Source organism: Myxocyprinus asiaticus, chromosome 20 (genome assembly GCF_019703515.2).
Source record: "Myxocyprinus asiaticus isolate MX2 ecotype Aquarium Trade chromosome 20, UBuf_Myxa_2, whole genome shotgun sequence".
NCBI lineage: Eukaryota > Metazoa > Chordata > Actinopteri > Cypriniformes > Catostomidae > Myxocyprinus > Myxocyprinus asiaticus.
Window position 1 is genome coordinate 17,881,724 of NC_059363.1, and position 72,089 is coordinate 17,953,812.

Consider the following 72,089-nt stretch of genomic DNA (forward strand, 5'->3'; position numbering starts at 1 on the left):
GACTATACATAACAGACTGCGCATGTGTGAGAAGGTGACACAAGAGGAATCCCTTCTAGACACGACCCTCTCGGCCACTTACTGAACAAAGTAGACGCAGAGAGAGGTGTGTCTGCGGTGGGAAAGCAAGACCTCGCACTCGCGGGGCAGTACCGGGCTGGCGACTTTCTTCTATGGAAAGTAGCTAAGGTTTGTCCAAAAAGTCGCTAAATTTGTCCCTAGGTGCTTTTTTAAAGAAGAAGAGAAAAAAAGTCACTAAAGGGGTCAGAAAAGTCTCTAAATCTAACAAAGACGCTAAGTTGGCAACACTGCTTCCTGTAAGCATTCATGACAGAAGTTGCACCATCATTTTCACTTTTGTTTGTTTGTTTGAGAGGCACAAACCATTTGAAATGGCGTCTGAAGACTGTGAGTATACTCAAATATAGCTTATACATTTTACATGGGTATTTAAAGCTATCATGTGAACTTTTGCCTATTTGATTGAATTTTTCCATACTATAACTTAATTTGTAATTCTAGTGAAGCTTGGTACATGCAAGTAGCTTGCTCTCCAGACTAAACAAAAATAGCATGCCTCTTCATTAATATTGTGCTTTATTTACCAACTTATAGTTTAAAATCCTGTTGAAAACGTATTGATAAAGGACATAATTGTAACAGATTTTAAAATGTTATTAACATGTAAAATAATTTTACTACAAAATATATGAAATGTGACTGTCTTAAAATAAACAGTTTTTGTAAATAACCAACAGCCCCATCTGGCATAGAAGGGGGAATTTCAAAACGAAGACGCAGCATGAGTCCTCCTCCAAACAGTGAGTGTATTATGGACATCAAATGTCTGGTCCCACATTATATTAGGTGTCTTTAACTACTATGGACTTACATTTTAAAAAAAAAAAGCATTTGATACAGTGATTGTGTACATAGGTGTTTTTCTGCAAAATCATTGTGAATTTACCGAAGTTGAGGTACAGGTAGGGTTAGGGTAATGTTTAGGGTTAGTGTTACCATGTTATTACATACTGTGTGTAATTACATGCAGCCACTTTAAATGTAAGTACAATTTAACCTGTTGATGCTCATTGACCCCACCCATGGGTTTGACTTTACTTTGCTTAAATGAGTTCACATATACTATATAGTGTGCTGTTCAAAATTGTTCATAATGTTGACACATTATACATCTTCATAATTTGTCAACATTATTAACTCTTTTTTGACTAGACTATACAGTAAATGTGAACTAATTTAAGCAAAGTGACATCAGTTCTTGGGGGGGGGGGGGCATGCACATCAACAGGTTAAACACATAAGAACATTGTTAAAAATGCGTAATTTTTATTTTAACCTCTTAAACTCTGGTGCATTTTTGGGCTGCCGCCAGGGCCAGAGTGGCAATCGGGAAGATCGGGAGAATTCCCGCTGGGCCGGTCAAAAATTGTGCCGGTTAGGTCCGCATGTTGATTGACAAACTTTCATCATATGTCGCATAATAATTGCCAACAGTCCGTAACATCCGGTATTTAAAGGATCAGAATTGCGTTCCGTATAATAGCGGACGCAGTCTGTATTTTATCATCTCACACCCAAACAAATGAGAGAGTAGCCTGTGACAGACGAAACTGATGTTGTGCCACTTCACTTAACAGTGCGGGAAGGATCACAGAAGATCCATCGAGAACAGATAGGCTACTAATAGCTGAATGGATGAACGTGCTTAGGTAGCCTACAAGATCATCACAAGTTTAATACTGACTGCAGTCTCACAATCTCAATTAATCTCTGAAATCCTCTTACCAAGCAGTGCAGAATGATAATAGCAAAATTATTTTTTTGTCACAAAATAACAGAATACTTAAAGTAAATGAATACAGATGCAACTGCATGACACGGTACGAAAATAATGGGACTTTACAGCTCTCAAAAGATTAAACTCAATGAAACAAACTGCACAGAGTGCATTCAATGTTGTATTATGCGATAAAACCCTCTTAAAGAGACCATTTTGCCTTTGTCCTGAACATTTACATTCCAAGTAAAAGAAAAGTACAAATGTGTTATTTTTAGTCTTTTATTTCACTCTTATCTTTGTAAAATGGCACGTTTTTGAATGGCATGTAAAAATGTAAAAACAATCACTCAAACTTAATTATTTCACTGGATCTGTTGCTATTTTAATTATCTAAAATACAAAGCACTGACCATTTAAAGTGTGAGCCTGTACATCTTGAAAGAGTTATAAACAGTTACAGTTCTATAGTGTTATTATGTGCCTAGATAGTCTTTAAAATAAACTTAGTTCACCCAAAAATGAAATTTCTCTCATCATTTACTCACCCTCATGCCATCCCAGATGTGTATGACTTTCTGTTTTCTACTGAACACAAATTAAGCTTTTTAGAAGAATTTCTCAGTTCTGTTGGTCCTTTCAATGCAAGTGAATGGTGATCAGAACTCAGAAGGTACAAAAATCACATAAATGCAGCATAAAAGTAATCCATACAACTCCAGTGGTTTAATCCATGTATTCAGAAGCGATATGATAGGTGTGGGTGAGAAACAGATCAATATTTCATTTTTTTTTTTACTATAAATTCTCCTCCCTGCCTAGTAGGGGGCGATATTCTTATGTAAATCACCAAAAACAGAAGAAGAACTCTTAAGAGAGAAGAGTGCTTATGAAAGTGAAAGTGGAGATTTATAGTAAAAAAATGACTTAATTATTGATCTGTTTCTCACCGCTTCTCATTTACTTGCATTGAATGGACCAACAGTTCTTCTAAACATCTTCATTCATGTTCTGCAAAAGAAAGTCATACACATCTGGGATGGCATGAGGGTGAAGAAATGATCAAATATCCCTTTAACATTCACTTATTTTTACAACACATACAATGATGTCTTATGACAAAGTGAAAATCTTAGTGAATGCCGTATGTGGTATAATGACATGGAGAGCTTAAATAATTTTCAAGTAATTACATATATTGCATATTTTTGCTGTGATCTTGTTTTATTGTTATCATCTTCACCTCCAACCCCTCTTTTGGGTGTGGGCTGACTTGGACATGACATCCCGGGCTGAATATGAATCCCACTCCGGCCCTGGCTGCTGCCAGCCATTTTTTACACGCACAAAATAAATAAATAAATTCCAGAAAATCCCCAAATTTAAAAAAGACTCACATTTTCTACAATTCTAGAGACTGTTGTGCGTGAAAATCCCAGGATATCAGCAGTTACAGAAATACTCAAACCAGCCGTCTGGCACCAACAATCATGCCACGGTCCAACTTACTGAGATCACATTTTTCCCCATTCTAATGGTTAATGGTTCCCCATTAACTGAAGCTCCTGACCCGTATCTGCATGATTTTATGTACTGCACTGCTGCCACATGATTGGCTGATTAGATAATCGTATGGATGACTGTTGGTGCCAGACTGGTTGGTTTGAGTATAACAAAGACTTTCATGTTCATATAAATATTTCCACATCATTACCTCTGGCACTTATTTGCGAAGTGGATGTTTTCAGGCCTTACAGTATTTTATTTGATGTAACATAAATGCAAAAATGATGGTATTCTATACAAAGTTCAGATTCTAAGCTATCAAATAATACCACATATGCCTGACTTTTGTATCCGGGGACTTTTTTTTTTTCTTCCTTTTTCTCCCCAATTTGGAATGCCCAATTCCCAATGCGCTCTAGGACTTCGTGGTGGCGTAGTGACTCGCCTCAATCCGGGTGGCGGAGGACGAATCTCAGTTGCCTCCGCGTCTTAGAACGTCAACCCATGCATCTTATCACATGGCTTGTTGAGCGCATTACCATGGAGACATAGCGCGTGTGGAGGCTTCATGCTATTCTCCACGGCATCCACGCACAACTCACCACGCACCCCACCGAGATCGAACCACATTATAGTGACCACAAGGAGGTTACCCCATGTGACTCTACCCTCCCTAGCAACTGGGCCAATTTGGTTGCTTAGGAGACCTGGCTGGAGTCACTCAGCACTCCCTGGATGTATTTGGGGACTTCAACATTTTAAGCATAAACATATTTTGTGATATTGCGCCCCCATGGACCTGCTGGTGGATCCATAAAGTAAAGACACCTAATTTAAAGTGGATTAAAATGTCTTTTTCCAGAATTGAATGTCTGATGCTATGTTACTCAAATAGAAGTATTGTTGTACAGAAGTTAAAATATTTCTTATACAGAATGTTAAATATCAACAACAGAATTATGTAGGCTGTAGTTTACAAATTAAAGGAATGACCACGCAGAGTTTGCCTTAGATGCTGTCAATTTACACAAATAATAACTACTTGTTTAAACAAAAGATTTAATTTATACAAGGTGTGTCTTGACTAATTTATGTTTTCATCTTTTATTGTAGTATCTGAATTAAGGATTTGGTTGTTGGGAGAAGACTGGGCTGACAAAAGCTCAGTAGGAAACTTGCTCTTGGGAAGAAATGCATTTGACACAGAAGCACCTCGGTTATTTCAAGATTGTGTTAAGATAGCTAGAGGACAGATTGAGGAACAAAGGATATCTGTGGTCAACACACCATGTCTATTTGACAGACAGGTTCCTGAAATTCAAATTACTCAGGCACTGAAACTTTGTGTGGCCTTGTCCACTCCAGGCCCACATGTGCTTCTACTAATTCTGCAACCAGATACATTGGCTGAGAAGAACAGAAATTTGATGACTAAAACCCTGAACTCTTGGTCAGATCACGCACAGAAACATACCATAGTACTATTGATGAAGAGACCAAAAAAATCCAGTGCCACTTCCAGTAATGTTAAGGATAATAAAATTTTTCAAAGCTTTCTCAAAGATAATTGGAGGTGCCACAATTTAGAGAGAATGTACATAGGTGACCACAGCTTAGTAAATCAACTATTTGGACAAATAATTAACTTGAATAAGGACAATAAGGGAAATCATCTCAGCCTGGAAATTTATGAATCACCACCAGAGATGCCAAAGAAAAAAGTGAAGGAAAAATTTACAGGATTTTGTAAGTTACTTAAATAAGACAAAGTTTGAATGAACTGGTTACACATTGTTGTAAATGAAATTGATTGAAATCTAAGAAAGAAATGTGTAATTTTGAAGTCATTTTGTTTATTCTCCCCAAGCATCTGATGTTAAACACAAATTCGAATCATTTGTGCAACCATCATCTCAAAAAACAAGAAACGAAGAAAGTAAGTGATCATTACAGCCATGGTACCTAATCTTCACTCGTACAACACACGTACAAATGTGACAAACTTAGTATCATATTTACATTTATCATATTCAGTTTTTGTGCATCATATTCAGTTCAGTGCATGGAGGAACAGATCAAACATAATTCAACTAAATTTAAATATAAACTATTTTGAGCATGTAATGCAAGTTTGCAATGAGTGTCTTAATGATATTACCTAATGCAGGATTCCATAATGAAAATGAAGTGTTGGCCCATGTTGTCAACAGTGCTGTACCTAGTTGAAATGCATATACATTTTCTACAATTGGATAATAAAAAAAAAAGGTTTGAAGATCTGATTCAAAAATTCTGCACTGAAGATTGTAAATTTCTTCAATGTTTCAAATACTTCCTCTCTATAAAACTATTTGTGATAAACTTGTACTTTTACAGTTTGAAAAAATGCTTAAACTAGAGTAACAAATTATTCTTGTTTGTTAATTTCAGTGCCTGTTCCAACTCTCAATCTGGTGCTGTTTGGAAATAGCACTGTTGGGAAGACTTTAGCAGCAAATATAATACTGGGCCAGACAGAGTCAGCAGACGTGTCTGGTCATGAAACCATCCATAAATGTGTGACGAGAGAGGGTGTGGTATGTGGATATCGAGTCACCCTAGTTCAAATGCCAGAACATTCCAATTTGTGTCTCCCTCAAAAGGATCTGATGCATGAGACATGTCGTGCTCTGTCCCTTTGTTCATTTAGCATTCATGCATTTATTCTGGTCCTTCCTGTTGATCCTCTCACTGATGATGATCAAGGAGAACTTGCAATAATGAGTGACATGTTTGACACGACTGAACACAAATTTTGGGATTGCTTGATGATCATGTTCACATGGGATGGGAACAGGGAGGACAAAGTTGTCACTGATTTCATATGTGGAAACAAAGACATTCAGAAATTATTTAAGAAATGTGATAACAAATACCACATACTTAGTATTAACCGAAAAGCTGATAGTAAGCAGGTCTCAGAACTGCTGCAGAAGATTGCTGAGATCAACAGTCACACTTGTTACTCATATGCCACATATGCAGAAGCACAGGTGGAGAAAATAATTAATCTGGAGGCTAGAATTAAAGACATGGAGAAAGAAATGAGAGAACTAAAAGTGATCAAACAAACAGGTGAGACATGTCAGTCAGCTGGAACCTTAAAATCTAAATCCAAGATTTTATGTGAATGTGATTTTTTTTTAATTTTATTTAGCGTAACATTACTACTTGCATATGATATCACAACATGTGGTTTCATGGAGCTCTGGTTTTACAGATGCATGGCACTGCAGAACTGTTGTCACAGACTGCTCTTGTTAAAAAGCTGGACTGAAAGAATTGGACTTGTGTGCAACTAACTTGTTTAAAGAAAACCATTACAACATTGGTTTTGATTTTGACAACTACCACACTACAGCTGATAAATATAGTTAAATTATCAGCATCGCTCTTTGTAGTAGCAATACTGCTGGTAACTGCTGAGGGTTGCTGCAGATGCATGTCACTAACACTTTATCTCCCTCTCTTTCTCTCTCTGTATCTCTCACACACACCTTGTTACATCAGCAACTTATTAGAAACAGCCCAAGTCATCATTACTAGTTCTAAAGTGATGCTTTCAAATTAGTAACGGAGGCTTGGGCTGTTCCTAAGCAAGATCCTGATCCATGACGTAAGAAAGTAGTTCCACACACAAGCATTTTAGGTTTGCTCCTTGGTTTATCCTGACTTAGTTATTTTCTTGTTTGTTGAACTGTTGTATAAAAGCAATATCACTCTCGTAATCATGCTGTTGGTTCCCAGCTTTAGCTAGGCTGTGATTATGTGGGACCGAATCACAGTCGTGCTGATATACAACCATAACGGCACATCCGCTCATGCGATGTATGTATAATGTAAATAATAATACATATTTCTCCTCTCCCCACACCAGCTGAGAATGAGAAGGAGAGAACAAGCACAAGCTGTTTGAGAATTGTACTTGTTGGAAAAACTGGAAATGGGAAGAGTGCCACAGGAAACACCATACTCAACAAAAAGGCATTTAAATCTCAGTCCAGTTTTAAATCAGTAACATCTTCATGCCAAAAAGAAGAGGGAAATGTTAATGGGATTCCAGTTGCTGTCGTTGATACTCCAGGCCTGTTTGACACACATACCCCTATAGATGAAGTGAAGAAAGAGATACTGAAGTGCATCAGTCTCCTCTCTCCAGGACCTCACGTGTTTCTGCTGGTACTTAAATTTGGTAGATTCACAGATGAAGAAAAGGAAACTCTGAACCTAATCAAAGAGACGTTTGGAAAAAATGCTGGGCTGTTTAGCATCATAATATTCACTCATGGTGATGCACTGCAAGGTGAACCAATAGAGAGTTTCTTGGAAGAAGCTGATTCACAAATGAACAAGCTAATTCGAGATTGTGGGGAAAGATATCATGTTTTTGATAATACAAAACAAGATGATTCTAACCAGGTGAGTGATTTAGTATACTCAATCAACAAAATGATTAAGAAAAATGGAGGAGGGTGTTACACCAATGAGATGTTCAAAGAAGCAGAAGCTGCCATACAACAGGAAATGGAAAGAATTTTACAAACCAAGAAAGAGGAAATGGAAAGAGAAAACAAACGTCTATGTGAAAAACATAAGAAGGAGTTGGCAGAGATGAAGAGGAGAATGGAGGAACAGAGAGAGCTAATGGAGAGAGAGAGGAAAGTAAGAGAGGGTGAACTCATGATAAAGGAAGAGTTCTTGCAAAATGAACTTAGGAGAAGAGATGAACAAGATAAAAAAGAGAAGAAAGACAGACAAGAAGCGGAAGAGCAGCGAAGAATTGAAGAAGAGAAGAAACGGGAACAATGGAAAAGGGACTGGCAAGAAATAGAGAAGAAACGAAAAAGATTAGAGAAAGAGCAACAAAAGAGAGACCAGGAATTCAGAGAAAAGTATGAGAGAGAGAGGAGAGAAATGGAGGAAATTCATAAAAAGAGACTGAAGAGAGAACAAGAGGAAGAGTATCAGAAAAGGCTTAAAGAGGAGCGGAGTGAATGGGAACTGAAACAGAAGAAAATGATTGAGGAATTTGAGCAGGAGAAAAGACAAAGAGAAGAAGAAGAGAATCAGAGAATTGAGCATGAACGAAAAGAAAGGGAGAAAATTGAAAGAGAGTATGAGAACAGTAAAGTAGAGATGAGAAAACAAAGAGAAGAGTGGGAAAAGTCATGGAAGGAGGAGTGGCATAAAAGAGTAAGAGAGGAGAAGAAGAGGAGGGAAGAGGATAGAGAGAAACTGAAAAAGCTTGAAGAGGCATTTGAAAGGGAGCGGAAAGAGGAGGAGGCCAAAAGGAAGAAAGAAGACCGTGCCAGACGAGAACAGGAGGAGAGAGAACGTAAAGAGATGGAGGATGAGTATGAAAGGAAATTAAAAGAAATGAAGAAGAAGTATGAAGATGAGGCTCGAAAACATGCAGAGGAATTTAATGAATTCAGAGAGAAATACACCAAAGACTATCATGCTCTCATGTTAAAGCACGATTTAGAGATGGAGAAGATGAAGCTTGAGCATGATAAAGAGTACCATGTATTGAGTGAACTTTCCAAGCAAAAAGAGAAAAATTTGAATGAAAAAATAAGAGAAATGGAAGACAAACATAAAATAGAGTTTGAAGTTCTGAAAAAGAAGTATGAGGATAAATGTGATTTACTGTAGGATATTGAACGTGTCTTTCCTTGATAATATACAATGCATTGCAATTCTTTCTATTATTATTATAGTGAAGACATTAAGGGAGCAATAATAATGATTTCTATAAGAAAACATTTAAGGGATTTAAAAGTTCAGACACCCCAGCTGTGGGAGACATTTTTGCTGTTATAAGGGATATTTTAATTCCCTCATTTTAATAAATACAGTTGACAATTAGTTAACCACACCCCAGATCAGTTCCACCCAGAGCATGAATAATTTCTCATATATTAAAAAATATAGCATTCTTTTGTTCTCAAAATGCTCATTTAATCTCGCAGCCATACTATACTACTAGATCCTGAAACAGTCTTATGTTTATAACATCGTTATAATTCTAGAAAGGATGTGTCAAAGGCTTTACTGACACATTTATTATGAAAAATAAATCCTGTCTATTATCACTTTTACTACTTTTATTTCAATTTCTTAATTTTTTATTTAACATTTTATGATCTCTGTTGTCTGCACTTCAGAAAGTTGCCAGTGTTTTATTTTAATCCACTAAAGACCATGGCCACTCATAGGATCTAAAATCAACTGCTATCCAAGTACATAAGGGATCCAAGTACATTTTTTTCACTATATATTTTCAAAGAATAAAGTCTGGTAAAAGCATCTTCTTGTTCAGTGATTTTCTGAACTCACACAGGTCATAAACACACAAAAGTATGAGAGGATACGGTACTTTCCTCCTTTATAAAAGTAACTCTCTCACGATTTTCTGATTATTTGCACTAAATTGGGTGCATCTAATTCTAACCTTCTGATCTAAAATATTTTAACATCTAACATTAAAGTTTGTAAAAAAATATGTGTTATTTGTGTGTTATTTTCTAGTGAAATTGTTGATCTGGTAATTAGTGTTTATATGAACATAAATATTCAGAACATTAGAAAATATTCTTAACAGAAATAAAATAACTGAATGGAAAGAACAGTACGTTCTCATGCAGCAAGAATGAAAGAGGTCTTTCTATTATACAATATTTTGCGCTGTAATTATTTAAAATTATTTTTAATGGAATTAAGGCCATTTTTTTTTTTTTTTGCTTTTCAAATTATTTCTTGAATGGCCTTGCGGACCGGGTAAAACAGCCTTATATGGCTCTGAGGCCTGATGTTCCCCACTCCTGCCTTAAAGGGTTAGTTCACCCCAAAATGAAAATATCTCATTATTTACTCACCCTCATGCCATCCCAGATGTATGTGACTTTCTTTCTTCTGCTTAACACAAACAAAGGTTTTTAGAAGAATATCTCAGCTCTGTAGGTCCATACAATGCATGTGAATGGTGGCCAAAACTTTTAAGGTCCAAAATAGCTGGTCAAAGGTAGAGATTCATAGTAAAAAAAAAAAAAAATGGCTTAAATATTGATCTGTCTCTCACCCACAACTACCATATTGCTTGGATTTGGACCATGGATTTAACCACTGGAGTCGTATGGATTACTTTAATGCTGCCTTTATGTGCTTTTTGATGCTTCAAGTTTCTGGTCACCATTCACTTGCATTTTATGGACCTACAGAGCTGAGATATTCTACTAAAAATCTTAATTTGTGTTCTGCAGAAGAAAGTAATACACATCTGGGATCTCATGAGAGTGAGTAAATGAGATAATTTACATTTTTTGGTGGATAATCCCTTTAAACAGCCATTTCTACATCATCTTAACCTTAACATTTGTTTTGTTGATGTAACCTAACATATTCAGGTGATTGAGTGATTTTCAACAATAGTTTTGATAAATCAATTTAAGTGTTTTTTCAATAAATTTCGAGTAGTTATAATTGATCTGTTTCACATTCACACCTGTCATATCGCTTCTGAAGATATGGATTTAACCACTGGAATCGTATGGATTACTTTTATGCTGCCTTTCAAAGCAAATGGACAATTTTCACCTAGTGTACAATAAAAATGTGACAAAAAAACGGAGGGCAGAGGGATGGAGTGCTATATCGTCTATGCCAGGATCCGTCACTACTTAAATCAAATATTTTCACAACAAATTTTTTTAATGTATTCATTTTAAAATTGAGTCGCATATTGTGGCTGTTTAATGGGTTTTCAAAGTTAGAAGAATATTGTGGACACTCTTTTCCAAAAGTGAATGGGGCCTGGTGCTGTCAAGATCCAAAATGACATAAAAGCACTATAAAAGTTTTGATCTAATATGGCACCTTTAGATGTGCCGAGTCAGGTTTGACATCAATGACATTTGGTGACGTTTGGACACTGAAGTACCAGTGATGTTTGATGTCATTGGTGTGACGTCATGTTTGATTTGAAAGCTATATCAGAAGGGAAGATTTTCAGTGAATAACAACTTACATTTCTGTTGGTCACACAAAGTAATGCAACACTTTTACGATACTTTTGTGGCTTGTTTTTATTTTGGAACTTGACAGCACCCGTCCCCATTCAAGTTCATTGTAGGGAAAAGAGTGGCCGAGATTTTGTGTTTTTAGTGGGTTTGGAACAACATGAGGTTGAGTAAATGATGACAAAATGTTTATTTTTGGGTGAACCCTTCCTTAAATCTCTCTTTATTTTGTGTGGGTGTGTCTGTACACTCTGACCCTACCCTCTCTGTGTCCTGGACGCACCTGGGTAAAAGGTGAGGTCACAGCTGCTGGCAACTGGTGGAAAATAGTGGTCACCTGAGGAACCTTTGACAGAGTGATTAATTTATTATTAATTTGGAGACTTCATTACAGAAATACAGACACAGAGCCCAATTAAAATAGGCTTATCAGTGAAAGTAAAAATACTTCCAACAGTCAATTTTCCACCAATAACAAACTATTATTAATTCAGACAGCTGCAGAGAGATTTTACATTCAGTTTAGTATGGATCTAAACCATGTTGAACTGCAGATTGTAATACGGAAAGATTACTCACATGTTGTTGGATGATATGAATGTTTGACAGATCCTCTGGCCACTGCTTAATTTGATTTTCATTCGAGTCTGTCCTCGACTTCATCATCATCATCAGCTCTGAGAAATATGAAGATGCTGTTGCGAATGACACTCTTGCGCGCTCTTGTGCAGAAGTGTTGCCATGGCACCGATACACAAACTGTCCCATGAACTAAATTCATTATAAAATATTTAATGTTTGATTAATACTAAAATATGTTGTGCATAAATTAAAAATTTAATATTTTATTTTAGTAATATTACACTACTCTTAAAGCTTTAATAATTTGTTGGGGACAAATCCAGTCATGGGTGTAAGTGCCTGCAGCTCCACTTCCACAACGCCAGGCGGCGCACTCACCTAAATTCTGAACTGTAAATCTGATGCAATATGGGATTGTTTTATATATATATATATATATATATATATATATATATATATATATATATATATATATATATATATATATATATACATTTTATTTTTTTTAATTAGGCTAATTTTAAAACAGTTTCTAGAACGTGGATGTGGCTACTCTCAAAAATTGTTAAAGAAATGGTTTACCAGCCCAAAAATTAGAATTATGTAATTTCTTATAGTCTCATTTTATTTCAAGCCCATTTGTACGTACTTCCTTTATTCCCTGGAACACAAAAGGAAGTTTTATGCAAATGTTTGGGGTCTGACGGCATTTGTCCGTGACGCTCCTGAAAGCTTATCACGAGAATGTAGAATTAGGAGGGGGGTAAAAAACACAGATATAATACAAAAAGAAATGCCTACATATATCACTAAATACTAATTAATTATGAAGCCGCTTGCAGATTATCGCACTTTTACACGCAAAAACTGAACCAGAGACCGTTTCAGGTCAACTTTTTATTTATTTATTTATTTTTTTTTTTGGTGGTGGTGGTTGTTGTGTGGGTTAGACTCGCAATATACAATTTATACAAAATATACAATATATTTATTTGATCATAATATGCATAACTATATACTATTTATTAAAAACAGGCTTACATAAAAGAACAGGCTTTTGTAAAATATATATAAAAATATATACATTTTCAGTCCAATGTTATATAACAAAGAGAGAGAAGCTACTATTCTTCATTTAAATGGCTTACTCCAAGTAATACTGGATTTAGAGGGTGACAAAGCAGCAGACCCAAAAGGGCAACTATGGCAAATATACCAGGGGACTACATATAAGGCACTTGAAGACCCGTAAAAGCATGTGACTTCAAAATACATTGAAATGTCTCAAAAACAGTAGAAAATAATCAGATGGCTTCCAGAGTCACTGGATGGTATCACTGTCAGAATCACCAGGGGCACAGGAATAATTATTGCATAATGTCTCAGAAAGTAGTGATAAAGGAGCAGTCAGTAACTTCAAAAAGGACCTGTTTAAGGAACTTTTTTTTTTTTTATAACTTAAACAGTAGCAAAAGGATGGCTAAATACAATCAGGCTGTAATGATACTATAGAGAGGAGATTAGGTATGAACCCAGGTGCGGGAGCTTTATTCAAAGAGTGCAGGACAACTGGGCAAACATTATAAATGGCTTTACTGTCACTTTTGATCAATTTAATGCATCCTTGCTGAATAGAAGTATTAATTTCTTTAATTCCTTTCCCAAAAAAATAAATAAATAAATTCTTACTAACCCCAAACTTTTGAACGCCGACTTGGTGAGCAGAAGAGACTTTTGGACAGTAGTGTACATTCAACAGAATAATTGTTGCATTATTTAACAATGTAGTATTTACTACCCTAAAAACAACTGGATTGATGTGACACTTTGTGATAATAATGTTTGTTCAAAAAGACTTGTTTAAATGCATGAAACTAGTTTATTAGATATTAAAAACATAAATTGTGACAAGACAGGCTGTCAGTCTGTGTGTTAATGTTGGTGGGGATTTTTTCAACATTTTCAGTGCAGTTACATTGTTTCGTCAGTAGGTGGCGGCAAGGGACTGTTATGAGTCAGTCAGTCAGCAGACTATTCAAACATTTCAGTCAAAAAGGCTGCTTTATTCAGGAACAAACAATGCTATGGTTATCAGTATGTCAGTCATTGCTATTTCAAGAGTGAATCCTGCATTTATGCGGATGTAATTCCTGAAACTTTGCAGCGTGTACGTGGCATGAAAAACAAGTTTTAAACAAATTCTGAATGGATTATATATAGCATAGAAAGTGCACAATGAGCGCTCCCTTTATAATCACTAAAAAGCTGTCACTCATCTTCATCGCGATCTCTAGCACCCCCATAGAACCAGGCCTATTAATAATGAAAAATGAGTAATGTTTCCAATTTATGCAAGGAATACAAAAGCCCCGACATGGAGTGGATAGATATAGTAGAAAGATATATATATAGAGAGAAAATTACCCCTCCAAAAAGTCAGTAAGAAGCATTCTCTTCCCGACTGCGAGTGGAGGTTTATTATTCTCCATATTTTAGCTAAAGTTAGCTTCACCGGAGCGGCGCCAAGCAAGCAGTCACGTCAATGATGTCATGCGCTTAGCGGTCTTTAGATGTGGGGCGGGGCGTTTACATTTTAAAGAGACATGACAACTAGCCTATAAACAAACTTAATATCAATTATTGTAAATAATAATTATTATTTATTTATTTTTTCCCCTTTTCTCCCAATTTGGAATGCCCAATTGCCACTGCGCTCTAAGTCCTCGTGGAGTAAGTGATTCGCCTCAGTCCAGGTGGCGGAGGACGAATCTCAGTTGCCTCTCATCTGAGACCATCAACCCACACATCTTATCACGTGGCTTGTTGAGCGCGTTGCCACGGAGACATAGCGTGTGTGGAGGCTTCACGCCATCCACCGCGGCAACCATGCTCAACTCACCACGTGCCCCACCGAGAACGAACCACATTATAGTAACCACCAGGAGGTTACCCCATGTGACTCTACCCTCCCTAGCAACCGGGCCAATTTGGTTGCTTAGGAAAGCTGGCTGGAATCACTCAGCACGCCCTGGGATTCGAACTAGCGAACTGGGTAGCCAGCGTATTTTACCACTGAGCTACCCAGGCCCCTGTAAATAATTAATTAACGAAATTTACCGTATCCACTGCTTGAATTTAATCAGATTTGTCATTATTATTTTTACAAAAATATAAGAATCTTGGGGACCCCCCTAAGTCTACTTTTTACTTCTTATGGTGGGTCCCGGATTCAACCAGCTCACCCCCCACTGGTTTAAATAATCCAAATCATCCTTTTCATTCAGAATTCCAAACCTGCATTTTGTTTTATTTTAAATCAACACGAAAATGGTTGATTTGTGAATTTAGCATGTTGAAAAAGAGGACAGTGACTCATAGATGGCACGCTCTGGGACCATCCACTGAAACACAAACGCACACACACATGTTGGTGCAGCTATCATTATGAGGACTCTCCATAGACATAATTATTTTTATACGGTACGAGCTATAGATTCTATCCCCTAAACCTACCCCTCACAAAAAAAAAAAAAAAAACTTTCTGTATTTTTACATTAATAATAATAAAATAAATAAATAAATAAATAAATAAATAAAAAACATCGTTTAGTATGTTTTTATTTTAAGTGATTTGAATTATGGGGACACTAGAAATGTCCTCATAAACCACATTTATCGCATAATACCCTTGTAATTGACACATCCACATGCAAAAATTACATGCACATGCTTGAATAAATGAAAAGAAAAACATTGGAACAAAACAGTATAAACAAAAATATTTATTCATCAATACTAGTTTGTCTTTGGAATCACACTGGTGGTACTTTAACAAGTATTGTCAGTAAGTGATAAACATGCTTATGAAACTCTTTGGTTTCTGAGTATAACTGATGGTTTGAGGGCTCAAGAAAACAAAACAAGATGATATTCCAGCTGCTGGATGAATCAGTCCTGACTGTGTTCCTTGCTCAGAAGTAATTGTTTGTATTTACAGAGCGCTTTGATCATACAGAAAAAAAAAAAAAAAAACATTGCACACAAACAGAAGTAGTGATTTCTTTTGGAAATGTACACTGCAGACCAAGTCTGATCATCATCGAGCACAATAATCTCAATGAAAAAGAAGCAGGAGAGACTGACAATAGAACCTGCCATTCCACATAAGAACCAACAGAGGGCAGAGTGCAGCAACAACAAAATGAAACAGCCACAAATCTGACGATAATGGGCACTCCTCATCAAACTCCAAATCTTCCTTCACATAGACACAAAGATTTTCCTTCATTAACTGGACAAGAGTCTCAAACACAAACCTGTTTAAAAAATTGCTTTGCTGTTTTAAAAAATCAGATCCCAGACCAACAGTTAAAGACAACAACAGGTAACTTTCCGGCCCATTTCTGGCTCCTCCGCTATGCGTAGATGGAGGTACTGCTGTAGTTGTGTCGTGCGCAGCCCTTTGGGGCCCTGGAACACTTGTTCTATTCACTGCATATGATCAAGTTCTGTTATACTGTATATACTTTAGAGTCTCACATCTCAAAGTGGCGGTAGATGCTCTCTACATACTCCAGAACTCTGTGCCAGTCCGGTGCATCATCTTTCAACATCTCTCCCACCGTCTAAGGAACCACAGTGAAACATTAGTGAGAAATAAACATTTACAAAAATTTTAGCCATGTTTGCATAATATTTTAGTCAATTTTATATCTGGCCAATCATATGTCATTCTCATGTACAGCAAATCATGTCTGAGTCAATTTGATATCCAATCATTCATGTTTTAGTCCTTCTTTTGTCAAGCCAATTACATTTAGTAATTTTCATATCTGACCAGTCATGTTTCTCATTCTCATGTAAAATCATATCCTGAAATCACTTGTAACTATCTGAGAGAAAGTTTTTGCTTCAAGATAGAACTAATTAATCATACACTAGGTGATTAGTATGCTGGCTGAATCAGGATGGGGTAATTACAGGACTGGAGTTAGTAAAATAAACTACAATTGCTCTGAAACAACTTAAGCAATCACCCACTAGTGATGTAGCGATTCCAAAGCTCTCTCCAGTCCGGAATGCTAGAGCAAGGTTCTCTTTCTGAGGATAAAATCATCATCAATATCATTAAAACTTTTCTGTAGATACATCTGTTTAACCATGTGTGCGTCTGGTGGTGTTACCTTGTTTTCGGGACTGAGTGTGTTGTATGGTATGTGAGAGGGGAGGTAACTGTGATAGATTGCACAAAAGGCCAAACCATCCACCCAGCTACTGCTGAAATTAGTAATTTCAATATTCTGCAAGACAGAAAGGAAGCAAGGAGACAGCAGAGTGGGAGAGAGACAAGCAGATATTCCACATCAATCACGCAACTCTCATTTCAGGGCACTTCAACTAAATTTGCAGCCTGAAAATGAATCTAAATCTAAAGTGACCTTGGGTCTTGACGTAAGTTAAAGGACAGTGGCATGAAGCTGTTTTTCAGTGCGGGGTATGTAGGTGATTACAATGTCTAAATATTCACCTATTTAGTTCCATTCTGTTCAGTACCTTGTATCCTTGAGTTCTGCCCTGGCACCAGCGGAGCAAGGAGTTCCGCCTGGAGCCGCCATGAGGTCTCAGTAACCTGAGTCCTGATTGGAAATCATCCTGTGTCCTGATGTGAAAGGAGAGGGATGAGGGAGATGAAAGAGGAGAATTGCCAAAAGAAAACATGCCATGTCTTTCTCTTTTGACAGCATTACAGTATTGCTCAAGAACGACTTTTTCACACTTGAAATTGTTAAGCCATTTTAAACATAATCCTGGGTAGTCAGGTTTTGAGATTTCACACTTTACATTTGTAAACCATGGGTTAGCATTCTTATTTGCACATTGAAAGGGTTAATAACATTTACTGGACAAGTACAGCACACAGTGTGTTTCCATCTGGTGCTAAAACTAAACATAGCGCATTAAAGTTTTGTGTGTGAAAACTGTGAAAAATGCATGAATATTTAATAAGCAAGCATTAAGAAAATTTATGACTGGTTGTCTGTTGTTAAACAGCTCTCCATTATCAGTGTTCGTTAGATTACTTCTACAATGTAATCTGGTACTGATTACAAATTACAAAAAAAAAAAAAAAATCATAATCTAATTTAGGCATAATCTTTAAATAATCTAATTGGATTACCTTTGAATTACTTATTGCATGTTTTGATGAAGTGTAGTAGGTGCCAATTTACACTCCTTTCATTAAACATTAGTAATCATGAAATCAAACAGCAGTTTGCTATTTATCAATCCCTGGTGTTTCTTTGAAAATCAAGACTGAGAGGTAATGAAATTGATATGTAATCTTGTAATCTAAAAAAAAAAACTGTAATATGATTGTGCATTTTTTAAATGTCATGTAATCTAACTGGGTACAAGTACTTGATTTTTGTAATCTGATCACATAATCCAGATTATTTGTAGTCCATTACATTCCAACACTGCATTGTTTCACACTGTATATATCTTTGGTACCGCCATTTGGTTCGGTCTACTGTACTTTGGAACAGGACTACATTAACCAGGATTAAATGCAGGTTTAACTCCCTTCAAAAATTGCTGTTGTGAAATATTGTTTAACCCAGGGTTAATTAAAATAAAATAAAAATTACCTTGTCCTGTTAATCTTGTTTGGCACATCTATTACTGAAGAGTTGCATGTTTGTAGGAGTGAATTCTCTTTTGGACATGTACAAACATGCACACAGAATAAATAATTAATGTCTGTTTGAGGTATGTTAGCAAAGGAAAAAAAAAAATACCATGAAATCCAGTCAACTAGATATTGTGTAAATGAAAACCGTGCTCGCACACCTTTGATGGAATTCTTCATGTTGTTCTGTTGGTCTGCACTTCCGCTCAAACTTGGCTGAGTCTTATTCTGATGATGCTGAAATTAATAAACACTATTATCTGATTTAAACTGTTAAACATTACAGATGTGTTAATAATACCTAATTAGGTCAGAATAAGGAATATACCGTATATATCTATTTATATACACAGTATTGTTCAAAAGATTTAAGGCACTTGTGAAAATGTTGCATAATGAGAATGCCATCAAAAATAATGCCATAAATAGTTTTCTTTTGTCAATAACATCATACAAAGTCTAATAAACATAAAAAAGCTAAATCAATATTTGGTGTGACAACCTTTGCCTTCAAAACAGCACCAATTTTTCTAGGTACACCTAGACACAGTTTTTCTTTTTTTGTTGGCAAACAAGATGTTTCAAGCTTCTTGGAGAACTTGCCACAGTTCTTCTATCTATTTAGACTGTGTTAATTGCTTCTGTCTCCTCATGTAATCCCAGACTGACTCAATGATGTTGAAATCTGGGCTCTGTGGAGACCATACCATCTGTTTTAGGGCTCTTTGTTCTTCTTTTGTTAATTTCTATTTGCAAAGGGAATGTTGAAATCTTGCAGAATATATAAAATAAACATTTTAAGACAAATGTTTTTGTGAAAAATATAAATATATACATATACAGTGTATATACAATACTATATATATATATATATATATATATATATGTGTGCGTGTGTGTGTGTGTGTGTTGTGTATGTGTGTATTTTACAATACTCACAGATTCTGTTGTCACAGTAATTGAGAGCTGGGAGGTACCATTTATAACAACATCAGGGTAATCTGAGGGCAGCCTGCATAGACTCCTGCAAAATAATGGAATGATCCATGAATGTAATACAGGGGGACAGACTGACAGACTGTGGGCTGAAAACAATTAATCATTCAGAATCATTAAACAATGTTCTTCTTCAGACAAATCAGATATTATTATTTTTATTATTAGAACTTTATTAATCCCCGTGGGACAATATATACACCACAATAAATAGCTAATTCTTTTTGTTATTAAAAGTTTTTACTGATTCCATATAATATAATTATATATATATATATATATATATATATATATATATATATATATATATATAAAATAATAATAATAATAAAAAATAACAGAATATTTGGAATCACATATTATTTACAACCCTTCCTCCTGAACATTAACCACCCCACCCCACCCCACCACCCAACACAAACAGATACCCCAGTGGTCAAATACAATTGACAAAGACACACAAACAGATAATAAAACAGAAGAACATTTTTAGAAATACATTTTTAAAAAGTATATGTTCAAAAACAAAAAGGCTACAACATACACATTTAGAACAACACGTCTCCCTCCACTGTCCCTCCCCGAGAGCCCTCCAAAAAGGCCAAATAGCTGCCCCACCTCCTGATGAACGTATCCATGTTGCCTATCCTTCTATATGACAACTCTTCCCAAGCTGCCACCCTGCCCATCTCCTCGCACCACTCACGAAACGAGGGGGCTCCAGCTGACTTCCATCCTCTAAGGGTAACCTGTCTGCCCACCACTTTTAATATTTCCTTCCAACTCCACGAGTTCTCGTGCTTTGGATTTTTTTGATGAATGAGGTATACTGTATGATCCGGACCCCTAAGAACCGCCTTAAGTGCCTCCCAAGCCACGCCCACAGAGGATACTGAGGACCAGTTGGTCTCCATGTAAACAATGATTTCAGTCTTTAACATTTGTTGGAAATCAGGATTTTGCAAAAGGGATACATTAAGGATCCCTTTTTTTTCTCTATATGTGGCAACACCTCTAAACTCACCAGGGCGTGATCCGAGACTAAAATGTTTCCAATTGAGCAATCAACAACAGATGAAATGAGGGACTTGGATATCAAAAAATAAAATAAAAATCTATTCTAGAATAAATCTTATGGACTGATGAAAAAAATTTATAGTCCCTACCAGATGGGTTCAAAAGTCTCTAAATATCTGTAAGACCAAGATTTTTACACATCCTGCGAAGCGTCAGTGTTGCTCTAGGGGGCTTACACACTTTTGCTTCACTGTGATCAAGGACTGAATCCATCAAAAGATTAAAGTCTCCTCCCAATATTATATCATGAGGGGTGCCAGCGATTTGCAGGATCCCTTGAAGATCTATAAAAAAGCCCTGATCATCAGCGTTAGGTGTGTAAATATTAGCCAAAATCAGACATTGCCCCTGAATTTCTGCTAAAACAATAATGACTCTCCCTAATTTATCTTTAATCTGTTTGAGACATTTGAATTGTAAATGTTTATTTACCAATGTAATGACTCCCCTGCTCTTACTTGAGCCAGCACTAAAGAAAACATGTCCACCCCATACCTTCCCAAATTTTCAGCTTCTTGCGGGGAAAGATGCGTTTCTTGAAGAAACACTATATCATATTTCTTACGTTTAAGAAAATAAATAACCTTCCTTCTTTTTATGGGGTGCCCCAACCCATTCACATTCCATGTGGAAAGAGATAGTACACTCATATTAACATCTGACATTTTGATATAATAAAAAAAATAAATTGTGTGCCAAAAACAAAATTATGAAGACCATGTTTCAACATTAATGCAACAATAAAAACCTGAACTTCCCCCTGAACAAAACAAACATAAAAAAGAAAAACGTGCGCATTAACCCCACACACGAAATCGCCAACAGGCGTCAATCCCTCTAAACTCAAAGAGTTCACGTACGCCTACGAGAGCCCCCGCGACAACTTTGCCATCGGATTGCTCAATTTTTCCTCACAAATTTGTTAGGCAAAATTACATAACATCAAATATTTTGTAAAACACCCCAGCCAATAGGCAGAATAAAACCAGAGAATGTGTAGACTCATTCACAGAACTGTCTCGAAGGTGTGTTCTTTCACAAAACAAATTCCAGCCAATATAAAGCCGTTCAGTTTCCTCGGTCAGACAAACGAATCTTCAGTGAGCCAGCTGATGAGTGTAGCAGATGACGTAATCATTCCAACGTCTCACGAAAATACTCCACAAATCATACTCCAGCCAACAGGAGGCATAAGCACAAGGAACAGACAGATTCATCCATAACTGTCCCGAAGTAATGTTATTTAACAAAACAAACTCCAACCGCTAGGCGGAACCAACACAAAAGGAAACGAAACACGCATCCCAGTTCCTCGGTTGGTCAAGATTAAATTTACTCAGAGGCCGCATAAAAGCATATCCCATGACTTACACAGTCCGCCAACTTTATAAAATACATCTTTGTGTGGGCATGTAGATATTTTGTGGTCATCTGTAGTGTCTATTCTTAATCTGGCCGGGAACTTCATTGTAAACGTGATCTTCCGTCAATGCAAAAGTTTCTTTAAGGAAAAGTGTTAATCCACAAAACAAACTCCAACTGCTTGGCGGAGCCAACGCAAAAAAAAACAAAAATGGCGCCCAGCTTCCTCCGAAAGCCAGAGTATGTATAATGAGTCAATCCACTCACAAGAGAAACACCCAATGGTTACTCACCCATTGTTTCTATAAAAGACATTGCCTGATTGGGACATGTAAATACTTTACAGCCGTTCTTGGTGTTTATTCTCAATCTTCCGCTGATGTAAGAGTTTCTTGCATTCCTTGAACCGATCGTGTTTCACTCTTGTTGAGTTCGCAAAGTCCGGAAACAAGAAAATATTGTGATTCTACAAAAAAAGTTTTCCTTTGCTCCTCGCCTGGCGCAACACGAGATCTTTATCGGATGATCTAAAAAATTTGGCCAGGATTGATCGGGGCGTTTCTCCCTCAGCAGATCTGCGAGCCGGGACTCTGTGAGCTCGCTCGATTTCTAGTTTATGGCCTGTTATGTTGAGCAGACTCGGGAAAAGCTTGTCTAGGAATTTCACTATATCTCTGTCCTCCTCATGCTCAGGAATTCCCACAATTGGAACGTTATTCCTGTGGCTTCTATTCTCAAAATCTTCAAGCTTTTCAAGAACACGTTCCAAATCAATTTTGGTCGCGGGCGGATTAGTGGATAATTCCCTCTCTGATGACTCCAAATAATCGATTCGTCTCTCAACATCTGTCACTCTTGTGAGTAACTCAGATAATTTATTTTCCATCGCCGTAATCGATCGACGTATTACAGCGAGATCCTCCAGGTACCTTCCTCAACATCACCGACATGTTGGACAGTTGACGCTAGATTTCTTCTCCCGCCGCGCCATCCAAATCGAGCCCCGGTCCACAGGCCTGTCTGGGCTTTCATCTTGAACCTGTAAGTGTCTTTTAATGTCTCCAGAGTCTGATGATTTTTACTTCTTTGCCATGTTTACCTCAAACAGCAAATGTGTAACTGGGTGTATCGAATTTCACCAGATTATATCATGAAAATTATTAAAAAAAATTAGCAAAGTGCGCAGAGCTGTCTCTCATACGTCTGCCCTTCGCATGGCATCCATAAATAGATAATTCTAATGAAATGGATGGAGACACAGGGCCTCAAATGTGATTCCATCCTTTTTTGGGGGGGAGCAGGAAATGGAAATCCTGGAGTGGAGCTGGAGTGGAGTGATTAAAAAACCCTTTGAAGTGGGGAGGGGAAATTGCTGTTGCTCCACTGACATACTATAACTTGGGCGGTACTCACCTTGACCTCTCTGTAGTACTAGAGATGCGCAGTTCTCTTTTTCCTTTCATCTCATCTCTCCATTTCTCAGCTGGGCCAATGTTCTTCTCATATCCCTCCACTTTACTGATTTCTCCCCCTCTCTCTAGGCCGCTGAGTTGTGGCTTCCCCTGGTGGCTGCCTGTGACCTCCTTCAATTTCTGTTTGCTCTGCTCCAACTCAACTTTGAGGCTTTTCAACTGACCTTCGAATTGTCTTCGTCCCTGCAAGGCATTAGCTAGTTTACTGTCCCAGTCCTGCCTAGCTTCTCTGAGAGCACTTAGCTCTTCCTCTGCCTCTGCCCTCAGTCTGTCTGAAACCACTAGTGCCACCTTCAGGTCAGCCTGGAATTGCTGCCACTCCTCACGTTCTACCTACAGAAGGAAGGAGGAAGAGAATGAGAAAAATAAAGAGTGAAAACATACTGATGAGTGTGATGATCATCTTGTGGATAAGTTATATGTCATTCATGTATTTACATGCTGCTTGGCAACTTGAACACCATTGTTCACAGATACCAAAGATGATCTGTTTATTTCTTCATAATTTTTATTTTTTATTTTATTGTCTTTACTTCAGGGGTCTTTTTTTTTTTTTTGTTTTTTTTTTCTATTAACATTTTTTATTTATTCCTATATTAACACATACAAGCAAGAACATATACAAACAGAATCAATACTTAACCCCCTCTATTACTACCCCCCCCCCCCCGCCCCCCCCAATCCTTCCCAAAACAACATCCCAGTGGTCCCACATAATTATAGACACACAAAAACATATATTAAAAAATAAAATAATTAATAAAATATAATTATTCACACACATAACCTCTACATCTCTCTCTCCACTGTCCCTCCCTGAGAGCCCTCCAAAAATGCCAAATATTTGCCCCAATTTCCCATAAACAAGTCCAAATTACCCAATCCTCTAGATACCCCTTCTTCAAACGCTGCCACCCTCCCCATCTCTGTACACCACTCTAGAAATGATGGCGCTCCGTCGGACTTCCAACCCCTTAAAATGACTTGTCTGCCAATCATAACACCTGTTAAAACCCAATTTTTTATAAATTTGTCCCCCAAATTTATGACAGCTCTGCCACCCAAAATACAAAGTCTGGGGCAAAGCAAAACTTGAGTGCCCAAAACGTCAAACAAATAGCTCTGCACCTTCATCCAAAAATCTTGAATCTTAACACACCCAAAAGGCATGAGTTGTGTCTCCAACTTCTGATTGACAACGCCAGCAGTTGGGTGTGTCTTTAAGACCAAGAGGGGGTCCAGTAAAATCTATGTGGAATTTTAATTGCATAAGGTGAACCCTTGCATCTCTAGATGCAGACTTGACATTTTTTAGAATCCTAGTCCACACTTCTTCCTCCAATACCAAATTCAAATCTTTTTCCCATAATCTCTTGATAGAAGCTAAAGCTCCATCCCCAGACTCCGAACCAGTAGAGAGTAATACACTGATGCCTCATGACCTTTTCCAAAAGCAGTAATCACCTCTCCCAAAGCATCTGCCGCTTTAGGGGGGTGTGTGCTACTCCCAAAAATAGTACAGAGCATGTGGTGCAGCTGTAAATACCTATAAAACTGAGATCTGGGAATCCCAAAATGATGACCCATATTCTCAAAAGATCTCAACACTCCATTCTCATACAGGTCGCCGAGTGTAACAACCCCTCTCACAATCCACTCTGACCAACAGGAAGGAGACTTATTGATACATAATTTTGGATTCAGCCATATGCTTGAGGCAACATTTAAATAAACGTCCGAATTAAATACTCTGGCCACTCTTGTCCAAATCATGTGCAAATGTGAAATAACGGGGTGTGACTTAACTTCTCTGGTTAGTTTAATAGAAAGACTTTGCAATGGTGAAATAGGGGCAAGGACTTCCTGTTCAATAGAAAACCAGGGAAGGGCTCTTTTAGGTCGAAGCAACCAATGAGCCAAATGCCTGAGACCGAACGCGTAATAATAAAACAAAATCTTGGGTAAGCCTAACCCACATTTGTCAATCAGCCTATGTAATTTGTTGGAATGTAGTCTGGGACATTTTCCAATCCAAATGAAGGACTTCGCTATGCTATCAAATTGCTTAAAATAAGAGAGGGGAACATCTACAGGGAGAGACTGTAGCAAGTAGTTGAATTTTGGAATACAATTCATTTTAATAACATTAATCTTCCCAATCATCGATAAATGTAATGAAGCCCATCTGTCCACATCGCTCGAAAACCTTTTTATTAAAGGGCCAAAATTAACTGTAACTAAATCAGACAAATTTGCTGGGAATAAAATACCCAAATACTTAATGCCCTGTTTGGGCCACTGAAAGGCTCCCGGCTGGAAAGCCGCTACTGGACAGTATGCTGTCAGAGCCAAAGCTTCGGATTTAGACCAAATGACTTTGTATCCTGAGAACTTGGAAAAGGGATTAATAATTCTTTGGAGGGCAGGCATAGATCTATTGGGGTCGGACTTTGTATCCTGAGAACTTGGAAAAGGGATTAATAATTCTTTGGAGGGCAGGCATAGATCTAGTGGGGTCGGAGACGAATAATAAAATATCATCTGCGTAAAGCAGAAGCTTATGCGTCATACCTCCCACCTGCATCCCTGGAAAATCATCCTCCTTTCTTATCGCAGCTGCTAATGGTTCCAGGGCAAGACAGAACAATAATGGGGAAAGAGGGCAACCCTGCCAAGTGCCCCTATCCAGAGTAAAATAATCTGAAATTAGTCAATTTGTTTGTACCGCTGCAACAGGGTGTCTACAAAGTAACTTAATCCAACCAATGAATGTACTCCCGAACCCCTAGAGTTCTAAAATCTTAAAAAGATAATCCCATTCTACCATATCAAATGCCTTTTCGGCGTCAAGTGAAATGGCAGCGACCGGAGACTGATCATTTGCTACTGACCACATGATATTAATGAAACGCCTGATGTTATCAGAAGAGCTGCGGCCCCGAATAAACCCCATCTGATCTATATGTATAAGAGATGTCATAACCTTACTTAAACGATTAGCCAAAATTTTGGACAACATTTTTACATCTAGCTGGATCAGGGAAATTGGTCGGTAACTTTTACACACACACACAGATCTTTGTCCTTTTTAAGAATCAGACTGATCCGGGCTTGTGTCATGGTTGGAGGAAGCTTTCCGTTCTTTAATGATTCTGTATAAACTTCTAACAAAAGTGGAGCCAGTTCTGTAGCATAAGATCTAAAAAAATTCAGCAGCAAAACCATCTGGACCCAGAGATTTGCCTGTAGGTAAGGCCTTAATTACCTCGTCAAGTTCCTCCAAGGTTATCTCAGAATCAAGACAATTTCTTTGCTCAGTCGTCAGTTTAGGAAGTTTGAATGGTTCCACAAAGTTTCTAATATCTTCATCAGTAGACGAAGACGTAGAACTATAAAGATCAATATAGAATTCTTTAAAAGCATTATTAATATCATTGGCCGAGGTAAATATTTCACCACCAGCAGATTTCACTGAGGGAATAGTAGAAAAAGACTCTCTCTGCTTTATACATCTAGCCAAAAGCTTCCCTGCTTTGTCCCCTGACTCAAAGTATGACTGTCTTGCTCTGAATAACCAAAACTCCACTTTCCGTGACAAAATAGCATTATATCTGTTTTTCAATCTAGTCAATTCTCTGAGGCCATCAGACGACATTCTGCGCTTCAGCTTTGCCTCTGCACTTTTAATATTCTCTTCCAACTCCACAAGTTCTCGTGCTTTGGATTTTTTGGTGAATGAGGCATACTGTATGATCCGATCCCTAAGAACTGCCTTAAGTGCCTCCCAAGCCATGCCAACAGAGGATACTGAGGACCAGTTGGTCTCCATATAAACATTGATTTCGGTCTTTAACATTTGTTGGAAATCAGGATTTTGCAAAAGGGATACATTAAAGCGGCAACTATATGATTACTTTTTCTCCGTATGTGGCAACATCTCCAAACTCACCAGGGCGTGATCCGAGACTAAAATGTTTCCAATTGAGCACTCCGCAACAGATGAAATGAGGGACTATTCTAGAATAAATCTTATGGACTGATGAAAAAATGTATAGTCCCTACCAGATGGGTTCAAAAGTCACCAAATATCTGCAAGACCAAGATTTTTACACATCCTGTGAAGCGTCAGTGTTGCTCTAGGAGGCTTACACACTTTTGCTTCACTGTGATCAAGGACTGAGTCCATCAAAAGATTAAAGTCTCCTCCCAATATTATATCATGAGGGGTGCCAGCGGCTTGCAACATCCCTTCAAGATCAATAAAAAAGCCCTGATCATCAGCATTAGGTGCGTAAATATTAGCCAAAATCAACCTTTGCCCCTGAATTTCAGCTAAAACAATAATGACTCTTCTTAATTTTTCTTTAATCTGTTTGAGAAATTTCAATTGTAGATGTTTATTTATCAATATAATGACTCCCCTGCTCTTACTTGAGCCAACACTAAAGAAAACATGTCCACCCCATATCTTACCAAATTTTTCAGCTTCCTGCTTGAAAAGGTGTGTTTCTTGAAGAAACGCTATATCATATTTCTTACGCACGACAGCGCCAACCGGCGTCAATCCCTTAAAACTCAAAGAGTCCATGTACGCCTACAAGAGCCCCCACGACAACTTTGCCATCAGATTGCTCAAGTCCGGTGCTTCTATACAAATTATGTAAGGCAAAATTACATAATAGAAAATACTTTGTAAAACAGACCCCAGCCAACATGCAGAATAACAGAAAAAACATGTAGACTCATTCACAGAACCGCCTCGAAGGTGTGTTCCTCCACAAAATAAACTCCAGCTGATATAAATCCATTCAGTTTCCTCGGACAGACAAGCAATTGTTCAGTGAGCCAGCTGTTATGAGTTCAGCGGATGACATAATCATTCCAATGTCCCGTAAAAATACTCAACAAAACAGACTTCAGCCAGCAGGAGGAATAAGCACAAGGGCAAACAGATTTATCCACAGCTGTTCCAAAGGAGTGATATTCAACAGAACAAGCTCCAGCCGCTAGGTGGAGCCAGCACGAAAAACAAAACCGGCATCCTGGTTCCTCGGATGATAAAGAGCCAAACTAACACGGAGGCAGGAAAAAAAAAAAGAAAAAAAAAAAGAAAAGAAAAATACACCATAACTTACTCAGCCCATCAACTTTATAAAAGACATCCTTTATGTGAGCATATAGATTTTTTGCGGTCATCCAAAGTGTCCATTCTCAATCTGGCCGGAAACTTCAGTGTAAAAAAGATCTTCCTTCAATGCAAAAGTTTCTTGGAGTCATGCCACAAAACAAACTCCAGCCGCTAGGCGGAGCCAGCGCAAAAAGAAACAAAAATGGCACCCAGCTTCCTCAGATAATAGAGTGACTGAACCACGAGTCAGTCCACTAATGTAAGAAACATCAAATGGCTTACTCCAATGTATTTATGAAGGAGAGTGCCTGTTTTGGACATGTAAATACTTTGCGACCATTCTTCGTTTCTATTCTCAGTTTGGCCGGAAACATCAGAGCAAACGAGATCTTTTTCTGATGTAAGAGTTTCTTACATTCCTTGAAATGATCACGTTTCTCTCTTGTCGAATTCGCAAAGTCCGGGAACAAGAAAATATTATGCTTCTTCCAAGAAAGCTTCCCTTTGCTCCTCGCCTGGCACAACACGAGATCTTTATCGGATGATCTCAGAAATTTGGCCAAAATCGATCGGGGCCTCAGCAGATCTCCGAGCAGGGACTCTGTGAGCTCGCTCAATTTCCAGCTTGTGGCCTGTTATGGCGGGCAGACTCGGGAAGAGCTCGTCCAGGAATTCCACCATATCTTTGCCCTCTTCATGCTCAGGAATTCCAACAATTCGTATGTTATTCCTTCGGCTCATATTTTCAAAATATTCCAGTTTTTCCAAAATTAATTCCAAATCTGTTTTGGACGCGGGCGGATTAGCGGATAATTCCCTTTCCGATGACTCAAGATAATCGATTCGTTTTTCAACTTCTGTCACTTTTGTAAACAACTCAGAGAATTTTGTTTCCATCGCCATAATCGATCGACATATTACAGCGAGATCCTCCAAGTCACCAACAACCTTCGTCAACATCACCGACATGTTGGACAGTTGACGCTGAATTTCATCTACCAACGTGCCATCCAAATCGAGTCCCCGTCTCGCAGTCCCCCCAGAGGCCTCAGCTTGAACATGTAAGTGTCTTTTAATGTCTCCAGAGTCTGAGGATTTTGACTTCTTTGCCATGTTTACCTCAAAGAGTAAGTATGTAATTGGGTGTATCGAATCTCACCAGATTATAACATGAAAATATTTAAAAACTAGTAAAGTTTGCAGAGCTCGTGTCTCATACGTCTGCTTCTCGCATGGCATCCCCGCTACTTCAGGGGTCTTAAACTATTACTAATTTTGACACACACACACACACACACACACACACACACACACACACACACACACACACACACACACACAAATATAAATACATTTAAAAGATTATTTAGTGTATATATGTATATATATATATATATATATATATATATATATATATATATATATATATATATATATATATATATATACATTTTGATCTATTATATTATATAATATTATATTAAATGTTGCTCACATCTGTCAAACTATTTACTCCTTTACATAAAATGCAGAATCTCTTGTAGAAAGACATATGAGAGCTGAGCAGTAGTCAGAGGATATAATGAATGTTTTCCTGTGGAGTGTATAGTCATAACTCATTATAGTGAGCCTATGAGGTCAGATGGTTTGTTTTGAATCTCACCATTATAGTGATCATAGAGTGCTGCTGTCCACCTCACTGTGTTTGCTCACTGCTTCGACTAAACTTCACACACACAAACACCTCTTCACCACACTACTCACAATAACAGCACTGTACAGATGTACTAAACCCCACTGTGCACTGATCTGCACAGGAATGTGAGCTAGTACTACACATCTCAGGAAGATCAGTAACAAGAGCTGCTGCAAAGGCATGAAACATATCCTTTAGTATTTAAATGCAGTGGTCCAGAGATGTATCATATCCACAAACACACAGGAATCTGTGCTTACTCTGATTGCAGCTGTGGTTGCTCAATACTCAGTAAGGCATAACACAGAAAATCATGACGATATCAAGAAATACAAGCGTGATTCCATGATAACACTTTATCAACACACACACAGCAACTTGTATTTCACAATCACAACTAATAAAACAAATCTTTGGCTGCCACTGAAAACAAAGAAAACTGTGGTTGTTAATATTACATGTAAGTCAGACGGCTCTGACTGTCTAAGTAGGTGGTTCTTGGACAGAATACGCTGCAATTTGGACCATCCCTTATGCCATTTAGTCAAAGGTCTGGCTATGTGAGACTGGTCTGCATTTAACTGAACCCTTGCATCATCATTAATCTGACAGGGTCTCAAACCCTGGACTTCCTGGTGTTTTGGAGTTCACATTTTCTCCCAAGTAAGGAGAGTGAAGCTTAGGAATCCTCAGAAGCCGTTTATAGCAGAAACCATTTAATGATTTATTTTTGGAATAAAACAATACCTAACCACTCTACATGTACACATAAATACATGATAGGTTAGATATGCACAAACTGATCTTTCTTTCCATCTCTTTTAAAATGCCCTTCCTTTTCCTTTCTCTTTCTCTCTGACTGAAACATCATCATGATTCAGTAAGAGTGGGAAAATTACTCAAAGGACCACAAACTACTGACTGTACTAAAGTTAACAGAGCGAGTAAATCATTATGGTGCAATCTTTACAATAACATACAACAGACAGGATGAGGTGAGTATGCTTAGCAGGAAAATCAATTTAGGAAAAGAGAGGCCAAAAAGAGGAAAATGCAATGACTTAAGTGTTAATATGATGAAGGGGTAAAGAATAACCATGTAGAATCTGTGAGAAAGCTGTACAAGGAGTTAGAAGAACAGCTGGAAGACTGCAATTAAACAAATAACACCAAGGGAGGATGGAACTAGAGTAGGAGGAGAGATCATGGAAAGTTTAGGGACCCTTTTCATCACTTCAAGGCCTCCAGAACCCATCTGGAGCTGATTAAAGCAAGAATACACAAAACTATACTCTCTCTCTTTCTAACACACACACACAGGTCTGGTGATCTATCTGATGCAGGAACAGAGGCTGTTGGGGTTATTTTTCGCTATTACCTGAAATGTAACTACAACCTTTTCAAAGTTTCAAAACTTTGGTATATCACACGGCACATTGGCTGACTGCATACATTTTGAAACTTCGAGAAAATGCAAAAATATGTTAATAATAATGTGCACGTTTACACATTGTGGTAGAGAAAACTGTGTTTTCACAAAATAAGCTAATTTATGTAGTTATTGAAAAAGAATTCCTGTTATAATAATTGTCAACTGCACTTTGTTTGACATAAACAGTATTACTGATACTCTGAATTATTTGAATGTTCTACTGTACTTTGAAATCCACAAAAGGAATTTTAAACACTTGCAATATTAATTATAAGAAACATACTATAAAAGACTTCAGGCAAAAACCTTTTTTTTTTTCTTTTTTTTTTTTTCTCAGAAGAGACAGTATGTTTACATGTGCATTATAATTGAGCTATGGTGCGTTTAGCATAGTAAAGCTAAAATGTTCATCTGTCTGTCCAAGTATCCATGACACAATGCATAATTTAATACAGTACTTGATGTAAAGACGTCAGCTATTTAAGTGTTAAATACACGCCGCATAACTTCTGTCTTTTGGAGCACGAGCAAAATTAAGAGCCCAATAGAGCGCAACAGTACCCGCCCAATTTTTCAGCCGTTTGGTTTCTGAAATGTTTTTCCCCTTCATTTTGTACATTGGGATTTAATGTACATAAAAGTCTACATAAAAGCATTCTATGCCATGAACCAAACCAACCAGCTCCATGGTGAATTACAAGATTACAAGCTTTGATTTGAAGCAAAAAAAGTATTTGAAAAACAGAAAAAAGACAAAAATACAAGACTGTGTACTTTAGGGGCCCTATTTTAAGAGTGCTATGCAATACGTCATACGCGCAAAGTCAGTTGTCATGGCCATAAAAATGAGATATTTTTGTACAAGTGTGTGCTAAGTCTAGGCACAAGTGGGTTGGCAAAATCGAAACGCAAAACGCTAATGGGCTTGGTCAAGTGCAGTTTAACTCTTATAATTTTGGTTCTTGCACCGTCTGCGTCCTATTATACAGTATATCCCACTCCCTTTCAAGCAATGTCGATATAAATGAAGACAGCTTATTCAGAAGAATTTGGTAGCGTAAATGGGCTGTATGTAATGGATTAGAATAATATAAATATGAACCATTTGTGGCTTACTTCCTTTTGCACAATAACTATGTCCTTGCTGTGTGAACTCTATCCCGTTTTGTCTGCCATCGTTTCAGTGCTATGGTGTTTACCAGTTAACTACTATATTAGAGGATGTTTTGTTTCCTCCAGCCTCCGGACCGCAATATATGTGTTCTCTATAGACCTGTCTCAACGACAGTCTTGATGGTGTTCCGGGATGCTTAATACTTTGCTGCTCTCCCATTGTTCATTGTTTTGTAATGTTTATTTGTTATATGTATCTCTGTTTAATGTGTTACGTTTCATTTCTGTAAAGCTTTATTGAGCTTTGGAAAGGGGCTATTATATTTATTATTTTGTTAATATTATTATTATTGATCTACTGACACACAAATCATGGTTTTAAAAGGGATTGATAGCTCTTTAACATCACCTGCTGGTGGAATCCCCAAACTGCAAATGCAGGAACTGATTTTAGACTTTTCTCCAAGATTAGATGTGCTTAGCGCAATTACCTATTTCTCAGGAAAATTGCAAATAGCGATTTGCACCTCTTCATTACCATAAAATACACACAGTTTGTGTGCATACACCCACAGATAGCGCAAGCACCCACTCCCATTTGCACTGGCATTAAAATTGCACTTAGAATTAGCGCTCTCACGAAAAATGGATAAGATGTAGCGCACGGTCATTTTGCATTGCGTTATGCCTAACACGGTCATGAAAATAGAGCCCAATGTCTGTCATGAATCCCGCCTTTGTTGTTCCTCCCACTCACCACCAGAGGGCTCCATCAGCTGGGGACTGACTTTAACTCTCTGGACTCCATTTCCCATAATCCCTGTACCTGGCAATGATTACCTGTTCACCTGTTTCCAATTTATTCAGCTATTTAAGTCTCACACTCACTCTCTGTCATTGCGAAGTCTTGTTTTGCCCTGGCTGACATTTCTAAGCATTCTCTGAGTTTTTTGTATTATCTGTGTATGATCCTGGTCCGTTTACCCTGTCTTAACCCACTGCTGCCTGCCTACTATTACTGCCTTGATTTCCTGGATATAACCTGTGATTGTCTGCCGCTTGCCCTGACCCCTTGCCTGTTTATTTACTACCACTCTGGATTTCCTTTGATAGTACTGTTGCTGGTGATTGAACCCCTGCCTGTCTGTATTACTACGTCTATCATGATTAAAGCTGCACATGGATCTCAACTCAGTTGACTTATCATTACAACATCAACTGCAGTCCCATGAAGCTAGTGAATAGCATAATCAAATTAAAAATAATGGAAATATATAAAACTATTGATTTTAAGTTGTTGACAAGTCTTGAAACAATATATTCATTTTTATATAAAAAAATATTCAGATAATAGTTTGTAGAAAGTAGTTTAAGAGTGACTTGTTATCATCATTCATAGTGCTTCATGGGAGAGGGTGGTCACTGCTGTTTTAAACAGCTTGTTTGCCGCCGCTGGTCTGTCGCAGTTCTCTAATTGGTGGATCTTGCTAGATCATGGGTAGTGTAATTATTCACCAGGGACCCCACTATTAAACACTTTTTTTTATTTATTTTTTTAAGTTAAAATAATACGGACTGATGGCTTCAACTGGAGTACAGTATATACCATTGATAAACAACCTTGAAGCTCATAGTAGGTCTGTCTTTAAAATATTATAAGTTATCATTTAATCGATTAATGCGTTTACATGCTGGACAATGCCAAGCTACCACTGCATAATCTAGGTCTCTTAGTAGGTCTGGTACGATTCAGTCAGACTTAAGCATTTACATGTCATGACTATTTAAAAAGACAAATAATTATTATAGTCTGACTGAAATCAAATTTTAAAGTGCATGTACACAAACAGACTGTTTGAATAACTTCTGAGAGGGGTTTTCATGTGACATGCTTTTCCTTATGATGCAAAATGAAACTTTTCTTAAAAGCAAGCATTTGTCTTGGAAGGTGCTCAGATATAGCTGCATGTAATAAAGAGCTCAAATTAAAATGCACTTCATATAGTAGATGATGAATAAGGTCTAAGATAGGCTGACTGTAAAAGCATTAACACATAACAGCAATAATACATGTTGGCAATTAGCCAACCTTGTTAAAGTCATTGAAATTCTGTCTCTCTCTTGCTCTCTGTTCATACTCAGTGCTTTCCAGGCATCCAGAGAAAACAGAAAAAGACCCCACCTCTCTACCCCTTTCTCTCTCTCTCTCTCTCTCTCTCTCTCTATGGATAGTGGTGATGCTTTCGACATCAGCTCACTGGCTCAGTGGGAATTCTACAGAAGTACCACACCCATCTTACATGATAAGAAGTTGTCACTCATTTTGGGGCTTTGCAAAGTGTACTTACAGTACAGTATGTCTGTGTGGGGGTAAATCTGAATCTCTTTCAACATTCTTTACAACACCTCAAACACATATCAATGTACACACACTACATAATCACTACACCTCATACATCACACTACACACACAAAAAAGCACAGTCACAGGCATGTACGTCTGACACAATGGTCTAATACTTTGTGCAAAGCTTTTCCAGCCAAACCCAAAGCCAGTGTGTGACTGCTGCATTCAGCACAGTCCATCTGGAACTGATCCGCCAACGTCTTACATTTGTGTATGTACAAGAGTAAAACAAAAGCTACGGGTGGAGTGACCCTCCACCATCCATGGAATACAAACCCACACAAATAAACCCATGATGATTTATCTTGTCCTCTGTGTGCATTAATTTTATCCACCTTTTAGCAATAATATAATAATAAATTTTAGAATAAAACAAAAGCATTATTTAAAGTATGAATAATTTGTCCAATTGAAGACACCCCAGATGTCCCTAAAAGGAGGTTTTGTCAGATTTAGCTCACTCCTGAAGACAAAATGGTCCCTAAACTTAGCCAATTATGCACACACACTGTTGTTTAGTCAGTTGTTACATGCTGACTGTCTCTGTCACACCAGCCAAACAAAAAAGTTTTGTTCTTGCAAGAGCTGAACAGAATTCCCCACATCCCCCTCACTGTCTCTCTCAATATCTCCCTGTCACTCCCTGTTTCCATCTGTGTCTCTGACTCTCCAACTTCTTCAGGCTTGACACCCTGTAAAGCTGCTTTGTGACCGAAGCATTGTTACATTGTTAAAAAGATGCAATGGCTATCAATATAAATAAACTTTACATGAACTTTCTCTTTCAGTCTCTCTCTCTCATATTAATGCTACAGATCAGTGAAAATGCAAACACACACACGCTCAAGTGTACATGTACACATAAACTATCTATTCAGAAAAATATGGGAGTGAAAACATTTTCATGTTTGTGCTCCTGCACTGTCTTCCTCTTTATCCATCTCACTCTCCGTTTTTCTATTCTTATTTCTTGTCTAAAAAAAGACATTTTTGATCTGATTTCTTGAGATTACTAGATAAGGCCAATATCAGCAGCAGGATAACACAAACACATGCACACACAAACACAAACACACATACACACACAAAGTCAGTTCCTCAACTTAAACAGGAAGAGAATGATTTGTGGGATTGCATTTCCGACAAGCCTTTGCTGAAATTGACAGGCTGTTATCAGACCCACCCTGAGCTGCACCTCTGGGAACAATATGACTTCCTGTTTCATTTTCCTTGTCTTCAAAGTAGGGAATATAAGCACATTGCACACCAGGAATGCATCACTACAGCACTCATGTCAATAATAAATAATCATGCTGCTAACATGTCGCTGATGGAGGACATTAAAGAAATTGTACACAACAAAAAATGTAAATTCTGTCATAATTTACTCCCCCTTTAGATTGTTCTAAACCCATATGACTTTCTTTCTTATGTAGAACACTAACTGAGAATTTTAATGACTGCCTTGGTCCCTCTTTTCTATACAATGGCAGTGGATAGTGACTCACATTAAAACTTAAAAAAGGACCCAGTCACCATAAAAGTTGTCCATGTGGCTTGTGCTTCATATTCCACGTCTTCTGAAGTTATACGATGTTGGTGAGAAACAACCCGAAATATGTCATTTTTCAATGAAAATCATGATGTCTGTTGTTCGTTCATTAAAGCTATTAGAGAAGCTTGTTCACAGTGGCTCGCGTGTTCATGCGAGAACATGAGTTGTTTTAAGCGGTGAAAGAAGAAAGTCATACAGGTTTGGAACAACAGGAAGGTGTGTGAATTATGACAGAATATTCATTTTTGGGTGAACTATTCCTTTAAAATATACATAGATGTCTATTGCTCTAGCCTTTGGGCTCTGTGTCAGGGATTTGGTGAGATCTGGGTGTCGCCACTTTTCTCCCCTTAAAGGGGTCATGACATGAGGAATCAAATTTTCCTTGATCTTTTAACATACAAGAGGTCACTGTACTATAAAAACATACTGTAAGTTTCAGTACTCAAAACTTCCTCCTCAGACCAAGCTGCCAAAACAACTCATCTACTTCCTTCACATTGTGATGTCACACTGTGGAAGACATTTGCATCTGACCACCTCCACAATAACACATCAAAGCCTAATTTACCTTATCATTTTGTAGCCCTACCCAGTAGCTGTGAGCAGTGAGATGGCAAGGAGAGGGCAGGTCAGTCAAGAGCAGAGAGCTAATAATAACAGTGGGTGTTTACTGTCAAGTCTTACAAGAGAGGCAGCAACAAAACGGAGTGTTTCAGACAGAGGATCAGAATGCGGGTGGAAAATGATCATATTTTACAAATATACCGTCTAATTTTTGAGCAACAAAACTTCATAAATATTATAAGTGAACCTCAGGGAACATATTAAAATAATAAAAAAGGCATATCATGACCCCTTTGAACACTAATCAAATAAAAACACTGTACATACATGAGAAAGTGAGAATGATCTTATAAATGTGTCAGGGTATGGGCTTGGAGTACCTGAGACAGTAAATTCACTGTAGGAAGAGATTGTGTTGAATGTGCAGAATCATTTGAGAGACTTGATGGATAGCAAAAAGAAGAAAGTTTGCATCACCTGAATCTTTTCTTTACAACTTCTCAATTCCTCCTTTATCTTCTCTCTCTCCATCAGAAAACACTGTAACAGATCTGGCAAACACACACAGATGATTCTTAATCGTTACCACAGCATACACAATACAAGCATTTGCAAGCTAAGCCATTAGAGGACATGTGTTACTAAGATTTTACCACTGTGATAAAATGACTGTAATGCATGTCTTTAAAGAACTTTTTATAAAGGTTTTTATAAAGCGAAAGGAACAGTACTATGGAAAAAGACACCAATGTTCAATAAATAATTATGGTAACACTTACAGTAAGGTTCCATTTATTAACATCAGTAAATGCATTAGATTAGATATCACAAACTAACAATGAACATTATATTTTTACTATTCTTGATATATGATTGAGACATACCATTTAGTGTGTGTGTTGACTCTTCAATACTGTTGAGCCCGAGTGTGATCAAACACTCCTGTATCAATTTAGCATCCACTCCTGTGTCACCCTTCAAACATACACCTGAGGGTTGAGGTACCTGCGCAGTTACTCGTGTCACCTTAAGTCCCTTCTCAGGCACATGATTTGTGGGCCCTGTCCTGCAGTTCCCAAGCAGCTCATCCTGATTGGTGGAGATCAGTGATGGACTGAGAGTATCATGAGGTGTTTGAGGGGTGGCTGTGCTTGCTACAGTCTTAGAGGAGCTGTTGGAAACAGATGCCAGCTGGGTGGTTGGGGACAAGGTTGTAGAAGTGTGGGTATAAGGTGAGTTGGGAGGTGTTTCAAATGGGTCCAATGTGGTGCCTACAGAGAGACAGATATTGAGACCTTGGAACTGTCAGATGCCTATATCGTATGTAGGAAGATTAGCCTGTCACAGAAATTGTACTTTATTTTTTTTTCACCAAGACAACAGTGGCAACAATATGATTAATTTACTAAAGTTTTTCACAATTAGATTTTACTGAATACAAAGTAGAGGCTGTTTTAATTGAATGTTGCCTCCTGCCTATGAGTGTGTGTAGGAGTGTTTATCATTAAGTACTTTTTGTTGTCGCTCTGTGCAGATGTTTGCTGAATTGGTGAGACCGAAAGCTCTGGACACCACCAATAACAGAGAAGAATACACAATACAGTGTGCAATAATGCCTCCCTCTCTCTGTGTTTCTCTCTCTCTCTCCCTCACATACACACACTCAATCTCTGTCCTGCTGTTCTTTCTTTTTTTCTTTCTCAATATTTGCTTCACATGCTTGAAAATCACACTTTGCTCATAACCCCTTTTTTTATTTCTATTTATCCATAAATTTGTATCTTATTTATCTCTCTCTGCTGACTACACATTTTTCTTCTCTTGTGAAAAATTCCTCTGTATGTCTTTGTGCCTTGGGGGTCACTCGATAAAACACCAACCAACGCATACGTGTGTGTGTGTGTTCACAGAAACTATTTACCTGAAGATCCATGCCGCTCTTTCCCAGAGTAATTCCCCATGTTACCGAAGATCTCGTTTCCCTCTGGAGGATGTAAAAAAAATAATTTCACAAACTTCATTTCTTTGTTTCTCCAACACATTCAAATACACATTGGTCCATCTCATTATCCAATATTAGAGAGTTTCCTCTCCTTCACTAGTAGGGCAAACCAGTCTCAACTTATGAGAAATGCAACCAATTTTGTTTATAAAGGAATAGTCTGTGTTCAGTACAAGTTTAGCTCAATAGACAGCATTTGTGGCATAATGTTGATTAACACAAAAACATTTTTTAATTTAAAACCCCTCCTTTCTTAAAAAAATAAAATAAAATAAAAATATCGGGGTTACAGTGAGGCACTTAAAGTGGAAGTGAATGGGGTCAGTTTCTGGAGGGTTTAAAGGCAGAAATGTGAAGCTTATAATTTTATAAAAGCACTTACATTATTTCTTCTGTTAAAGCGTGTGTATTATTTAAGCTGTAAAGTTTTTCTCAAATTGCTGTTTTTTTATTGTCATATTAGGGTTAACGGCATTAAGTTGTTATGGAAAATTAGTTGTAAAATTGGGTATAACTTTACACAGAAAAGGTTAGCAAGTGATTTTATAACACTAAAATCATGTTAACACATATTGTTTACATCTTGTGTCTATACTTTTGAAAAAATCAGTATATAAACATTTACTTATTGGCCCATTCACTTCCATTGTAAGAGCCTCACTGTAACCAAGATTTTTTTTTTTTTTTTTTCTTGTGGTAATCAACAAGAATGCTGTCAAATGAGATTAACTTGTATTAAACCCGGAATATTCCTTTAATTCAGTGTTTATAACGAAGGTTTAATGAACTGTGTTCACTCCAGTGTACTTTCAATGCAGTTTGTGTAGTAAACTGGGATGAAGTGCGTGCACAGGGACATTTTGAATTAGTTTTGTGGCTAAATTTGCATGGAAATGCAAAAGCCTGCGGACAGCGATAAACAAAGTGGTGTGAGTGATGAGCAGAGCAAGCAGACAACATGGTGTTATGATGCTAAAAGTAAAAGAGACAGAGACGTATTACAAAAGTTCAAAGTTCATAAAATTAGTACAGTTAGGAAACGAACGGAACGTGCCCAAAAATACGCACGTCAAGATTAAAAGTTTATTCCGGCGCTCATGAATGATTTTCAGAATATTTCACATATATTAGCTCGGTTTAAAGGACCGCAAATAAAGGTGGCCTCCCTCCGAATATTATGATGGAAACATTACTTTTAACCAAGATAATTATATATATAAGGAAATGACAGTAGGCTATGGACAGACCATAATTACTATCGGAGTAAAGGTACCGCAGATAATTCAACTTACATAACAGCTTTATATCAGCAAAACATTAATAACGGACAGTTTTTAAAGTTTACAAACCTTACTGAAGGTCTTCGGTGGTCCCGGGATTGAGTGGGAAGTTGTACATGTTGTCGATAGCTGGTGGAGTCAGACCTCTCCACGAGACGGGAGCAGATCAAGAGAAGACTTTAGGATGTGGGTATATTCAGCCCAGCTAAAAACTGTCCTTTTGCCCCCTCATGAGGACTGAACAACAACACCGGAGACGGTAACAGCATGAACCATAAAGCATTTCTCGTTGTCTTGCTTTTGAAGGAGTGGACACGCTCTTCACATTTAACAACTTCTGTGAACACCCTCTACATGACTGAATTGCTTTCCTTACAGTGAAGTTCATACTGCCTCTCTCTGTCAGTTCATTTTATGATCCTCAGGGCTGATGCTGACCCTTGTACCCTGACCCTAGAGGCTTGAACAGAATTTAAAATCAGGTTGTTGAGAGCTTATTCCCCAAGTTATAAATAGTTAAAAAAAAAAAAAAAAAAAAAAAAAACAGGCAATAAACAGCTGAAATTTTGGTGATTTTTTATTAATCTTATTACTATAAAATCTCATTCAAACACTCATTTTATATATAGGTTCTTACATAAAAAAAAAAATATAAACTTATCACTGCTATATTTGCAAATTTTTTTCTTGTTTTTCTGGCAGACATGTTGTCAGGTCTTCATAAAACCGTCTTGTACTGATGTAAAATACAGTTAAAAAAAGAGATTAATCATGTTCATAAATGTATCAGAACAATCATGTCCATTCAGTTTTATTATGTGCTATAAACTGTACTACCCTTCAATATTTCTGTACAGCTGAAGAAAGCCTCATACTCACATTTCTTTGGTGTTTGGTTTAAACCAGGGGTTTTCAAACATTTTGGTGCAGAGGAACCCTAAATATGATTGTCCGTTTCCGAAAAACAAAGACAACATTTTGTTTGCAAAATTAAATAATTGGTGTCTATATAGTTATTGTACTAAAGGCAAAATAAATTACTAAAATAATATCTGCAAAAATATTTACTTTTCACCCATTAGAGTAATTTTAGATGTGTAAACCTGAAGAAAAAACATTTTCAATTTAATTAGGATTAGCTTGCATAGTGCTTTTCACAATAAATATTGCAACAGAATAAAAAAGCATGACTAATCTCATGATTTTTTACGGTAATAAAATCAAATTCACAATTTTATTCTTTACACTATTTTTTCTCTCTGAAATTTTACATGGACCCCCTAACACCCCCTAGGGGTCCCTGGACCCCAGTTTGAAAACCCATGTTTTAAACAGCTGCTGGCTCATCTTCACAGTGTATCTGTGTTTTACATCTCAGTAAAAAGCTCCAATAAAGAAATTCAGTGCTCTTTGTGTGACCTAATCCCCAGTGAGTGAATTTGTTTAGGGAACATGCCTGTCATAGGGTGCTGTTGTCACTGTAAATACATAGCTAAATAAAGAGCCAGCCATCAGGATGTCAGTCTTTAACATGTGAAATTTATAAAACCTGTTTTAAATGCATGGCATGAGCTTTTTAAAATTCAGTGGAAATCACAATGTCACTCTACCAGTGACAGCATCCACAAATGACATCATAAAACCAATAGGCCTGTATATTTACACAGATAAATACATGTAAATGATTTTCACAAGGATGTCAACACAATGCATGACTCACCAGTAACTGACTTGGTCATTCACACAGATCTGCTAAAGCATTTATGGAACTCCAGCAGGCCACTTACAAACACAAACTAAACAGGGCAAACCTGCATCTCCATCAGCAGAACATTTTCAGGCTTTCCTTTACAAAGGCACCTTCGAAATCATTACTGTCACTTTACTCAGTGTAACATATCAATAATTTCAGATGTTGAAATAACTCTATATGGCTATATTTGAAACTCTAACAAAATCTTACACAATAAGACCTCACAGGTCCTTGTTATAGCTGAATATTTATGTGACTGCTACTCTGACATGTGTTGCTCAAATGCATCTGGGCACATCCAACATCTGAGCAGTGATAGTTTTTCCACACATGCAAACATTTATTTTATCTGCTGTCCATACAGGCTGCTGTGTGTGACCCATATGTCTGACTAGAACTGTCCATCCTTTTTGATGGATCCCACTGCAGCATTGGCTAAACCCACACTGGCCTGTACTGGCTGGGTTTCCAGACTTTCATCAGCAACGACAGGTCTCGACACCCACAGCAGGAATCGTGTGGAGGGACGATGATAGAGAGTGAGCTGGCGAGAGCTGTACCCTGACACTGCAATCCCTAGTGCACCCAGAAGAACAGCCACCCTTGGTACCACGAGATCATGAGCTCTGTGGGTCACAATCTGCATGGCCGAAGTCTGAAAGATATTGGAAATACATGGTCTACACGAAATGGGAACAGATCTGGCAGACATTTACTTTCAGGACATCCAAGATGACACGTGTTGAATTAGCACTGCCTCACCCTGCCTGATAGATGACTCTTTTGTATTAGCTGTAAACTATTAAACATTAACATACCACCTTAATACAACACACTCTACAATAAATAATGATAATTATATATTGACTTTAAATGAATCTTAAACACATGACACAATAATCTAATGTAATTATGCCAATTTAAGGGCTTTTATCTTTATTCTGGGTTCAATACAAGTTAAGCTAAATTGACAGCATTTTTAGCATAATGTTGATTACTACCAAAAATTATTATGACTTGTCCCTCCTTTTCTTAAAAAAAAAAAAAAAAAAAATCTAGGTTACAGTGAGACACTTACAATGGAAGAGAATGGGGCCAATATTTGGACGGTTTAAAAGCAGAAATGTCAATCTTTTAATTTTATAAAAGCAGTTACATTAATTCTTCTATTAAAACCTGTGTATTATTACGGTCATTTCAGAGTTTTAGGGTTTACAGCATTAAGTCGTCATGGCAAGTTGTAAAATTGTATAACTTTATACAGAAAAGGTTAGTAAATGATTTTATATCACTAAAATCATGTTAACACACAAATGTCATTAACCTCTTGTGGCTATACTTTTAAAACAGTGAGCGTGTTAATGTTTACGGATCGGCCCCATTCACTTCCATTGTAAGTGCCTCACGGTAACCCAGATTTTTGCTTAAGGAGGAACAAGTCAAATTTATATTTGTGGAAATTAACATTGCCAAAATGCTGTCTAATGAGCTTAACATGTGATAAACATATGATAAAGACTCTTCTAAATAGACTGTTGATGTCTCAATAAGACAGCTGATATAGTCAAGAGCTGTTCACAATTTCTATCAATAAACTAAGGCAATAAGTGGTCAAAGATTGTAAACTGATCTTCTACACATTTGTACAGATTCTTTCACTCACCTGCAGGTAGCGGATGCATCTTGAGGTTGGGTGTGGGAGACCAAAAATCATTTTGTATCTCTTCAAAAGTCACTATGCCTGAAAGCTGCAAGTTTATGTGCAGGACTAACTTTTCCTCTGGTCCTCTTCCACGTTACCTTTTTTTCTGACAGAAAGAGGCCCCACAAAAGATTAGAGCTCTGCCAGGTAAGAGTGCGTGTCTGCCACTGTCTTCCTGTGGTTAAAGCTTATATAGACTGTCCCAGCAGGAGTGTTGTCTGTCTGTATCTCTCAATGAGATTACCAAAAGAGGCTAGCATTCACTTGGACATGGTAGCTATGACGATAGTGGTTACAGTGATGGCTGTGGGGCTAAGTTTTTGTGAAGGACAAAATCCTTAGCTCTGTGCTAGACAACTTGGCATGTGTAAAAGGAAAGGCTCTAAAGTCTAGTGAGATGGGTTAGAAGCAGCAAAAAGGCAAGAAAAAAATATCAAGGTATTACCATGATGTCATATCCAAAGACAGTAACATGGCACTTTTGAAAGTACATGATGCATATAGAGCAGAAACAGGTCAAAATGTAACTGGGAAGAGGTTCACCTTCTCCATATATGTGTATTTAGAGCCTAGAAACAAACAGCAGTGTGTTGTAGATGTTTCTGCCACTATTTCATTCATTTGACTCCAAAATCATCTTTGATCTTTTGAGTGGATATTCCATTATGATCTATAAATTGTGAAATAATACAGGCCAATTTCAAAGCTTAAGTCTTCTTGGTTTAAGTGACAAAACTGACAATCTCTGCCTTTATCATCATCTTTTTTTAGTTTGTTATAATTCCATAATTTCACCTGCTGTGCCCTCAGCCTCACATACCAGCTTGTGTAATGTTTTCACAAGGAAATATTTTCAAGAGAAACAGAAGGATTATTACTTCTGAACACTATAAAGTTAATCAGAGGCAAAAAAAAAACTCATTCTTTGTCAGCACCAACCCAGATTCAAGTGTTCCTATAAAGACATCCATGCCGATGTTGTGGGTTGCCTTGCATATCTCAGAATAGCACAAACACACGCAGCCTAGAGACGCTTGGAGAGTTAAACTAATTCCATGATGTCATGGAATAAGCCGTTGTATCAGTTTCAACGGATCTTAGTAGGTAGTGTATACACGCACTTTGCACTCAATGGAGGTATGATATCAACAATCTTTGAAAACAAGGACACATTTTTTTTTTTTTTTTTTTTTGTACAGCTGCACTAATACATAATTATATAGTTAGTTAACTTTTTCAAGGAAATGTTTTATTACTTATATCCCCAAGGTTTCCAAAACAGTCAATTAACAAAAATGGGCAAATGTGGCTCTGGTTTGAAAAAAGCTGGTGTTAATGAGCAGTCTGTTGTGCTTAAGAATAAATGTCATGATCCAAACTGGGATCAGTGAAGGGCTGCTGACATTTTGTTGCTAAGATAATTAGCAGCTAAGAGGCTAAACCTCCTCATAATGAGCTGTGGATGGCAGGTGATCAAGCATAATGGGTGATAACATTACACCAGTGTTTATCTTTTCGAAGTATCTTTTCGAAACATACTTACTGCCTGTAGAGAAAACAGTGAAAAGAGTGTACAAATGTCCTTTAAAGAGAAAATGAGCAATAGAAAATGTATTTACAGAAATAGCCTTTTCATAATGTATTATTGAGCTGAAAGTAAGAAAAACCAGACAGTATAATTTTGCTTCAAAATAAATCTGATTACAATTTGAAAGTTTCTTTAAAAAAAATCCTTGACTTTAAATTTGAGCAGTATGACTGAAGTTCCTGTTCATGATGAAATATTATAATCAGAATAAGCAGGTTTGCATGGGTGATTCATATATACCTGCTGGTTATTCACAGTTGTTATTCCTCTCAGGTCATAAATTCAGAGACTTCGTGTCCTTTTTTATTTTGGCATGGGGAGGATCTCTTTCAGCCAGTACTCAATAAGAGTGCAGACAACTGAAACCTCATCTGTAAAACAGGAAAGTGAAATACATTATCAACTACAAATTAAGAATTTATAGTCAAACTACAATCATATCTTAAGGAAGATTTAGTCTAAATCACAGAACACACAATAAGAATTAGATTTCCGATCCACAAAATGCAGAAGAACAAGTTAATAAAATATCAGGTGCTGATGTCCCTATTTTAGTTTTCTATTAGAAATGGAACATATTGTGTGTGAGAGTGTGTAACAGTGTGTACACCCCACAGGACAATGGCACTTTTGGTTGTTTTCAAATGCTGATGTAACCCTAACCTAAAACACAATCATAAAGAGTATAACTTGACAAACAATATCTATAGAATGAGAAAGAACTAATAAAAGCGAGAGATAAAAAGGTGATAGTGTATAACATAGAAAATAAATAATATATATAAAAAAAGCTGATTTAGTGACGATATATTAAATAGTAAGTAAAAATATATAGAACAAATATATTACTTGGTTTAGTATTATAAATGATTAATCCACACATAGTTCTACCCAAATCTGATTCAGTTTTAGGATGATTTGGGTAAACCAGTCTGCAATATGAGAGTAAAAGAGTAACAGGTGCAATGATGTGTTGGAACTCCTGGTGGACATAATGGCACTTTAAGTGAGAAAATGGAAAAATGGTATATGGGAAAATGCATTGTCCTGTGGTTCTTGTGGAGACGGAGGCTATGTTTAGACAACACCATGGACACATGCAGGGCATGTCCTGAATCTGCTCGGTGTTTGTAGTTCCTCAATGAAACACTGATCAGTCTTAGTCTTGGTGGGTCTGCATGCTATTGCTTCTACTTACAGCTGCATCTATTGTTTTTCTAATCTCTAATATTAAAACTAAGCACACATGCTTGTAAAATATTCAGACATGTAATCCAACTTACCTGCATGTAATGTGCTTGTGTATCTGAACTCTTGCAGCTGTGATTTTAACTGCTCCTTGTCCTTCCTCAGGAGAGCCCAGAGTGTGCACAGCCTGGAGATCTCAGCAGGGGGCAGTGTGCCCACTGAGAGACGGAAGAACAGAAACTCCACGGCAGCGAGGCAGAGAGAGGTACCACTTGCTACACAGGAGCCTGTAGTGGAGGAAGATTCAGATCAGAGTGGTGCTGCTGATGTGAGTGGAATCAAGTGATTGTGTCCAAACTCCTTAGACCACACTGAAAATCTAGGAATAGATTAACCTGAATTGAACCTGAATATTCCTTTAACTCCTTATCCAAATGGTAAGAATACTTCCATTGAAACACACAATATGCTCTTTGGAACATTTTAAAATCATACTAGGATAACAAGGATGATCAGAGTCCATGCCAACTGGAGTGCATACTGTTACTAAAGCAAATCTTTTTCCCTCAAACTGATATGCTGATAATATAATTTGTAAAAAAAAAATTATAAAAAAAATTATATATTTCAGTTTTGTAATGTTGGCTATTAGAAGAAAATGCTAAATAGAAGCATTTTCACTATTGGTCTCAGACTTTTGGACCCCACTGTATATATGTTGTAATTCATAATACTGTATATACAGTGCATCCGGAAAGTATTCACAGCGCTTCACTTTTTCCACATTTTGTTATGTTACAGCCTTATTCCAAAATGGATTAAATTCATTATTTCCCTCAGAAATTCTACAAACAATACCCCATAATGACAATGTGAAAGAAGTTTGTTTGAAATCTTTGCAAATTTATTAAAAATAAAAAATGAAAAAAATCACATGTCCATAAGTATTCACAGCCTTTGCTCAATACTTTGTTGAAGCACCTTTGGCACCAATTACAGCCTCAAGTCTTTTTGAGTATGATGATACAAGCTTGGCACACCTATTTTTGGGCAGTTTCTCCCATTCTTCTTTGCAGTACCTCTCAAGCTCCATCAGGTTGGATGGGGAGCATCAGTGCACAGCCATTTTCAGATATCTCCAGAGATGTTCAATCGGGTTCAAGTCTGGGCTCTGGCTGGGCCACTCAAGGACATTCACATAGTTGTCCCAGAGCCACTCCTTTGTTATCTTGGCTGTGTGCTTAGGGTCATTGTCCTGTTGGAAGATGAACCTTCGCCCCAGTCTGAGGTCCAGAGCGCTCTGGAGCAGGTTTTCATCAACGATGTCTCTGTACATTGCTGCATTAGTTTTTCCCTTGATCCTGACTAGTCTCCCTGTTCCTGCTTCTGAAAAACATCCCCACAGCATGATGCTGCCACCACCATGCTTCACTGTAGGGATGGTATTGGCCAGGTGATGAGCGGTGCCTGGTTTCCTCCAGACATGACGCTTGCCATTCAGGCCAAAGAGTTCAATCTTTGTTTCTCATGGTCTGAGAGTCTTTCAGGTGCATTTTGGCAAACTTCAGGCGGGCTGTCATGTGCCTTTTACTGAGGAGTGGCTTCCATCTGGCCACTCTACCATACAGGCCTGATTGGTGGAGTGCTGCAGAGATGGTTGTTCTTCTGGAAGGTTCTCCTCTCTCCACAGAGAAACGCTGGAGCTCTGTCAGAGTGACCATCGGGTTCTTGGTCACCTCCCTGACTAAGGCCCTTCTCCCCCGATCGCTCAGTTTGGCTGGGCGGCCAGCTCTAGGAAGAGTCCTGGTGGTTCCAAACTTCTTCGATTTACGGATGATGGAGGCCACTGTGCTCATTGGGACCTTCAATGCTGCAGAAATTTTTCTGTACCCTTCCCCAGATCTGTGCCTCGATACAATCCTGTCTCGGAGGTCTAAAGACAATTCCTTGGACTTCATGGCTTGGTTTGTGCTCTGACATGCACTGTTAACTGTGGGACCTTATATAGACAGGTGTGTGCCTTTCCAAATCATGTTCAATCAACTGGATTTACCACAGGTGGACTCCAATCAATTTTGAGTGTCATGGCAAAGGCTGTGAATACTTATGTACATGTGATTTTTTTCATTTTTTATTTTTAATAAATTTGCAAAGATTTCAAACAAACTTTTCACGTTGTCATTATGGGGTATTGTTTGTAGAATTCTGAGGAAAATAATGAATTTAATCCATTTTGGAATAAGGCTGTAACATAACAAAATGTGGAAAAAGTGAAGCGCTGTGAATGCTTTCCGGATGCACTGAAAACTCTCTATTTTTTTTAAGTTATACCAAAATACTTACGGTCAGAGGTAGATCTCCTGTGTGGTACAGAGGAATTCGAGCACATCTGCTGAATTTCCCTCTACTCCTTCCTCCTCTCTGTAAGTGAATTCAAGAGCTCTCGCACGAGGCATCAGGCCGAGAGCGAGGAGCTTCTCTTTGTGACGTTTCTTCTTCATCTTCCTCTTTCTGTTCTTGCTGATTCACTTGTTGCCTTCAGGGCACACTGAGCTTACTACCTTCATCATTGGGATTTGCAGCATCTATTTGGCTCTGCACAGCACCCTCTGCTGGAGGGGTGGATATTTCCCTTGTATTTGTAATTGTAGCAATAGGAGATACCTTTTTCTTTCTCCTCCTCTTCTTATATAACTCATGATCATCTGTGTCTGAAAGATCCAAAAATGGCTCATTGGTGAGGAAGTTTACGGTGTTTCACAAATTTTTTGTGTTATGTCAGGAGATGTATTGCTGTGTGTGTCCCTCAATTTCTCTTGCTTGTTCTCGCTCTCTCTTACACTTGCAGGTTGCTCCGCCCTAATTGGATGTGATCCACAGCGTGCACAAGGACTGGACCTGCGTGTTCGCGTGTCATTTGAAATACCGGATCAGAAATGCCCGAGGAAGGAGAGAGTCAGAGAGCGAGAGAGCACAGAATGTTGCTAATGTTGGTAGTGTTGCTAGCAAGTGATGTTAAGAGTATTTGTGTTATTGAGAGTTGGACACTTTGAGAATTATTGTGCATCTTCCCTGTGTCCCCTTTACCCTGCTTTAACCCTCTGTGAGTGTCAGTGATCTCAATTTTTAAGATCTGATATGTGGCTTGTGGACGCCAATATTGTAAACAGTATATTTAGATCCGTTTCTTCACCACGGAAGCCGTAGGGGTTGGGTGCCATTCATTTTCTCAGGTACATACATTTTGTCCTGTTTATTGTATTAGTTAGGAAGGAAGGTAAGCCCTCTGTATTTTTGTTCAAGTTTTTTTTTTTTTTGAGAGGCAATTTAGTTATTTTTGGGTATAGACAGTTTGTGTTTTTGTTCATTGTTTTGGCCTGGCCCAATCCTGAAGCCATTTTACTTCCTGTTGTGTTTGTGGTGTTTTCTCTTTAAGAAAAAATAAATAAGAAAAAACAAAGGGAAAGAAAGAAACGGACAAACTGTGTTCAGAATTTTTTTATGTTACACCACGACCCTAGTCCGGGGTCGTAACATTAGGATTGTAAAACTTGACAGGCATCAGGCTACAGAATCATTCTCCGCTGGAAGAGGTTAAAGTGATTGATTTGTAGAGTCATGAACGAATTTAAAGGAATGTTCCAGGTTTAATACAAGTTAAACTCATTCGATAGCATGTGGCATATGCGGTGTTCCAATTCACTTTAAACATCCACTCGCTAACTTCCCTCAGCACTTCCCCTTGGGGGAAACCCTGCCGCCATTTTGTAAGTCCATTCCACTTCTTAAGTGGGTGAGGGAAGTTTCTGCTGACAGACCCTCCACCCTTGATTTTTACTGAGGGAGTAAACTTACACATATGTAGGCTTCAGACAGTTCCATATCCCACAGTACAACTCAATTGTTTCATCACAGCACCGATCACGCTTAAACTACCCCACCCCACCACAACTCTAATGTATAACTGAAGTGAAGTCAGGTCAATTAAGCAGTTTAGAAAAGTTAATATTGCGATTTAACAGCAAAATAATTGTAGCTACCTTAAACTAACTGTTTGTTACACAGTTATAGCCTACATGTTCATTGTAATTTTATAAAACTTGATTAATTCTAACAAATAATTCTAATAAAAAGTATTTTTTTCTTAACAGACAAGATTTACACATAAGCCTCTGAAAATACAACTAAACTTTATCTGAATCGGGAAGCCCTCAACATGCTCCAAGTGATCAAGGGTTTAGGGTATTCAATTTCAACCCATTACACGGGTTCCGTCAGTAGTGGTCACTCGCGCAACGCAAGCAATGACGTACATCCGTGTCCACGAGACAGAGGGAAATTAGCGAGGGAAGGGAATCAAAATTTTAAGTTGAACGCAGTCATAGTATTGATTATCACAAAAACATAAGGTTGTCTCATCCCTTGGTTAATTAAAAGAGCAAAAAATTACATTAAGGCACTTAATGGCACACAATAGAGGAGAATGAAGCCAGTCCATAAACATTAAAACACATTAGCTGAACCTGAAACATTCCTTTAATTAAATTAATTGTAATAACAAAATGACATCAGTTACAGGCTGATTACTTTCACATGTATGCTCTTAGCAGCCACTTTTGAATGTAGCCTACCTACAAGAGCACATTATGCGCATAATGCCAAATCAAGACTATTTATTTGTATAGCGATTTTCACAATAGCTATTGTTTCAAAGCAGCTTTATAGAAAATTGTGCCTTAACGCCCTCAGTGAGCAAGCCAAAGTTGACTGTGGTAAAGAAACAAACTCTTTAAGATGTCTGGCCAGCCATCCTTGTCTGGTTAAGGCAAACATTATAACAGATGTACATACAGTATGCCAAATATTATTAACATACATTGTATGGGTATTACTAGTTATTTGGTCATTCAATAAACAATTAAATTATCAAATGTGCTAGAAAGACAATGTTAAAACGGTAAGGGCAATGGTTAATTTACAGTCGTTTCCTTTCTAAAATGAGCAGAGACACGCAGGCAGTGGCCAGTGAAGTGTCTCTCGCTTTAAGGCTGTCTGATATTGTCTAAGAGTCAATTACCATAGTGGGTATCGAAACATCAGAACTCAAGACACACATACACGCACAAACTTTGCCCTTTCAGAAGTTTTTGCAGGCTTTTCATGCTCCTCAGAACTACACAAACACACTGAGTCGTGCTGAGCTTTTGATTTTATCATCTGTATTCAGAGCACAGAAGCTGGCCACACATCTAAGTGACACTGCAGGTGCTAAAGATTCAGCTCATCAGCATACAGCTCATACAATGAGAGCGGTTTGAGGAAAGAGGAGGGAAGCCTCAATAATATGGACAGTATGGGTTGGGGGGGGGGGGGGTTTATTGTGAGTGAAATTATTGAAGGTCCAGTGAGGTCTACTCAGATCAACAAAAAGACAGGAGGAGGAAATCTGCAGTGCTCTTTAATAAAAGAGAGAAATATAACAAAAACATGTCGCCAAACCACAAATCTGGACCCTTTTCACATGTATTTTTGGAATAATTTAGCAGGGTAAATCTTTTTTACTTCATAATTTCTTATGTACATTATTTAATACATTATTATTTTAATACATCACTGCACTTTGTGTTATATTACCCTGGGAATATATATACAATATACTGTTTGTGTGTGTGTGTGTGTATATATATATATATATATATATATACACACACACACACACACACACACACACACACACACACACACACATACAGTGCATCCGGAAAGTATTCACAGCGCTTCACTTTTTCCACATTTTGTTATATTACAGCCTTATTCCAAAATGGATTAAATTAATTATTTTCCTCAAAATTCTACAAACAATACCCCATAATGACAATGTGAAAGAAGTTTGTTTGAAATCTATGCAAATTTATAAAAAAAAAAAATCGCATGTACATAAGTATTCACAGCCTTTGCCATGACACTCAAAATTGAGCTCAGGTGCATCCTGTTTCCACTGATCATCCTTGAGATGTTTCTACAACTTGACTGGAGTCATCCTGTGGTAAATTCAGTTGATTGGACATCTGTCACACACCTGTCTATATAAGGTCCCACAGTTAACAGTGCATGTCAGAGCACAAACCAAGCCATGAAGTCCAAGGAATTGTCTTTAGACCTCCGAGACAGGATTGTATCGAGGCACAGATCTGGGGAAGGGTACAGAAAAATTTCTGCAGCATTGAAGGTCCCAATGAGCACAGTGGCCTCCATCATCCGTAAATCGAAGAAGTTTGGAACCACCAGGACTCTTCCTAGAGCTGGCCGCCCGGCCAAACTGAGCGATCGGGGGAGAAGGGCCTTAGTCAGGGAGGTGACCAAGAACCCGATGGTCACTCTGACAGAGCTCCAGCGTTTCTCTGTGGAGAGAGGAGAACCTTCCAGAAGAACAACCATCTCTGCAGCACTCCACCAGTCAGGCCTGTATGGTAGAGTGGCCAGACGGAAGCCACTCCTCAGTACAAGGCACATGACAGCCCGCCTGTAGTTTGCCAAAAGGCACCTGAAGGACTCTCAGACCATGAGAAACAAAGACTGAACTCTTTGGCCTGAATGGCAAGCGTCATGTCTGGAGGAAACCAGGCACTGCTCATTACCTGGACAATACCATCCCTACAGTGAAGCATGGTGGTGGAGGCATCATGCTGTGGGGATGTTTTTCAGCGGCAGGAACTGGGAGACTAGTCAGGATTGAGGGAAAGATGAATGCAGCAATGTACAGAGACATCGTTGATGAAAACCTGCTCCAGAGCGCTCTGGACCTCAGACTGGGGCGAAGGTTCATCTTCCAACAGGACAACGACCCTAAGCACACAGCCAAGATAACAAAGGAGTGGCTACGTGAATGTCCTTGAGTGGCCCAGCCAGAGCCCAGACTTGAACCCGATTGAACATCTCTGGAGAGATCTGAAAATGGCTGTGCACCGACGCTCCCCATCCAACCTAATGGAGCTTGAGAGGTCCTGCAAAGAAGAATGGGAGAAACTACCCCAAAATAGGTGTGCCAAGCTTGTAGCATCATACTCAAAAAGACTTGAGGCTGTAATTGGTGCCAAAGGTGCTTCAACAAAGTATTGAGCAAAGGCTGTGAATACTTATGGACATGTGATTTATTTTTAATTTTTATTTGTAATACATTGGCAAAGATTTCAAACAAACTTCTTTCACGTTGTCATTATGGGGTATTGTTTGTAGAATTTTGAGGAAAATTATGAATTTAATCCATTTTGGAATAAGGCTGTAACATAACAAAATGTGGAAAAAGTGAAGCGCTGTGAATACTTTCCGGATGCACTGTATATACACATACACACACACACACACACACACACACACACACACACACACACACACACACACACACACACACACACAGGCGGCCAAAAGTTTGGAGTAATGTACAGATTTTGCTCTTATGAAAAGAAATGGGTTTTATTCACCAAAGTGGCACTCAACTGATCACAATGTATAGTCAAGACATTAATAACGTGAAAAATTACTATTTCAATTTGAATTTTTTTTTCAGAACTTCTTAAACTACTTCAAAGATTTCTCATCAAAAAATCCTCCATGTGCAGCAATGACAGCTTTGCAGATCCTTTGCATTCTAGCTGTCAGTTTGTCCACATACTCAGGTGACATTTCACCCCACACTTCCTGTAGCACTTGCCATAGATGTGGCTGTCTTGTTGGGCACTTCTCACGCACCTTACAGTCTAGCTGATCCCACAAAAGCTCAATGTGGTTAAGATCCATAACACTCTTTTCCAATTATCTGTTGTCCATTGTTTCTTTGCCCACTCTAACCTTTTCTTTTTGTTTTCTGTTTCAAAAGTGGCTTTTCATTTGCAATTCTTCCCATTACGACTGCACCCCTGAGTCTTCTCTTTACTGTTGTACATGAAACTGGTGTTGAGCGGGTAGAATTCAATGAAGCTGTCAGCTGAGGACATGTGAGGCGTCTATTTCTCAAACTAGAGACTCTGATGTACTTATCCTCTTGTTTAATTGTACATCTGGCCTTCCACATCTCTTTCTGTCCTTGTTAGAGCCAGTTGTCCTTTGTCTTTGAAGACTGTAGTGTACACCTTTGTATGAAATCTCAGTTTTTTGGTAATTTCAAGCATTGTATAGCCTTCATTCCTCAAATCAATGATTGACTGACAAGTTTCTAGAGAAAGCGGTTTCTTTTTTACCAATATTGACCTTAAGACATGCCAGTCTATTGCATACTGTGGCAACTCAAAAACAAACACAAAGACAATGTTAAGCTTCATTTAACGAACCACAGCTTTCAACTGTGTTTGATATAACGGCAAGTGATTTTCTAGTACCAAATTAGCAATTTAGCATGATTACTCAAGGATAAGGTGTTAGAGTGATGGCTGCTGGAAATGGGGCCTGTCTAGATTTGATAAAAAAAAATGACTTTTTTCAAATAGTGATGGTGCTGTTTTTTACATCAGTAATGTCCTGACTATACTTTGTGATCAGTTGAATGCCACTTTGGTGAATTAGTACCAATTTCCTTCTGGAACAGCAAAATCTGTACATTATTCAAAACTTTTGGCCACCTGTGTTTGTGTATAAATATATATATACAATGAACAAAAATATAAATGCAACATGTAAAGTGTTGGTCCCATGTTTCATGAGTTGAAATAAAAGATCCCAGAAATTTTCCATACACATTGATTTGATTAGATTAGGGCCTAATTAATTTATTTCAATTGACTGATTTCCTTAAATGAATTGTAACTCAGTAAAATCTTTGAAATTGTTGCATGTTGCGTTTATATTTTTGTTCAGTATATATATATATATATATATATATATATATATATATATATATATATATATATATAACACCTATTAAAACCAAGCTGCTGGGTTGCTTGGCAACCTTAAACAGCCTACAATTAGGCTTATGAACTATTTCCATGGGTAGTGCCCATGGTCTCATGGTAAAACCACTGCACTTACAAACCCAGAAATGTCATTAATGATCACAGCAAATATCTTAAACGTTCTCATTCATTTCGGTTTCAGGGCATTTGTGTGAACTAAACACATGACCAATTTAGTGGGTTTCAAGTTCAAACTGTGTTCTGAATAATAAAGGTCCTTTCACACAGTTAATTTTGAGTTTTTATGCAGAGTGTCTTGGCTTAATAATGTGCTCCACTGAATCATATGATTTGATCATTTAGATCCACAACAGGAGTGGCAAAATTAAAATAAATAGAAAATCATCCAAGCTTTTAAAACACACCTTATTAGTCTATATAACCCAAATGTAAAAATATAAAATAAGATATCAAGATACGGCCGCAGAACAGCTAATATCTTAAGTTAAACTCAACTTAAACCAGCCTACGGTGGTTGCTGGTCCTAACTTGTTTTAAAGGGGTCATGACATGCCTTTTTATATTATTATTATTTTAATATGTTCCTTGAGGCTCACTTATAATATAAGTAGTTTTTTTGCACAAAAAAACAGTCATATATTTTAAAGCATGATAATTTTCCACCCTCATTCTGACCCTCTGTCATTTGATTTTATGCTGTTTCTCCTTTAAGACTTGACAATAAACACCCACTGTTACGATTGGCTCTCTGCTCTTGACTAACCTGCTCTCTCCTTAACATCTTCCTGCTCATCGCTGGGCGGGCTACGGCAGTGTTAGGGTAAAGAAGACATCGACATGTTGTTGTGGAGGCAGTCCGATGCAATTGTCTATCACAATGTGACATCACAATGTGGAGTAAGTAGAGAACAAGTCGTTTTGGTAGCTTGGTTTTAACAAATGCTCTTTTTTTGTAGTGAGGGGGAAGTTTTAAAGGAGCCATGAAATGCAATTTTTTATATTGTATTATCTTCCTTGAGGTTCACTGATAATGTCAGTAAAGTTTTTTGTGCCACAACTGTCATAGTTTAGTAATAAATGATCATTTTCCACCCTGTTTCTGGCCCTCTGACTCAAAAGCTCGGTTTTGGCCTCAGCGGCTCCTTTAAACTTCAATGTAAACGCCCACTGTTCTGATTGGCTAACATCAGGCAGCCTCTCAAATACAGCCATATTTGAAACTCAATCAGAAGAGAATAAACAAGCTCTCCACAACATTATAAAACTACATTTCAGGGTTTACACACATCGCACATCCAACACATTGCATCTGAATATTTTAAACTTCACTCAAGCACATCAGCACCATAACTATCAAACAGTCATGACATTGAAATATTTATGAATTAAACTGTTTACTCACAGTTTTGCTGACAAACCAAGTGTTTTTAACTGCCCCATTCTTCAATAACAGTTCCTTTGCCAAGCTTGAATCGTATTATGACTGGCTCACAAGCAGTCCGCACTGATATTTGCACATACACAGTGCACAGCACGGTGAAACATGACGCTCACACATAGTGCTGAGGAGCAGATCGGCAGAAACGCATCCAAATGGTCAAAGACATCCAGCTAGTGCTTGTTTACATACATCAACAATTAAAAATAGCGCAGATGGGTGCAAGAACAGCAAGACGCAGAGCAGCTGAATGAAGTTGTCTCCTTTTCTGAGTTGTAACGGACACCGCATCTTCTAAAAGTGGCACGATAAACATGACAACAGTCAAAGACATCTGTGTAATACATGTTATGTGCACAAAAAATTTCAAAATAGTGCAGATGAGTCCCCTTTTGGTGTTCAAGAATAGTTGGTAACACTAGGCCGGTCTCTCTCTCTCTCTCTCTCTGTTTACAATACATACTGAACGCCAGTGGGCTGGGCCAAGGGAGCGATGACACATGTTGTGGGGCATGTAAATGCAACTGAGCAATGTCTCGTGACATCACGAACACACAGTTTTCAAAATTATATGTTTCAATACAGGGCAAACTATAAATGCTCTTTTCAGACTGGGAAGGAAGTTTTGAGTTCTGAAATTTACAGTATGTTTTTATTGTAGTTACCTCTTATGTCTAAATATCAAGGAAAATTTGATTTACCATTTCATGACCCTTTAAGTTCTGAAACTTACATTATGTTTTTAAAGTACAATGACCTCCTATATGCTACAGAATCAAGGAAAATGTGATTTCTCATGGCATGACCCCTTCAAGCTAATTTAGCTGGTTTTCCAGCCTGACCAGCTGACAAGTGCCCCAAAATCTGCTAAAACCAGCCTAACGAGCTGGGCCAGGCTAGAAGACCATTTAACCATCCAAGGTTTAAACTGGTTTATTCAGCAGGGCTGCGGTGACTAATAAAACCTAGTATCTCAGTCAGAGACTGATTATCTGCAAACACTAGGATCACTTCAGCACAATTAGTGAGATCCATTTCCTGCTGGAGTGTGTGATTGAAAGAGAAATGGAATAAAAGGAGGGATGGTAATACTCTGAACCTGAGAAGTGTGTCATTAATCAGATGCTACAGGGTTGTCACCCACTCACCAGCTGTGCTGTTTCCAGAGTCAATGGGATCTGGATTAGATGGCATGACAGATTCATCCCCATCGGTAATCAGGTAGCCTTCAGGAGGAAGTACTGTGTAGAGATTTTTGCCTTGTATAACTGGACTTCACATATCACCTAAGAGAGAGAGAGAAAGTTAGAGAGAATAAGTAACCATGCAGCCATGTCCCATTAGCCTTGAAATGTGATGCTAGAGCTCAATTAAGTATTAAGTGTGATGGCCCTGCCTGCCTAGTGGTGCTGTGTTTTTTCTCTATTTCCACAAAGAGGCAGCAGGTGTTGTTTGTTTGCCCTCAGCTATAGTAGCAGGAGGTTAAAAAGACCCTTCTTTCCTCTAGCATCGAGCACTTTAGGTATTTTTCTTATTTACTGGAATTGGTGTTTTGGAATGTTTTTAATACATTTAATTTTTGTTAAATTGATTTGAGTTTTGTAATTCCTCCCATTCATGAAACCATGAAAAGTCTTTTTGCAGGTGGCAGTGTGCTCTGCTCAAGGGCTGCAGGTTGCAGTGTACTCTGACCCTGGGCTGCAGGATACAGTCTTCGCAGAACACTGGCCTAAAGTTAACATAATTCTTGACAAAGAAAATTAGTGTTTCATCACTCTTTAGTCATGAAAACCAACACTCTTCATTAAGCTTGTTTATGGTTAAGTACGTGAAGATGGGTATGTAAACAATAATGCACGTGCAGCTTTCGAGGTTGTCGAGCTCGCGTGCACTGTAAACATACGCTTCTTCTTGCCTTCTTTTCTGAGTGACATAGCGGCTGAAATTCATAATGATCCGATTTATTCTCCGTTGTGTATTTATGGATTATATCAATCGTATATAAAATGACAATACATTATGATAATTAAAGTTTGTTTGCAAACAGTGGCTCTTAGCTCAGTATAACTGCCTTCAAGGCATTTAATTCTCTTACTACTTTAAACATTTCAAATTAATTCAAGTTTTACATTCAGAGCACAGTATATAAGATGGGGAAGAGCAAAATCGCACTGTTCTTCTCAAATCCCATCGTGCTGCGACTGCACTTCCTACCTCACCAAGATGGCGGGTGAGTGTGCTATGATGCAGTGTGCTAAACTGCGCCATCCAGCGGCGACAACGAGCACGACAGCAGCGCACAGACTCCGCAGCATGAGCATCAGCGGGGCGGCGAAAGGAGAGTTTGGCACATGCACTCTCAAAACTTCGCTGCCATCCTCACCATGTAGCAGCAGACAAAAAATAATACCTATAATGCCAGCGTTGAAGAAGGTAAGAACAGCAAAGTACGCATGAATTTGTCTTCAAACAAGGAAGGGGTAAATAGCCCTCTGTGGGGCTGCACGCGGGATGCAGAGCACAGCATTTCACTCACCTGCCTAGAGACGCGCGAGAGAAGAGGTGACGCCTGTCACTTGTTTTTATATATTAAAATATATATATAAGTAAATTCAACAAATCTTTAAGTATTAGCTTATCTAGGTTGTCTTCTGTCGGTGTGTTTTATATATATATATATATATATATATATATATATATATAAATGTTATGACCTAACATTGCTTTGAGTGTACATCTGCATTCCTGGACATTGATCGTCATGATTGTACACCAACTTCTTCCTGTCTCTAAATGCAACTGGGTCTGGGTCAGTTGGAGTGCAGCTGTTAAAAATTAATCATTTTTATTATGTATGCAATATTAAATATGTTACCTCAAAAACATTTTGTGGTGTGTGGACTCGCAAGTAAATGAACGGAACCAAACAATGCAGGTCCTTGCACTCAGTGATCACTTTATTAGGTACACCTGTACACCTACTTATTCATGTGATTATCTAATCAGTCAGTCGTGTGGCAGCAGTGCGATGCATAAAATCAGGCTGATATGGGTCAGGAGCTTCAGTTAATAGTCACATCAACCATCAGAATGGGGAAAAAATGTGATCTCAGTTAGGGATGTAGACGGTTAACTGGCATTAACAATTTTTTCGACTAATAATATCGATTAAATGTTAACCGAGAGCTTAAAGAAATGACAGACGATATTTAATTGGTTTTACATGTAGGGCATGTTATGTACACACGAGTGCGCTGTTGACACGTAAACCATTAGCTTCCTCACAGTATGAAGGACAAGGAAATACAGGTGCGTCTCAATAAATTAGAATGTCGTGGAAAAGTTCATTTATTTCAGTAATTCAACTCAAATTGTGAAACTCGTGTATTAAATAAATTCAGTGCACACAGACTGAAGTAGTTTAAGTCTTTGGTTCTTTTAATTGTGATGATTTTGGCTCACATTTAACAAAAACCCACCAATTCACTATCTCAAAAAATTAGAATACATCATAAGACCAATAAAAAAAACATTTTTAGTGAATTGTTGGCCTTCTGGAAAGTATGTTCATTTACTGTATATGTACTCAATACTTGGTAGGGGCTCCTTTTGCTTTAATTACTGCCTCAATTCGGCGTGGCATGGAGGTGATCAGTTTGTGGCACTGCTGAGGTGGTATGGAAGCCCAGGTTTCTTTGACAGTGGCCTTCAGCTCATCTGCATTTTTTGGTCTCTTGTTTCTCATTTTCCTCTTGACAGTACCCCATAGATTCTCTATGGGGTTCAGGTCTGGTGAGTTTGCTGGCCAGTCAAGCACACCAACACCATGGTCATTTAACCAACTTTTGGTGCTTTTGGCAGTGTGGGCAGGTGCCAAATCCTGCTGGAAAATGAAATCAGCATCTTTAAAAAGCTGGTCAGCAGAAGGAAGCATGAAGTGCTCCAAAATTTCTTGGTAAACGGGTGCAGTGACTTTGGTTTTCAAAAAACACAATGGACCAACACCAGCAGATGACATTGCACCCCAAATCATCACAGACTGTGGAAACTTAACACTGGACTTCAAGCAACTTGGGCTATCTCCACCCTTCCTCCAGACTCTAGGACCTTGGTTTCCAAATGAAATACAAAACTTGCTCTCATCTGAAAAGAGGACTTTGGACCACTGGGCAACAGTCCAGTTCTTCTCCTTAGCCCAGATAAGACGCCTCTGACGTTGTCTGTGGTTCAGGAGTGGCTTAACAAGAGGAATACGACAACTGTAGCCAAATTCCTTGACACGTCTGTGTGTGGTGGCTCTTGATGCCTTGACACCAGCCTCAGTCCATTCCTTGTGAAGTTCACCCAAATTCTTGAATCGATTTTGCTTGACAATCCTCATAAGGCTGCGGTTCTCTCGGTTGGTTGTGCATCTTTTTCTTCCACACTTTTTCCTTCCACTCAACTTTCTGTTAACATGCTTGGATACAGCACTCTGTGAACAGCCAGCTTCTTTGGCAATGAATGTTTGTGGCTTACCCTCCTTGTGAAGGGTGTCAATGATTGTCTTCTGGACAACTGTCAGATCAGCAGTCTTCCCCATGATTGTGTAGCCTAGTGAACCAAACTGAGAGACCATTTTGAAGGCTCAGGAAACCTATGCAGGTGTTTTGAGTTGATTAGCTGATTGGCATGTCACCATATTCTAATTTTTTGAGATAGTGAATTGGTGGGTTTTTGTTAAATGTGAGCCAAAATCATCACAATTAAAAGAACCAAAGACTTAAACTACTTCAGTCTGTGTGCATTGAATTTATTTAATACGAGTTTCACAATTTGAGTTGAATTACTGAAATAAATGAACTTTTCCATGACATTCTAATTTATTGAGATGCACCTGTATATCGCTGTGGGATAATTTCGTCTGTGAAGCCAAATTGTAAAATAGGTCTTTAAAGTTTAGTAGTAGTACGAGTACAATGCGATACCATATAAAAAAACAAACATCTGCAAGCCTCGACACCTAATGCTGCATTCCATTCAACTCAAAAATTTTGATTTTCCAACTTACTACAAGGAAAAGTGCAATAAAACACCAATTGAAGTCGGAATTCCAACTTGAAAACTTTGGGAAATTGTAAACTCCAATTTCGCAAAGATGCAGGTGTGTAACGTCACACAAACATGTTGACACCCAGAGAGATATACAAAGGAAGTGATAAACATTCACTTTTATTAAATAATATCAATAAATGAGTCAAATTTCCTGCATTACATGATATTAAAACTTGTTTAACAAACACCTGTAGAAACGGGTGTAAATTACATTCTCTTTTGATAATTGTACACCTGTAGCACAAATGCTAGCATTGCAGCATTGTTTATCAGTTGGGTTATTAGGATACGTCTCTGGTGACAGTTGAACAGCTGGTAAGCTAACGTGTTGCAGTGTTTGTTTCCTAACACGTCATCTTCCGTGTATTTGGCAATGAAATGCCTTTATGATCAGAGATCAGAGACAGAGAAATCAAGAAGAAATATCCCGCATTCGACTTGAATGGAGCGCAGCATTAGACCCCCCCCCCACGGAAGACTGGGGTGTGATGCACGGCGGGACTTAAGTGTCTTCAGAGCGGGTTTCAGTCTCTCGGGGCTTACCGCCAACAGTCTGCATACCATAATGACCACTGTCCATGTATATACAATCTGTTGATTTTTCTAAACAAAAATTATTAGGATTGCTTAGCAACACAGTTTGTAGGCTGATTTTTATTCTTCCATTGTTAAACTGCCAAAAGTTATTGCTTCGTAGGTTAATAGGGCATGCAAGTGATCCATTCAATTATTGTTTTTTACAAAATATAAGATGTTGATCTAATAATTATTGCTAAATATGCACATCTGTCATGTGAGCCTGTTTTGTTTAAGCCAGTATAGATCATCTATAAATCACCAGTCTTTGTCATGCCTTATTTTGGTTAACAGGGTAATAACCGGTTAATACTCGCAGTTATTTGGTTAAAAGAATTTGCCAAAATTTGCATCCCTAATCTCATTGATTTTAACCGTGGAAAGATTTTTTGGTGCCAGATGGGCTGGTTTAAGTATCTGCAACTGCTGATCTCCTGGGATTTTCACACACAACAGTCTCTAGAGTTTGCTCAGAATGGTGCCAAAAACAAAAAAATGGCAGTTCTGCTGACGGAAACGCCTTGTTGATGAGGTGTCAATGGAGAATGGCCAGACTGGTTCGAGCTGACAGAAAGGCTACAGTAACTCCGATAACCCTTCTGAACAATTGTAGTGATAGCATCTCAGAATGCACAACACGTTGGATGGGCTACAACAGCAGAAGACCACGTCGGGTTCTTCAGCCAAGAACAGAAAACTGAGGCTGCAGTGGGCCTACCATTTGTGTACCTCAGCAGAAATCGAGATTCATCAGACCAGGTGAGGTTTTTCCAGTATTTAACTGTCCAGTTTTGGTGAGCCTGTGCCTCCTGTAGCCTCAGCTTTGTGTTCTTGGCTGACAGAAGTGGAACCCAACATCTGTCCGCAGAACTGCCACTCACTGGATGTTTTTTGTTTTTGGCATGAAAATCTGAGGAGATCAGCAGTTACAGAAATACTCAAACCAGCCCGTCTGGCACCAAAAATCAGGCCACGGATGAAAAAACTGAAATCACTTTTTTTTTTTTCCATTCTGATGGTTGATGTTAACATTAACTGTAGCTTCTGACCCGTATCTGCCTGATTTATGCATTGCACTGCTGCCACATGATTGGCTGATTTGATAATTGCATGAATAAGTAGGTGTACAGGTGTATCTAATAAAGTGATCACTGAGTGTATATTCTGGGGGTGGACCTGCTGGAAAAAAAAGAGCTAAAACCAACCTAAGCTGGTTAAAAGATCTTCGCTGGTTTGTCATGCTGGTCATCTGGTTGGGGGTGTTAATTTTTTATTTATTTTATTTACATAAAAAAAAAAATGCACATCCCTCTCAATATGTCTGTAATGATTACGGCCCTGTGCTTTAGGTGAAAACGGGACAATAAATTGAATTGTTCATATTTCAGTCAATGTTGTAAAGAATAAAGAAGAATTCCTGTTTGTTGCCCTAAGTTGAAAGATCCACACTTCTGCCCATTTCAGAAGTTATTGATGCAGTTTTTGTTGGAAAAGAGTGCTTTCTGTCCAGCAGTGCAAATATGAATGCTTGTGCATGTATGTGACAGGGAGAGAGAGGAAGAGAGCAAATTTGACCAAATATAATCTCCCCTGTTATCTAAACTGTTCTCTAAAATGGCTCTAAGACACCCATTTTAAACATATTACATAAGCCAGCAGATGCAATACAAAGCTTCCTAGATGCAGCTGTCTGTCAATGTAAGTGCAGGGTGCAGCATTCTATTGCAGTTTCAAACATTGGCTCCATAAGGAATCAGCCTTCCCTGTCTCCTGCACTAATAATGACAGATCACATATTTAACTTAACTCAAAGTTTTGTTCACCATTCACTTGCATTGTATGGACCTACTGAGCTGAGATATTCTTCAAAAAATCACAAAGAATTGTGTTCTGCAGAAGAAAGTCAAACACATCTGGGATAACATGAAGGTGAGTAAATGAGAGAATTTTCATTTTTGGGTGAAATATTACTCTAAGACCTGATATTAAAGATACTAATACAGCTGTTTCTTTACCTGGTTAGTGTAAACACCTTGTACATTGTTTACTTAATTCTGAATTTAAGACAAGTAAACAGGATCAGTAGAACACAGTTGGTTCTAGTTAGTGATGCACAATATAAAGTATCAGTGACAACACCAGTATCGGCAAACATTAGCATTGGTTTTGTTATCTGCAACAGACTTTTCCAGTTCAAACAGAGAAGTTTCAATGTACTGAACCAATGGACAGTACTTTTCTACTGTACGTTTATAAAGCCTGATTTAATGCTTGAAGCATGTAAAATTCAAGATCAGAAATTTTTGTGAATGATGAAAACAGAAAAGAGCTAAATGTTATGGATATAAAATATATTGGTCATCATATTGGTTTTCGGTCATAAAACAAAACTAATTTTAAGATATTGGCATTGGTTGAAATTTCAATATCATTGCATTCCTATGAGTTACATTGTATGATGTGATTCATGATGCAGGATCCTCTGGAGTTTTGTCCTCTTAAGTAGTCTTTTCAGAAGTGAAGCCTTTTGAGTAAAACACTCCATGCATTGTCTTTATTTTTAGAACATTTAAGGAACCTTAAAGCCACTGCATGTTATGACAGGAAAACACATGGATGCAGAGCCACAAGAGGCTTTTCATGTCTCACATGTGTGATTGTGTCATCAGCTTGAATGGCCGCTATAGGCTGAACCTAGCGGTTCTCTCTCCCCCCCTCCCTCTCTCTCTCTCTGTGTGTGTGTGTGTGTGTGTGTGTGTGTGTGTGTGTAGTTGCTTCAGATCTCTCATTCATAATGCAGACAAATGTTAGCGCTTCTGTGAAAGCCCTACTGCATGGCAAGATAAGCACAGGAAATAGTGAGAAGAGAGATGAGAATGGCACAAAATAAATGACCAAACAATTTATTGAATGAAAAAAGAGGGTGAATGGGTTGCTAATGTGCCCTTTTCACAAAGTTCTGGATACCGGTCCAATGGTCTGACACCACTAATGAAAATGCTTCTGTCTTGCTTTTTTCTTATTTCATAATTTTTTTTATTGCATAACAATTTGAGTGAAAAGTTGAAAGGTTTTTCTTATTTTATTTTTATTTTTTTTGTCTTTGTATCAGTCCAGCTTGAGCATGCACTCAAACTGGAGTGAACTCAACTTTGAGCAAAACTCAATGTTATCCCAGCATGATTTGGAATGTTTCAAAGCTTCTTTGGAAGCAAGGAAACAGTTAACATAGTCAGTGGCACAAATTTGATTAGTGACCCAGAAATAGTGCAAAATGTTAAATATTGCTTATTTTTTATGTTATAAAGTTTCTTTGTTTTAAAATTAAAAAAATTCTAAAACTTTTTATTTCCAGGTTTAAATTAGATTTCTTGAAACCCAGATTTACAATGTGGTCTCACTTTTGAACCTCGCGTAAGTTTTAAAGAAACATGCAACACTGCACAAACATACTTATTTGTGTGTGTGTTAAAACTTTTAACCCTCTGTGCTTTCTTGCCTGTTCCTGATCTGACTGTAGGTTAAAACTGTTCAGTCTCTTTAGTGTTTCTTAGGCCACAGCATGAAACATTTCACCAGAAAAAGTTTAATTTTTAGGCGTAGTTTTAGGTAGGGATGATATGGACATGTCCCTAGCAATTTGCAGGAAATCGAAAATGTCCTGACCAATATTTGGGCAATTTTACCACACAGAAAATACTTTAACTTTATACTAGGTTTTTATTTTCATTTGAACAACTATTAAATGTCCGTAGTAGAATTATTAATGTGTAAATTATTGCCCTACCTCTTCTGAAACGGCAAATAAATGGTGCTGTCATGTGGCACCTGTTACTTTTCTCAGTGCTGTTCAGGATGCACAAATCACAGTCGTTTGTAAGATTTAAAATTTTTTATATTTTCTGGAGATTATGCGGGCGGATTGGTATGTTCTTGGATCCTTGAAATTAGTAGATTTAGACAAGCATACTTTTCGTGTACAAAATGTTTCCTGTAAAAAACGTCTTGCATGCAGCCCAGTGGAGGATTCTGCTTTTTTGGACAGTAAGCTTCATCTTGAGGAGGACACCTTAAAATTTGAACGAATATTTCAGAGGTGCAGGATTTTAAGATGCTGGTATAACTCCTAATAAATGTTTTATTTTGCACATTGGAGAAGAGCATCGAGATTAGAAAGTAATGTTTTGTCAATAAAATAAGGCATTTGTGATAAAGTCATTAATTGTAGGCTAAGTCTAAAGCCTGCTTGCTCAGGAGGCCTACTTTTTTAGACAAAAATCTAAATACATATAAATAAGCAATATGAGAAAAGATTATGTGGAAGTGAGGGGAGTTGGAAAGCAGAAAGTGGGGGGAAATGTCAATGCTTTATTCTCATAATTTTGTGATGTCATTTTGCACATGTAAATTGTTAATTTACCATTTGTTTAGATTTCCATTTGTTTAATGGTGGATAATACATTTTATAGAATGTCACTTTATGTCCAAAAAATAATTTATGTCCCTTGGATATTTTCTTGAGGTAAATCTTCTTGAAAAAGAAAACACTTTATTTTCTTAGGTTTATCGCATCGCATATCACTGCATATTATCCAAGTTTATCGCATATCACCGTGCAGCCCTAGTGGTCAGTTCTTAATTTGTTTGTCCTTTAGAAATTATTTTTTTAAAAAGGGCTGATTTTTAATATGGTGGGCCAGATAAATAAGAAATTAGACTTCTTAGATGAGGTAATAATGTTATTTTGCCTATATTACCAGGCTGACTTTCTCACATTTTCTTAATACCAACATTTTGAATAATATCCTTGCTTTATGTCCCTGCCAACTTTCAAACCAAACCTACACCCTTGGTTTAATTAGAGCTTCTGTCTGTAAACACCTACTTCTCCCCAACCCTGGGAATGAATAGGTGCCTTTATGAAGTAGAGTTCTAAGACACACATACATACATGCATGCATGCATGCACATGGAGCAACCTCAGAGGCTGTCTACTTGTGCAGTAGAGTGTTTTTTCCCTGACTGTGGCAGTCAGAGCTATTTAGTAATTTAGAGGGCTGCGATTAGACACACTGATTATATACACACTGATTAAGCACACTGTGAGTGTACACACACCAATTTACACATACAGATTTCACCCACACTGATACAAAAGTAATAGGTGTCAGGGCACAGATATGGATTCTTCATCACATTAAGGCCTTTGCACACCAAAGACGACAGGATTACGATTGGCCTTTTCAAACAGAAAGCGCTACTCGACAAGGAATTTTACCCCGGTATGGTAGGTGGTGCAAGGCACCTATCAGCTGGTCTGCCCTTTGCCCATCACGGATAAGAAGAATGACAAGTTAACAAACAAACAAGTTCTCTAGCAAGCAGATCAAAAAAATGAAAACAGATTTTTCTACAAGCTGCTGCAGCGATGACGTGTGTTGTTGATTTGCTCAAAGATAAAGAAAACATTAGAGACACTTTTAGAAACTATTTCAGCTCTTCTGCTGGACGAGTTGACTGGCAGCATTATCATGATGTACACAGCAGTCTGAGGGGAGATTAGAAAGAATCATGTGTAAAATTATATTAACAGTTAAAACATGTTATCATTTGCAACAGGAGTGATTATATGCCACTGCCATGCAAATATACTTGTGTTACTGTAAATACATATGTTTAAAATCACTGCATAATGCACACTCACATTGACTGTTAAAAAAAAATGTTTAACTGTATCTTATTGACATGTACATCTATTTGTGTTACACATTTGTTCAAAACCCTTAAATGTGACAACATTTAAATGCTCCAAGAGTCTACAGTATATAATGCACACAATAAAACAAAATCACTAACCGACAAAGCCCATCTTCAGTCTGACCCATTATCAGATACTTTAAAACTTAACTGCTGGGGGGTAGCTCAGCAAGTAAAGACGCTGACTACCACCCCTGGAGTCGCAAGTTCGAATCCAGGGCATGCTGAGTGACTCCAGCCAGGTCTCCTAAGCAACCAAATTTGCTCAGCTGCTAGGGAGGGTATAGTCACGTGGGGTAACCTCCTCGTGGTCACTATAATGTGGCTCTTGCTCTCGGTGGTGCACGTGGTAAGTTGTGCATGGATGCCGCAGAGAATAACATGAAGCCTCCACACATGCTATGTCTCTGTGGTAAGCCCAACAAGCCACGTGATAAGATTGACGGTCTCAGACGCAGAGGCAACTGAGATTCATCCTCCGCAACCCAGATTGGGGCAAGGCACTACACCACCACGAGGACTTAGAGCACATTGGGAATTGGGCATTCCAAATTTGGGGAGAAACGGGAAGGAAAAAAAACATACTGCTGTGAATGACTGTAATTGGTAATCTATAAGCACAGCAATAATGTTTTAATAATTGTGTGGAGACACCACCATGTTTTTGGTATACAAATGCATTTTAATACAAAGATAAATATATATATACAGTGTGCAGACAGTCACAGCAATATTATAAATCTTAAAATATCTGGTGAAGAAAAGCAAATACTTAATGCACTCAAAACACATAAATCCTTAAGTATGTTAAGAGGCTTCCTTTTGCAGTTGGAATGCAGTTGCATGCAGGAAAGCAGTTTGAAAACTTGTGTATCCTGCCTGAGTCCTCTGGTAAAAGTGGTGAAGAATAGTTTTGGTCCACAAATACAGTGGCCCCAAAAAGTATTTGGAGTTTTTAGACACACTTAAACTGTATAATTTTTTTGCATCATATAAATAATATCAAACTAATGACATTTATTTTAAAGATATATTTTATGAAAACAAGTCTTTGTGGTTTCAGTTGATAAAAGAAAATATGTATTTTTCAAAATTAAGGCAAAATGTATTTGGGCACCTTTTGGTTGTCAAACTTTGTGATGAACTACACATGATATTACTCTGTAGGACACTTGTGTGAATCTGAGTGACTTCATATATCACAAGTAATTGGAAAAATGACCCAGAAAGGTGAAGCTAGTTCTTAGAAAAGGTCTATATCATTTGTTTTTAGATACCACTGGAACAGTATTTTGTATCTAATACAATGACATTCAGACATTTTTAGGTGTGACTTGAGTTTCCAAATACACTACCGGTCAAAAGTTTTGAAACACTTGACTGAAATGTTTCTCATGATCTTAAAAATCTTTTGATCTGAAGGTGTATGCTTAAATGTTTGAAATGAGTTTTGTAGACACAAATATAATTGTGCCACCATATTAATTTATTTAATTATGAAACTAAAATGTAATAAAAAAAAAAAAAAGTTTTTTAAATGGATGACTTGGACCAAATAATAAAGAAAAGCAGCCAATAAGTGCCCAACATAGATGGGAACTCCTTCAATACTGTTTAAAAAGCATCCCAGGGTGATACCTCAAGAAGTTGGTTGAGAAAATGTCAAGAGTACATGTCTGCAAATTCTAGGCAAAGGGTGACTACTTTGAAGATGCTAAAATATAACACAGTTCTGATTTATTTCGGATTTTGTTTAGTCACAACATAATTCCCATAGTTCCATTTATGTTATTCCATAGTTTTGATGACTTTACTATTATTCTAAAATGTGAAGAAAAAAATTATAATAAAGAATAAGTGTTTCAAAACTTTTGACTTGGGGCTACTTTACATTATATCACTGCTGTTATAACTGCTGCGCACTTTATATTGCTGAGCTGAAAAAGTCTCATTGACAGACCATTAAAAGAGAAGCACTTTCTTTTATCTGCTCATTACTGAGTAATAAAACTACCTCCAACAAAGATTGAAACTCTCTTTTCCAGAATATAATTCTTCCTTACTCAGTGACACTGGCTTATGTTTCTAATGGCATCTGGTGTTGTTGTGTGAGCTTCTCACCCTGACACTCTCAAGCTGTTAAATGAGCTCAAATTGGCTTTGTTATTTAGTTTTTCTTTGTTGTGGGCTGAGTGAACCTTATGCTTTGTCTGGGATGAGGGGGAAGTCCTTGTGTTTATTAATCCATTTTCTCTTTCTCGCGCTCTTCTGGCTTTATCTTCGTCACATAAAGCGACTAAGCAGAACATTGAACATGACAGTGCACTGTATTCTGGACAGAAAAATGAGCTCAGGGTTGCCAGCTTGTCTGTGTCAGTTACACTGCACTGGGAGGTTCATTAACTGTAAAGAAAACAGTGAATTTCATTTTGTGCAGTGTAATTCCGGCACAGGCAACCATGATTCATTTTGTGAGATTTTATGTTGTGACATTAAAGAGATAGTTCTCCCAAAATTCTAATTGTGTCATCATTTAGGCTACACACCCTCATGTTGTTTCCAAACCTGTATGACTTTCTTTCTTCAGTGTAACACAAAAGGAGATGTTTAACAGAATGTTTAGTCTCAGTCACCATTCACTTTCATTATATGAAAATAAGATGCAGCGAACGTGAATCTTGACTGAGATTCATTTCATCTGCATTTGTGTTTCACAGAAGAAAGAAAGTCATGGGTTTGTAACAAAATGAGGTTAAGTTAATTTACATTTTTGGGTTTGATACTTACTGGTGAAAAGACTCTTTCTATTTCTGTCTTAAAGGCATAGTTTATCCAAAAAAGATAATTATCTAATTATTTACTCTTCCTTGTGTCATTCAAAAAACTGTATGATGTTCTCTCTTCTGTGGAACACTAAAGGAGCTGTTAGGCAGAATGTTAGGTACTGACAGCCTCAGTCACAATTCACTTTCATTGTCTGAGAAAGTGCAGCACCAACATTCTTCAAAATGTCTCATTTTGTTTTGCATGGAATAAAGTAAGTAATAGCAGGTGTGGAACAACATGAGGATAAGTAAATGATGAAAGAATTTCATTTTTGGTGATCTTTCCATTTAACTTTAGCACCATCAAAACAAACCAACATTTTTGGATGTGATGGATGAATGTATAATCAAACCTCACAGCTTTTGTCTGAGGTGCTGAAATCAGGTTTATTAAAGGAAGTGACATGTCAGGCTGGTAAGAATGTGGAATGCATTTGCATCATTTTTTATTCTTTTGTTCTCTGTTGACATCTTTTACCAGAATAGGAGAAATGTATATACGCTTTACACCACTTTCTCTCTTTCTCTCTCAAACCTC

The 72,089-nt window shown here is 37.8% G+C and overlaps 2 protein-coding genes across 5 annotated transcripts; one reads left to right on the forward strand and one right to left on the reverse strand.

Annotated features, from left to right (window-relative positions):
• Positions 1 to 109: 109 nt before the first annotated feature.
• LOC127410797 (GTPase IMAP family member 8-like) lies at positions 110 to 9,806 on the forward strand. The gene is made up of 6 exons (XM_051646002.1): positions 110 to 408; positions 759 to 821; positions 4,418 to 5,050; positions 5,172 to 5,240; positions 5,735 to 6,418; positions 7,221 to 9,806. Exons 1-6 carry the CDS (start codon positions 393 to 395, stop codon positions 8,996 to 8,998), a joined length of 3,243 nt encoding a protein of 1,080 aa, XP_051501962.1. The 5' UTR covers positions 110 to 392; the 3' UTR covers positions 8,999 to 9,806.
• Positions 9,807 to 15,545: 5,739 nt separating this feature from the next.
• Positions 15,546 to 41,091, reverse strand: LOC127410799 (cytospin-A-like). Of its 4 annotated transcripts, none has more exons than XM_051646008.1 (12): positions 40,791 to 41,091; positions 39,361 to 39,423; positions 38,324 to 38,710; positions 37,917 to 37,990; positions 23,483 to 23,874; positions 19,574 to 19,658; positions 18,794 to 18,871; positions 18,594 to 18,667; positions 17,497 to 17,602; positions 17,127 to 17,243; positions 16,980 to 17,043; positions 15,546 to 16,568 (listed from the first exon to the last, which is right to left on the reverse strand). In XM_051646008.1, the coding sequence occupies exons 2-12, from the start codon at positions 39,398 to 39,400 to the stop codon at positions 16,543 to 16,545; spliced, it is 1,443 nt and encodes a 480-aa protein (XP_051501968.1). In that variant the 5' UTR covers positions 39,401 to 39,423; positions 40,791 to 41,091; the 3' UTR covers positions 15,546 to 16,542. The 4 variants fall into 4 exon arrangements, with proteins under 4 accessions (XP_051501968.1, XP_051501966.1, XP_051501964.1 ...); XM_051646006.1 differs by having other exon boundaries at positions 16,984 to 17,043; positions 18,594 to 18,627; positions 18,796 to 18,871; positions 40,791 to 41,089; XM_051646004.1 differs by having other exon boundaries at positions 16,984 to 17,043; positions 40,791 to 41,088.
• Between the last annotated feature and the right edge of the window lie 30,998 nt (positions 41,092 to 72,089).

Bases quoted from the DNA above. Each gene is read 5' to 3' on its own strand.
- LOC127410797 (XM_051646002.1), top strand. The intron at 822-4,417 runs GTGAGTGTATTA...CTTTTATTGTAG, and splicing joins CATGAGTCCTCCTCCAAACA to TATCTGAATTAAGGATTTGG. The intron at 6,419-7,220 runs GTGAGACATGTC...TCCCCACACCAG, and splicing joins AAAAGTGATCAAACAAACAG to CTGAGAATGAGAAGGAGAGA.
- LOC127410799 (XM_051646004.1), bottom strand. From the start codon at position 39,400: ATGGGGAATTACTCTGGGAAAGAGCGGCATGGATCTTCAG. The intron at 38,711-39,360 runs GTAAATAGTTTC...GTCTCTCTGTAG, and splicing joins AGAGCGGCATGGATCTTCAG to GCACCACATTGGACCCATTT. The intron at 17,044-17,126 runs GTAACACCACCA...TTTTATCCTCAG, and splicing joins CACTCAGTCCCGAAAACAAG to AAAGAGAACCTTGCTCTAGC.